Source organism: Monodelphis domestica, chromosome 3, assembly GCF_027887165.1.
Source record: "Monodelphis domestica isolate mMonDom1 chromosome 3, mMonDom1.pri, whole genome shotgun sequence".
NCBI classification, from domain to species: domain Eukaryota; kingdom Metazoa; phylum Chordata; class Mammalia; order Didelphimorphia; family Didelphidae; genus Monodelphis; species Monodelphis domestica.
In genome coordinates, this window is record NC_077229.1 from 216358211 (window position 1) to 216430299 (window position 72089).

The 72089-nt window shown below is 36.9% G+C and overlaps 1 pseudogene; it reads left to right on the forward strand.

Annotated features, from left to right (window-relative positions):
- Positions 1–48777: 48777 nt before the first annotated feature.
- LOC100024903 (S-formylglutathione hydrolase-like) lies at positions 48778–50231 on the forward strand (annotated as a pseudogene).
- The last annotated feature ends 21858 nt before the right edge of the window (positions 50232–72089 follow it).

The following is a 72089-nucleotide window of genomic DNA, read 5'->3' on the forward strand; positions in this document are numbered from 1 at the left end:
TGTCTGTTTTATTATGATGACTCCTTTATAAGTTTTCCTACTTCTAGTCTCTTCCCTCTTCAATCTGTCTTCCAAAGAGCTGCCAAAATAGTGTTCCTAATGTATAAGTCTGACAACACTACTCTGGCTAAGAATCTTTTGTGATTGCTAATCTTTAATATAAAATACAAGTTCCTCAGCTTGACATTCAAGTCCTTCACAATCTGGCTCCAGATTAATTTCAAATTCTCTCCAGGCACTCTACATTCTAGCCCAACTGGAATATTTTCTGTTGCCCAGTCATGGCACCATTCCATCTCCACTTCCATCACCATGCCTTTGCATAGAGTATCCTCCTTTCCTCAAATACATTCATTCTTCTCCTCTAAGTTTTGGAACCTTTAATTTCTCTCAAGACTGTAAACCTCAAATTTCCTTAGACTTATAATTGTTGAAAATTTCACCATTGGGATATTTCATACTTGGAAAATTTCTTACTGATAGTCTATTGGAATGGGAACTCCATTGGCATGGGAGGTTCCTTCTCTTCCCTTCTTAAGATTACTTTAGGACAGAAACCCTTTGCTGAACAATGGAAAGGACTTTGACCTATGCTTAAGCATAGAACAGGAATTTCTTTGAGTCTTGATTGATTTAGAATTGATACAATGGAGATACTTGGAATAAATCTCCACCCTATTCAGTCCTAATAGGATTGAGTAAGGGCTGCAGCCTAGATCAAAATTTAATTATTCCAATCTCTACCATACTCAAGTTATCAGGATTTAGAAAGGGCTGTAGCAAAGGAGTATAGATTTAATCATTTGAAAATATGACCTTCAACAGACATGTGCAAAAGCCAGAAACCTCTGGGCGGTCCTGGGTTAAGCGAGAGCCTCCATTGACAGGGAAATTGATGAAGAGTGATTGGTAGATGTGAGGACTGAGGGGAGGCAACTTGGATGGTGTCCTTAAAGATAGAAGGGTCTGGAGACTGAAGGAGGTGGTGTTTTTTTTGGGTCGGTGTTGTTCCTGGGCTCTGAGGAAGCTTGCTCTGAAGGAAGCTGAAGGTGGGGGCCTCTGAGACTGTTTCTCCATTTTGGACACGTGAGTAATAGGGACTGATCTCTTTTCTTTGCCCCAGCTATCTAAGGGCTTGGGCCTTTTGGCCCAGCCTAAACAGAAGGGGTATTTAAGCCCTATTCCCTTCTCTCCCCTTTTCTCTCTCTCTATATATATCTCTAATTCCTTTCTTGCTCCTATTGTAATTAAACTCCAAAAAGGGCTGACGGCTGACTTGAGTTTTTCATTTAGGAATTACATAGCTGATTCCTTGGCGACCTTAAATTAATATATATCAGTCTTTTAAAGTGATTCCCTTGTAACATTGTGGCTGACCACACGGGAGTCTAAAGAATCCTCTCAATAAAACTTTTTCCTTGCCTTTTTACTATACTGTTTCACCACTTAGTTCTTTTTTTTTAACAAAAAAACTTGGCTTAAAGACACAGCTGCTAGAACACGTGAGTATAAAAAACTTTTTCTCTTTTCTCCTTAAGTTAAATTGGAATCAGCAGTTTTTTCTTTTTCTTCCCTTTAATCTTAAGGGACAGCTGGGTAGCTCAGCGGATTGAGAGCCAGCCCTAGAGGCAGAAGGTCCTGGGTTCAAATCGGACCTCAGATACTTCCCAGCTCTGTGACTCTGATAGACAGAAAACAGCTGTTTTTAAATCTCAGCAACAGGACTCTAAAGTCCTGGCTGGAAGAACTGTTTCTAAATATCCTTTCCCTTAAGGAACAACTTCCTGGATTAGGAAAAAAAAAAAAACCCTGTGAAAAGTTTGTTGCTTTGCCCTGCTCCCCATGTGTTTTGTGAAATTACAAAATATACATATAAAAATGAGTACTACATTCTTTGACAATTATATGGCAGCTGAAGAAGTAGGGGCATTGAGGAATGAAGGATACCTCCAAATTTTTATATTAATAGGTACTGTCATTTTTGTACTCCTCAATACTATATTTAGAGATGAAAAAATAAAAAATATTGAGGATAAAATAAAACAAAATGAGGATAAAATAAAACAAAATGAGGATAAAATAAAACAAAATGAGGATAAAATAGAAAATATTGAGGATAAAATAGAAAATGTTGAGGATAAAATAGAAAAAAATGAGGATAAAATAGAAAATATTGAGGATAAAATAGAAAATATTGAGGATAAAATAGAAAAAATTGAGGATACAATAGAAAAAATTGAGGATACAATAGAAAAAATTGAGGATAAAATAGGAAATATTGAGAATAAAATAGAAAAACTTGAGGATAAAATAGGAAATATTGAGAATAAAATAGGAAATATTGAGGATAAAATGGGAGATATGGAAGATAAAATAGGAAAAATTGAGGAAAAAATGCAAGCCCAATTAGAAGATCTAAAATGTTTCTTACAGGATCAATGGGCAAACACCCACTCTACCAGAAACAGACCTGTTTCTGAACCTTTGAATGAGGAAATTTCCTTCCCTGAAATAGAGATGGAAAACACCTTCCCTATAGCCCAGTTAACAGACTGCTTCTCTCGTGCAGTGCAAATCTTGTCTGAATTTAATCCCCAAAACCCTTCCCCTGCAATCCCAGCTTCTCATGTTCCTTCTCCTACAGAAAACCAAATTCCAATGCAAGGGAGATCTTGTCCTCCTAGAGAAACCTGTCCTTGTCAAACTGACCCACAGGTGCAAAATTCAACTAGAGGCCTGTTTCCTCTAAGAGAAGTACCTGAAATAGGACGAAATGGGGATGTGGTGACTTTAAGACATAGGATACCATTTACTCCCCAAGAAATAAATGAATTTACACGAAATATCCCCACATATGAACAAGATCCTTTTCTAGTAACAAAAAAGATGGGAGACATATTTTTTCAATATAATCCGTCTTACAAGGACGTTGAGAGCTTACTACAGGCTTTTTTAAGTGAACGTGAAAAAAATAAAATAATTGCTCATGTCAACAAAACCCGGGGGCGTAATGCAGCACATTGGCCATCTCAGGATCCCGAATGGGACTATAATAATCCTGAGGACTATCTACAACTATACCGTTGTAGAGAGGCCATCCTCACGGCCATGAAGGAATGTGCGGACAGTACAGATAAGTGGATGGAACTGGAAAAAATTAAGCAAAAGGAAAACGAAACACCCTCCAGATTTATGGACAGAATTATCGAGTTTGGGGACAGATACTTAGATTGGGACTTAAATAAAGAGAATAGTTTAAGACAAGTTAGAAGAATCTTTGTAAATAATTCTTGCAAAGTAATTAAAAATTATTTTAAAACACAATGCCCAAGATGGTCAGATATGGACCTTGAAGAATTGCGAAAAACAGCTATATATGTTTTTAAGGGAAACGAAGAAAAGGAGAAAGAGAATAATGATGACATGGAGGAAATGAAGAAAAAAATGAGATGTGTAATAGATAGGATAACTAAATTAGAAAGTGGGCATGATAATGAACCAACGACAATTGCCCCTCTCCAGAAATCCAATTATCAATCCATTACTTGCCACTTCTGTGAGAAGAAGGGCCACAAAATGATGGAATGTAGAACCTTTCTTAAGATGTTTGGAAGGAATACACAGTTTAATAATGGTTTTAGAAATAATAACTATAGAAATTATGATAATGGTTATAGAAACCAGAATTCTAGAAATTATAATAATGACTATGGAAATAACTATCATGAATATAGAAATAAGAACTTTAGAAACCAGAATTATAGAAATAGGAATTGGGAAAATGACAATGCTCAAATTAAAGACAATTATAATGATAATGAACAACAACAATATATGAGAAATGGAGCTCGTCCAAAAAATACTCGAGGTGCTAATGATCCTCAGAGAGGTGCCCTTCAGGAGGGTGCCCAGGGAACTTCCCAGTATAATAAAGATGATTCTTCTTAGATTGTATTGATTTTGTTGATATTAATTAACCTTTTTCAGTTTTTTTTTTCTCTCCTCTCCAAATAGTAGGAAAGATGAATAAAGAACTTAAGACTATGATTGGCAAATTATGCACTGAGACCCATTTAAAATGGCCTGAAATTCTCCCTCTGGCCCTATTTTATCTTAGAAGCAGACCTAGAGGAGACTTATATATTTCACCATTTGAGATGCTTTTTGGACATCCGCCTATACAGGCTAAGCCTTTCTCCCCGGCTTATACATCGCTATTAGGGGGAGATATTACTATTGCTTCCTATATACAGGAGTTACAGCACAAACTACGTGAACTTCATGAATCCGGAGCTGCAGTACAAGCTGGACCATTAGACTTTTCTCTGCATGACCTGAACCCAGGAGATAAAGTTTATATCAAGAATTTCAAGCGAACTGGAGCAACTCAACCTTCATGGGAAGGACCATTCCAAATATTATTAACTACTCCAACATCTATAAAGATTGGAGAAAGAGACTCTTGGATTCACTGCTCACATGTGAAGAAAGCATCTTCTGCTGAGACTGATTGACTCTATCCTATCATATGAATTGTGACTCTATCTTATCATAAGAATTGGAGATAATAATCCATAGACAAATGGATGCTGGTTTTTTTTCTCTCAAGAATATATTGAATTACTGATTTTTTTTCTTATTTTTTCTTATTTCTTTTCTTTTATTTTTTATCAGAATATTTGATTTTTTTCTCATTTTTTGTACTGAAGGTACACATAATTAATATTAATATTATTTTTTTCCCTGCAGTAATACAAGTTAATATATATACTCTTGCTATAATATCAATATATGCCTAAAAGCTTTAAACTATGGGAACCTGCCATTTATTGATAAAATATTATAGGACTGTGATTAATGTTTGTGTCTGATTACAGGAAAAGGATAAAAACAAGGAGCACAGACTAAACCTGAATAGTGCCAATAGAGCACACAAGAAATATTAAAGTGAGACTCGAGGTTGCGACGCTTAACTTATGTTTAAGTCGTAGGACTTCCTTGTATCTACACTCTTTTCGAAATACTCAAACAAGTACAAAGCTTGACTATCATGCTGGCTCCCTATATCCCTGAGGAAAAAATCAGAGAAGGGAATGACAATTCCCCATCAAAATAGAATTCTAATTCTTTCCTTCTTATATTATGGCAACTTCCTGTAGTCTTGGCTACAAATGGCTAAGTGAAATATTACTGCATTCTGTCCTACATACTTGTGGGATAGAAATTACTTTAAATTGGACCTATACAAGGTCTATTTTGAATTTTTCTTATGTTTTTGATTATTTTTCTATTCTTTTGATAATTGACACATACACCCCCATAACTGAACATTGCATTCTGAGCTAAACTTGATATATTTTTTTTTAAATACTTACTTCAGGGGGGATTGTATTTTAATTTAAAATCTAAGAATTTTTGAATTTTTTTTTTGTTTCAGATTGCATTTTTATAAAAATCCAAGACTTTTGTTTAAGATTTTACTTTTATAAAAAATTCAAAGATTTTGATTTGTTCAAGAAAAGATCTTCAAGAAAGAAGCTTGAAACTTTTATATCCAGAGAATGAACTGTTGCAGAAAGATGCCAAAAACCTACACTTCATCAAGAAGATCAAGAATGAACTTTGGATGTGATTGATTGGACTGAACTTTTGATTGAACATTTATTGTAACATTTATGCCAAAAGGGACTGCCCCTAATTTGGCTTTCTGTCAATGCGCCTAGCAAACATTGGTTTTGCTTTCTTTTCTTTTCTATTTCCTCTCTCACTATTCTAATTTCTCTTAGAAAATTGAATATTGTGTATATCTTTAGTTAGAAGTGAATTTAGAACTACAAAATGATTATGTTAAATGATCAATGGGGAGACTAGTCTCCCAATGATCATCAGGGGGGATTGTAAACCTCAAATTTCCTTAGACTTATAATTGTTGAAAATTTCACCATTGGGATATTTCATACTTGGAAAATTTCTTACTGATAGTCTATTGGAATGGGAACTCCATTGGCATGGGAGGTTCCTTCTCTTCCCTTCTTAAGATTACTTTAGGACAGAAACCCTTTGCTGAACAATGGAAAGGACTTTGACCTATGCTTAAGCATAGAACAGGAATTTCTTTGAGTCTTGATTGATTTAGAATTGATACAATGGAGATACTTGGAATAAATCTCCACCCTATTCAGTCCTAATAGGATTGAGTAAGGGCTGCAGCCTAGATCAAAATTTAATTATTCCAATCTCTACCATACTCAAGTTATCAGGATTTAGAAAGGGCTGTAGCAAAGGAGTATAGATTTAATCATTTGAAAATATGACCTTCAACAGACATGTGCAAAAGCCAGAAACCTCTGGGCGGTCCTGGGTTAAGCGAGAGCCTCCATTGACAGGGAAATTGATGAAGAGTGATTGGTAGATGTGAGGACTGAGGGGAGGCAACTTGGATGGTGTCCTTAAAGATAGGAGGGTCTGGAGACTGAAGGAGGTGGTGTTTTTTTTGGGTCGGTGTTGTTCCTGGGCTCTGAGGAAGCTTGCTCTGAAGGAAGCTGAAGGTGGGGGCCTCTGAGACTGTTTCTCCATTTTGGACACGTGAGTAATAGGGACTGATCTCTTTTCTTTGCCCCAGCTATCTAAGGGCTTGGGCCTTTTGGCCCAGCCTAAACAGAAGGGGTATTTAAGCCCTATTCCCTTCTCTCCCCTTTTCTCTCTCTCTCTATATATCTCTAATTCCTTTCTTGCTCCTATTGTAATTAAACTCCAAAAAGGGCTGACGGCTGACTTGAGTTTTTCATTTAGGAATTACATAGCTGATTCCTTGGCGACCTTAAATTAATATATATCAGTCTTTTAAAGTGATTCCCTTGTAACAAGACTCAATGCAAGTACTACCTCCTATTGAATATCTTTTTTAGATACACCTAGTTATTTGTTCTTTTTCTTTCCTTAAGTTATATTGTATATATTAATTTCTGTACATGATAAATAAGCTTCTTATGACCTCTGTACATGATGAATAAGCAGGAACTGATTTCCATTTTATCTTTATATACCAAGAAATGACTACCACAAGTATGTGAAGACTTCTTCCAATAGAATGGGAAGATGAGAACAATTCATTCCAAATGGCCATGAAGGTGGTTGAAACCTGTGTAGTGCTTAGAGCCTGGTCATTTTTTGGAGACATCAAGCTCTTCCACTGCATCTCAGGTCTCTGGACTTGGATGACTCTGGAAGAAAGAGTGAAGCTGTTAACTTTATACAACTCCACCTCACTTAAATATAATTCATTCATAAGTCAAAATCAGCACCATGAGTTCATTAATTCTTTTTTTACAATGAAGGATAAACAGGAATATCTTCAGTACCTCATATAACCACATGTAATAAGTATGTGATAAATGTTTTTTAACTGAATTGAATCAGGAAATATGCATTCTCCAAACATTTGTTTGTTTTCCTGTGTAGGGTGGCATATCCATGGACTTCATTAAGGGATTTGTCTGTGTTCTGAGGCTTCATGTAGCCAAAACCAATATCATCCAAAAAAACAGGAACATCTGAGTAATCTCACTATCTATAAGGAATCCTTCTCTTACTTAGATTTTGTCCAGGATGTCTTCCTTGACAATGTTAAACCATGCCTTACCTACCTTGTTTCATACTTCACTCAATGTTAATACTCAAGGGATCATTGAACAAAGTCATCTCTTTAATTATGTCTATCAGGGAATCTTTTGTGATCTTCATTTGGGATCAGGGAAGACAGTCTTCAGGAAGAAAACTTTTATGGCTGTATTTTGCTCTACCATGGAAATGAATTGGGTATTTTATAAGGGATAAATAATAGACAGAGTGGGATCTTGTATTCTTTATACCTCTCAGTCCATTGTATGACTATAATTTGTCACAGTACATAATTTACAAAAAGTCACTTCTTCCTTTCTTATGATTTTTATCAAGGGCATATTTATGCATAGACAATCCAATAAACATTTGTAGAGATTAGCTAGTAGGAAAATGGAATAGTAACTGTTGATTTATCCTCAGTAACCTTCTTAGGGAAGAAAATGCTATCTGCCATATTTTCTGGAATCGCCTCATATTTTATAAATCTAGAAAATAGATCTTTGAGTGCTTGTCATATTATGTTGCCTTTAACCAAAGTTTTCTCTGTATGGATTGGGTAAGGCCTTAATCACTCTTCCTGATTTCATATCTTTAAGTAACATTTTTACTTCATCCCACAACATGGTAGGTAATAAGGTGATGAAACCCAAATCAGGATTCCAGTATCCTTAATGATCACTATAGACAATACATCACTAAAGAAACACTGATAAATCTGTTCTATTTCATGTCTATTTATTACATTCTTTGCATTTTAATTTACAAATATTCATGGAATAATCTGGCTTAGGAGATCTATGTCTCATGCTCTAAACTTACAATGTTTCTGCTATTGTGCAATACAATATTAAATTCAATAAACATTTATTAAATGCCTACTATATGCCAGATCATTACTGAGTTTCCTCATATTTAAAATGAACTAGAGAAGAAAGTGGTAAACCACCCTAGCATATTTGCTAAGAAAATGCCAAAAGGGGTCACAAAGCTAAATAACTAGATAACATAGTGGATAGAACACTACTTGGAATCAGGAAGACTCATCTTCATGAGTTTAAATCTGGCCTCATACCCTTACTAGCTATGTGACTGTGGGCAAATCATTTAACCTTGTTTGCCTCAGTTTGCTCATTTATAAATGAATTAGAGAAGGAAATGGCAAACTACTCCTGTATCTTTGCCAGGAAAGGCCCTAAAGGGGTCTAAATGAACAACAAATATTTCAGATACTATGCTAAGTGCTGGACATGCAAATAAGAAAAGAAGGACAGTCTGCCCTCAATAAGTTTACAATCTAATAAAAAAGACAACACACAAAATGAAGCTAGAGATCTGGGAGGCAGGACAAGGAATGAGACCAGAGGTTACCTGGTGGGAGTTGTGTATCTTGTGTCATGGAGTTGAAATCATGCAAAATTGCAGAGGGAAAGTGGAGTGAACTTAAAATCCAATTTCTGACCTCTTTAAACTAAAGCTTTGGGAGGAATTTAGTGCTCTCACATCTAGCCCATGCAATCAGAGGGAAAAGGAGTCTGAGGGAGGTGAAAAGGTATTGAATATTCAAAGCTTGAGTTAGAAGTATAGTGATAAGATTAGAGATGATTGATTTATCCTAGGTGTGGCATCCTCTTTCATGGAGTTGAAACCAAGAAACCAAGCAAAACTTGATCATTTCTTTCTATATTCTTCCCTATAACTATCAGAAGACAATTGTTAACTCATACAAACAAAGCTACAAGTATGTTTTGGGGTTGCAAATGAGAAAAAAAAGACAACTCTCAGGCAACTCTGCTTGATTTCAATTCCATGACCCAAGATGCTCACCATCCCCTCCCCTGAGTGGGAACCCTCTGATCTCATTCCTTGCCCCATGCCCCACTTCCAGCTTCCTTTTATATGGTCTTCCCTTATTAGATGGTAAGCTTCTTGAGAGCAGGGGCTGTCTTTTTCTTATTTATATCCCCAACACTTACATATTATTAATAATATGACTACACAGACTTAAGCAAATGACCTAGAATGCCTTCATTCACCTCAATAGTCTCAAAATTTAGAAGTTTAGTTGTCTGGGCTTCTATCCAGTCACTTCATATATTGCAAGGTACAAATCAATCTTTGAACTGGACTATATAGCCAGATGCCTAGGTAGGCCACACACTGGGGTCTGGTGAGGATCATGAAAGGTTGAGTTCATGGAAATAATTGAATTATCTACTCTTCAAGGAGTGCTAATACAGGGGATAAATAATGGCATCAAAGGAATTGTAAGTATTTTTGGAACTCATGAGTGAAGTACAAGAAACCAATATAAGGACACTATTGAATAAGTCAACTAATTATCAATAACCAGAAGTAGAATTTTGTCAGAATGAAATGGGATCCAAAGAAGGAACTCACAAGATCCAAGAGCACTGACAAGATACATAGCCCAGATTTCTTGCTATCAGAGTATGTGGCAGATTAGGAATTGAGATAGACAAGTGATGTGGTTTCATTTCCCTCTACTCAGTGGTTGGTTCCCTGAATATTTCTGAGTTTTAAGCATAACCATTGCTGGTTAGTCCCACTCATTGAACATTCTCCAAGCCCCACCTTTTAGAATACTCTCAAATAATCTGATTGCCAATTCAAATGTTTTTGTTGAGTTTTTTCCCAACCTTAATCCTTCTTGACCACTCTCCAGTATCTCACATTTTTGCTCACCTTCCCCTCCAAGACATTATTTCTTTTGTTAGGCTTTTGTAACCATTTTGTGTCTAGGCTCTGCTAACTGCTAATCTGAGTGTTTCTTCTCAATTTCCTCAGCTGAATCTTCACACTTATATGTTTATATCTTCACATATGGGGCAGCAAGATGGTGCAAATAGAGTGCCAGGCCTGAAGTCGGGAAGACCTGAGTTCAAAATGTCAGCCTCAGGCACATGGAAGCTATCTGGCCCTGGGCAAATCATTTAATCTTGTTTACTTTAATTCCCTTATCTGTAAAATGAGCTAGAAAAGGAAATGACAAACCATTTCAGTATCTGGGTAAACTCCAAATGGGGACATGAAAAATCCAGCACAACTGAACTTCAACAGGTATATACACATATAGGTAGGGAGATAAAATGAGATAGATAGAAAGGTATGTAGATAGAGAAAGGTGGATGAATAGCTATAAAGACAAAACAGACAGATAGATAGATAGATAGATAGATAGATAGATAGATAGATAGATAGATAGATAGACAGACAGATAATTTTCTTCTGTGCTCCAATCCCTCTTCATCAACCCTATCAATTGCTTTTTGGACATCCTGAAATTTGGTGTACTATAGGCAAACATCTCTAGTTCAATATATTCAAAAAATGATGTCATCTTTCCTCCCAAATCCTCTCTTCTTCAGAATTTCCCTATTATTGTCAAGGGCAGCACCAGTCACTAAAGGTCAATGTTATCCTTAATTCTTCAATATCACTCATTCTACATATCTATTCCATTTTTAAATATTGTCATTTCTGTCTTCATAATATCTTTTTTTTTTTAGAAATGCTTACCTTCCTTCTTAAAATTAATAATAATTATAGGTTCCAAGGCAGAAGAGCAGAAAGGGCCAGACAACTGGGGTTAAATGACTCATCCAGGATCACACAGCTAGGAAGTGTCTGAGTCAAAATTTGAATTCAAGACCTCAGGTCTCTATGTCTAGAACTCTATCCACTGAGCCACCTAGCTGTCCTCTTCCTAATATCTTATATGTATCTTCCATACTCTACTTACACCACCCTGTTCCAGGCCTTTATCATTTCTTGCCTGGTCTATTACAATAGACTTCTGGTTGTTTTTCCTACCTCAAACCTCTTGCCTATCCAATACATGCTCGACTCAGTTGACAAAGTGAATTTATTAATGTTCGAACCTGCCTATTCCAATGATTCTCTGTTATGTACGAGCAGACCAAAACTATGACACAAATTATGGATCCCTGACTTGATTTGAATTGGGATGGGAAATGATGTGGATTCAAGATTTCCTTGACAAATAGCATATCTAATTGAAAATGGCTCTTATTCTTATATACTATATCAATTATTAATTTATCTTGGATATGATATCTTTATCAGAAAAACTTTCAGTGAGGACTTTTCCCCAGTTGTTTCTCTCTAAATCTAATTTAATTTATTTTGCTTATGCAAGGGTGAGTACCTTGGCCCACACTACCTTAAGTTCAGATAATATGTTACATTTTAGCCCTCCCCAGGGTTCTCAAGTATCTGTAAGGGGAGTTGAAATTGTCTTGTTTCTCCGCCATTAACTCAAGCCCACATGAATAGTGTTCTCTCAATTTTAAGAATGTCTCTGCACTGTAGTTTCTTTTTTTAATAACCAGAGCAGTTTTTGTAAATATAAAAACCTTAACTTCAAAATTCTAGTAAGAACAAACATGCAAAGATCACCCCCCCCACACACACACCAATATCCAGGGAACATAGCCCATTTTATACCACCTCAATCTTTAGGGAAGGGAGGAGGATTTAGTTTATAGTTTAACTCAGTTCCTATATAGCATGGTCCCAAATTCAAGTTCCAAATTCAAAACTACCTTGAAATTTTCTCCCAGTACCCTAACTTCTTAGAGCTACTTTCCTGGGCTTGTAAAAATCCAACATAGAATACTGTTTCCAAAGTCATCGTTGCTGAAGCTCCGAGATCTGGGGACTCCCCTTCCTGTCCCCAGAACTGAAAAAGACAAACAAAGCTGAACAAAACCCAAATGTAATTCTAAGGACCACAGATCCAGAAAGGAATAGCGTGTACATAGCATTTTCTCTCACCTAGCTTAATTCATGGTGCTGTTGTGGGTGTACAGGATTTTCATTCCTGGATAATTCTAGAAAGAGAGAGAGACTATCCTCATCTTAGTGCTAATGATACAGCCTGTTTTGTCTACACAGCCAGTGGAAAGAGCCTACTTCCATTCATATAATAGGAGGAAAAAAAGATGTTTTCCCTCAGAAGCAGGTCTCTGCCACCTTCTGCATGAGTACCTCCATCTTTAATGTTTACTATGTGTGTCATCAAACTCTAGGCAGATGTAAAGTCCATTTCATCTTATGAAAAAATTTTTCAATTTTATATATTTGGAATTGTCTACTTTACCTTTATGACTGCCTTTATTCAGTGTTTTAGTAAGAATTCTCCCCTGAGTCATAGTTGTGAAAGATACTTCCTTTCCTTCTCTAATTTTTGTTTAGGTTGTATATCTTTTTTTTAGCTTATTATGGTATTAGTGTAAAATATTGGTCAAATCCTATTTGGTGTTTATCATACAGGCCTTTTTCTTTTTATAGTTTGAAATATTTATGTTTGTTGATAATTGCTAAGTTTACAATAAAAGTAAGATATTTTAAAAGAGAGAAGTAATGAAACTCCAGGTTCTTCAGGGAAATTGAATCAGGGGATGAAGTGAACCATTGTCATCATAAGAGTGTCCACCACTACAAATAAAGAATCATACCTAATTTTTAAAAGCATATGGTCAAAAGATGTGAAAAGACAATTTTAAGATGAAGAAATCAAAGCTATATATAACCACATTAAAATGCTCTAGATAATTATTAGAGAAATGTAAATCAAAACAACTTGAAGATGTCATCTCACACCCATCAGATTGACTGGAATGATAAAATGGTAAAATGGCAAATATAGGAAGGAGTGTGAAAAATGGGTTCACTAATGCACTGTTGGTTGAACTGTGAAATGTGAAATCATTTTGGAGAACAATCTGGAATTATATCCAAATAGTTACAAATTTGTGTATTCCTTTTGACCATGCAATACAACCATTGCTTTTGTTTTCTAACGTGATCAGGGAAAAAGAAAAAAGAACTTATATTTTCTAAAATATTTATAGCAGCTCTCTTTGTGGTGGCAAAGAACTAGAAACTGAATAGGTGGCCATCAAGTGGGGAATGGCTAAACAAGTTGTGGCATAAGATATTGATAGAATACTTCTGCAAGGTAAGAAATGGTAAGCAAATTAATATTGAAAAAACATAGCAAGACCTTTCTGAAATTATTAAAAGTAAAATAAGTAGGACCAAGAGAATATTATATACGGCAACAGAAATACTGTCTGAAGAATGATGTGTATATGTTCATCTCCAGAGAAAGAATTGAAAAATAGAAGTAAATATGTGCATATATATATATGTATATATATATATATATTTTCACATATATATGACAAATGATGTCTCCTCTAGTGGAAGGAATAGAAGATGAGAACATGTTGCCTGGCATTTTAATGTAACAAGCAAACAAATAAATTTGTTTTTAAAAAGTAGATGAATAATTTTTCTTTAAAAACACAATAATTATTCCCTCTAGAGTGTCACATAGTGCCTGCCCTTCACTGTTAGTATTCTCCATGCTCTCTATCCCTTTATTACATTACATCCCACTTCCCTCTTCCACTTTCAGAAGCTATAGGGGACTCAGAAATCTACCACTGAGTTAAGATGTATAAGGCAGAATATGCCCAGGCTACCCATGTTAACATGATACTCCAAAACTGTTATATAGCCCTCTGCTGATCATGGACACCAGAATCCTTATGTCAATCCTGGAATGGCCTAAAATAGTAAGTCTTTACAAATGTTCCTCTAAAATGAGCCTAGTACATTAGGAGAGCAGATGGACAATCTGCAAACATCAACACAACAGCTAAGTGAATCTCATGCCAAGCTTCACAAATATCTTCTAGCTGTTGAGAGGAATAGCAGGCAGAAAGGTCAAGGAGAATGATGGATTTAATGTCTTGTTTAATATAATGCATTGAGTTATTTCTGCCTCCATAATGCATATGTACTGTGAGAAGTTGATAGGATGTATCTCCTAGTCCAAGTTCTCTGAAACAATACCCCCCCCCAAAAAAGCAAAGAAAAAGCAATAAAGTACTATCCTCTAGCAAGAAACTTAAGGTCATCTGGGGCCAAAGTCTTGGTTCAAAGTATTTGGTTTTAGTAACATTCTATATAATTTTAAAGTTTGAGATAAAATGTTCCTATGATATGGAAGCAAAGTGGCAGCTAGGTGATGTGTTGGATAGACCAAGGGTCTGGAGTCCGGAAGACCTGAGTTCAAATGTGATCTGAGATACTTGCTAGTTGTGTGACCTTAGGCTAATCACTTGACCCTGTTTGCCTCAGTTTCTTTATTTGTAAAATGGGCTGGAGAAAGAAATGGAATATACTCCAGTATTTTTACCAAGAAAACCCCAGACAGAGTCACAAAGAGTTGGATATGACTGAACAACAAATGGAAGTGGGCAGCATTAGATAGTAAGTAAAGATCTAGATCTGGAGTCAGGACAATGCATCAGAAAATAATAGAAATGCAGAGCATATTTCTTTAGAGTGCACACACAAGGAAATTATTTTTAAGGGAAACATTTGTTGAATACTTCATAAAAATACCATTATTTTATTCATCAAGCAAACCAAAGAAATGAAAACTTTAAAAACCTAATTTTAAAAAGCTGATGACTAAATTTTTCTTTAAAAAAATATAAACTCCCAAAATGAGACAAAATTACAATGTGGTTCAGAGACATTAAGATGTGTTTGAGCATTCCTGGCCACAGGCATGCCTGTGTTTCAAATCTTGACTCTTGATACCTTCTAGCTCTATAAATATTGGACACAGTTTCCTCCTCCATAAAATGGGCATAAGAATTCTGGAAATCCTTATCTCATAGGGCTCATTTTACGTTACGTGGCTCAAAATTAGATAATATGTGCTGCCATTGAGTTGTTTCATTCACATCTGACTCTCTATGATCCCATTTCATGTTTTCTTGGCAAAGATACTAGGATGTTTGCCATTTCCTTCTCTAGCTCATTTTACAGATAAAGAAACTGAGGCAAAAGAGGGTTAAATGATTCGCCCAGAGTCATTTGCCCAAGCTAGTGTCTGGGGTCAGATTTGAACTCAGAAAGTTCCTGATTCCAGGTCTCGCATTCTATCCACTATGTCACCCAGTTGTCCATATAGCACTCAGCATTTTGCAAATACTAAATTAGAGATGTCAAACTGCCAGAAAAATCTAGCCCTGCCAGATTAAAATGGAATCAGAAAATATTTAACAAAATAAATAAAAATATAATACAACACAAATAATGTTAATTTGTGGTTTTCTAAGTCAACATGCTGCCTGAAGACATTTTTTTCTATTTGAATTTGACATCACTTCTCTTTAAAGCAATCCATCAATGCAAGTGACTAGATTTATGGCTTGATCTGGAAAAAAATGGCCTGTGGAGACTCATCCAAAGCTCAAGAACCTGTGGGAGAAATCAAGCATACTCTTTCTCTGTAGGTCTTCTGCTGCTTTACTGCATTCATGAAAGGTTTTCTTCCTGAGAGCCTTGTACTCAACACTTTCTTTCATCTGCTTTTTCTTTCTTCACGTCTCTAGGGACAGCTTAACAATATAATCATTTTGGTTAGGATTTGCTAGTCAGCAAAGAGTTCTCTTGTTCCAGCTGTTTTCATCTGAAGCTGAAAAAAAATCAGTTGAATTTATGGAGAGTTTTGTATTGTAAGAGCTCTTCACGGTTTTGTGCTCTCTTCTTATTTATTACAAATGTGGCTTTCTGTGGTAGAGTCAGCCCTGGGATTTCTTCAGTACAGGGATGTTCTGTTGAGAAAACTGGTGATTGGCACCTGCTCTGAAATTTATCCTGACTGGCCCAGGGTCCTATAGACAGTATGTGTTAGAGGAAGATCTAGAACCTAAGTCTTTATGACTCTAAGGTGTGTCCATCTGTTGAATACTTAATAAAAAGACCATTATTTTATTCATCAAACAAACTAAAGAAACCAAAACTTTAAACCTAATTTTAAAAAGTTGATAAGTAAATTTTTACACATATACATACATATAAATGCGTCTACGTATACAAATGTGTGTATTTGTTTATACACACATCATATTCTTAGCTTTAAAATTCTCTAGAGATTGTATATTAATTTATGATTATTTATTAGATAGTAAAAATGGGTTGGAAAGGAAAAAGGCACATAATTACATGACCAGTTGTCTAGCTAATCTGAGTTTGGTGCTCACCTTCTGTCTCCATTCCTTAGCAATGAGAGAACCAGGAAAGGCAAAAAGAGAGAGACCCATGCTGCTTCCACTATTCCTGACTTATAACACTGGTGTCATCACTTCTTCTGCGTCTCCCTAGTTGGCCGGACTTGACTTCAATACGAGTCTGAGTCCATTTTTACAGACACCAGGAATCATGTGGAACAAGAGGCAAGTGTCCTCCCAGTCACCAGGGAGCCAGAGGCTTTTCCTTTCTCAGATAAACCTTAGGCCTCAAGTTCCCAACCCAGTCAAAGAATGAGAGGGAAATGGATTATCAAAACTTTCCTTTTTGAAAGGAATGAGGGGTATAATTTATATTAAAATTTACATTATGTATATATCATATATATATTTATATACACATTCACATTCTGCTACAAAGTTTTTACAGCCTTATTATGATGCAGAAGTGAGCCTAGGTTGTTAAAAATTATTCTATCAGAACATAAACTCAGAAAGGTTACAACAACTTGGAAAAGCTCAACTGTGAACCTAATAAAACCTGTATCCCTATCATCTGAAAACAAGCCTAATTCATATAGGAGACATTTATCACTCAAAGGTCCATCACAAGGGGATTTTTTTTCAAAATTAAATCAAGAAGTCCTAGATGCAACGATGCCTTAATTGAGGGAGAATTCACCATGTCATATAAAAAAAAAACATATCCACAGAAAACATATGTGTATATTGTAAACCTTGAAATTTCTCAGACTTGTGAATGTTAAAAATTTCTCCAGTGGACTGGGAACATTCCCCATTTTGATGAGAAAACTCCTTGCTATGGGAGGACCTCTACTCCACCCGTACTTAAGACTGCTTTAGGGGAGAAAAATCCTTGCTAAACAATGAAAGTACTGGGACCCATGCTTATAATAAGGCAAGGAGTTCTTTGAGCCATGCCTGTTTTTTAGAATTGATACAATGAGATGCTAGGTACCTGAAAGAATTGGGCAAGTTTTCTCTTAATGAGATTAGTTGACTCAGCTGTGTTTTCACTGGTTCAGACTTACTGAGGAGATTAGTCGACACAGCAGCATTTTTTCTGGTTCAGACTTACTGAGGAGATTGGTCGACTTAGCGGGAATTCAGATGGGCAGTCCTTTGGAAAGCGTATACAGTGATTGGTAGATGTAAGGACTTAGGGGAGGTGACATAGGAGAAAAACCCCTATATAAGAAAAAGCAGAATATCTTGAGAAAGAATCCTTTTGGAGGATCTCTGATGAGGATCTCTTGGGAAGAATCTCTTGAGAGAGGCTCTGGAGAAGGGAAGCTCTTGGAGAACAATCTCTAAGGAGATCTAGCTGAAGCTCCTCTGAGGGTACTCTGTCCCTCTGGAGGCTCTGGAGAGAGGCCCTTTGGAACAGTCTCTGGCTGGAAGGCTCTTTAAGGAGGATTCTGGCTGGAACTCTCTCTGGTGAAGTCAGCTGAGATGGAGCTGGCCTGGTGTCACTAGAATCCTTGCTTAGACAGACCTTGTGGTGAGTGTTAAAACACTGACTGACTGATCTCTCTCTCTTAAGACTCAGGTCTAGGCCATGTTGGCTTAAGGCCCTTCATACTTATTTCCTTTTTCTCTCTTTCTCTCTTTTCTTTAATTCTACATTTGTATTAGTTAAAATCTCTATAAACCCAGTTGACTTGGGTATTTGAATAATTAGGAATATTTCCCTGTCGACCACCTTATATTTGATTTAAAAATCAAGACACTGTACTGAAACATATTTTCTGCGGTCAAATTTACTCACCCTCTCTTATATCTATCACAATTTATATCTTCCACCATTTTAACTCACTACAGTTTACAACATCACTCTTTTAACTGTTACAGTTTAAGGCCTTCAACCATTTTAAATCTAACAATATATACATATATATAATCTCTATCTATCTATCCATTCATTTCTCTCTATATACATGCACTTGTATAAATATAAAGTAGATGAGTATATATATATATATATACATATATATATATATATGCACATTGAATACACACATGAATGGGTTATGACTTTCATCATTGTAGGGAGCTTCCAAATCAATAAGATCAAAGATCCACTTAAAAAATGAAAACCTTCAAATCAGTGGCAGTTTTGGTATTGTGTAGACATAGTTCCAGCCAAAAATATGTGATTTCTGATATATAAACAAAATTTCCTTATAAACCACCATGGTACGATTCATTCAAGATAAGACAAAACATGATTCATCCCATTCAAAGATTATGTATTATAACCAAACTGGATTTTGACTAGGATTATAGAAGCTAGTTCAATATTAGGAAAACTATAAACATATTAAGGACAAAAAACAACAAAATTAGAAAAGTGTTTTACAAGACATACCACTCATTCACATAAAAAAAACCCCACTAAAGATCATGTGAATAAATGGAGCTTTCCTTAATAGGGCAAATATTTACTTAAAACTCAGAGTCAACATTATCTATAGTGAGGACAGTTAGATGTCTTTCCACTTAGGATAGAATTAAAGCTAAAATATCTATATATCTATTATTATAATTTCTATTTAGTATAATACTACAAATGTTAGCTACAGTAATATGACAAGAAAAAGAAAATGAGACAATAAGCACAGACAAAATGGAAACAAATTATTACTTGGCAAGCTAAGTAAACTTGATAGTTTACTTAGGAAATCCTAGAGAATAAGTGAAAAAACTAACTGAAACAATTAACAATTTCAACAAAGTTGTAGGATATGAAATTAACTCACAAGTGATCAGCATTTTTGTATGTTACCAATAAAATCCAGCAGCCAAAGAAGAAATTCAATTGAAAATAACCACATATAAAATATTATGCTTAGCATAGTAACTGCCAAGACACACATAGAAACTATGTGAACACAATTACAAAACACACTTTAAACAAATAGACACAGATCTAAATTTGAGAAATATTCATTGCTTGTGGGTAGGCTAAGTCAATATAATAAAAAGGATAATGGTATATAAATGAACTTGCTTATTTAGTGTCATAAAAATCACAACACCAAAATAGCACTTTAAAGACCTAGAAAAAATAATAACAATATTCATCTGGAGGAGGAAAAAGGTTAAGAATATTAAGGAAATTAATTTAGAAATGAGGAAGAAAAGGAGATCTCAAAATATAATACAATGATCTTTTTTTAAATTGGCATTGGTTAAAAAATAGACAGTAGAAGAGGATATGATACACAGAAACAAATAAGAAGCCTCATGTTGGATAAATTTAAAGATCCCAATTATTGGGTCAAGAACTCATAGTTTGATAAAAACTGTCTCAAGAAGAACTTAAAAACATAAATTACATATGGACCAAAACCTCAAACTCTACCATGACAAGCTCCAGATGGACATATAATTTAGACTTAAAGGATGATATCATAAACAAACTAAAGGAACACAGAAGAAAATATCTCTTAGATTTATGGATGAGGAAGGCTTTATGATAAAACAAGAGAAAAAGAAGTTTGGAGGAGTTAAAATAGTTGATTTTGATTACATAAAATTTAAAGTTCTTGTATAGGTTAAACCAACTAAAGTTAAAAGAAATGCAGAAATTAGGGAGAAAATCTTTGCAGCAAGTTTCTCTGATAAAGGTCTCATTTCTAAAATATCTAGGAAACTGATTGAAGTTGTAAGAACAAGAACCATTCTCCAATGGTCAAAGTATATGAATAGGTAGTTTTCAGAAGAAGAAATCCAAATTAACAGTAGGCATATCAAAATGCTTCAGACCACAAATAATTGCAGAAATGCATGTTAAAATGATTCTGAAGTCCCATATTGTACCCTTCAGATTGGCAAATGACAAAAATGGGAAATGACAAATGCCAGAAGGTCTGTGGGAAAGCAGATACATTAATGCACTTAGAGTAGAATTGCACACTGGTTGAGCCATTTGGAACTATGCCCTAAAAGTAATGAAATTGTGCACAGATTTGGACCCAGTGATATTGCTAATGGGCCTATACCACAAAGTGATCAAAGAAAGAGGAAAATTACCCATGTATATGAAAGTATTTATAGCAACTCTTTTGTGGTAGTAAAGAATTAGAACCTAAATTGGGTGATTTCATCAATGTGAATAATCAGTCCTGAAGGTCAAATTGCAATCCAGCCATGCCTTGTCATCAGAGGCAAAGAGAAGGACAGAGAAGCAAGCAGGGAGGGATAGAGATAGAGAAATTGAGAGAGAGTGAATGATCTGTCAACTAGCTCTTTTATAGACCATAGAGAGGGAGAACAACTTCTTTAAACACAATCCATTCCCCTGATCCTCAATCAGTCAGTCATCTTTCAACAAAGTCCTGGTTTATATATCTTTAATATATAAGAAAGTGTCTTTCATATGCCTCCAAAGATCCATACCCTATGGTCTCATTAGGAAGCACTGGGAAGTCACTGAATTGATCAAGGAGGCTCCTCTGATTCATTCCTCTTAAACTTCTGTGGGAAATAGTGATAACCTGTGTTGATATTTTTTTTCCTTTTTTCCTTTCTTAGTTTTCAGTATCATTAGCTAGGTCAGATTGGAACTGATGTAATTTCATGTGGTCTCTTCAAGTCAATTGTCTAATTGTGAATAGGTGATTCAGAAATGTTCAAATTGGGTATAACAAATGACTAATATATTAGTTCTAATTTGTTTCCCATCCATTAGGAAGTAGTCAATTGCATTTTTTGATAGTAGTATTTAGTAACTGCTATCTGATTAAAGAAAATAAGAGATAGATAGATAGATAGATAGATAGATAGATAGATAGATAGATAGATAGATAGATAGATGGAATAAGCACCTGCTATACACCAGGCATCATATTAAGGGCTTTACACCTATTATATCTTTTGATCCTTACAACCTTGTGGGATAGGTGCTACTATTATTCCCATTTTATAGTTGAGGAAACTGAGAAAATTAAAGGTTTAAGTGACTTTCCCAGGTTACCCACCTAGTATATATAGCTACCTGTTTGAGGCCAGATTGCAACTCAGATCTTCCTGACTCCAGGACCACCTATCTATTGTGCTACCTAAGTAGCTTCAGGTCCTCATTTATAAAAAGGGGACAGACTGGAGAAGGAAATGGCAAACCATTCTAGAGTCTTTCCCAAGAAAATAATTTTTAATGTTGACCTATTTTTCCTATCCTCTTTTTCATCACCTTCCCTATTAAAACCTTTACCGCGAAGCAATTGAATTATCTCAGTTAGCCAACACACATTTATTATATGCCAAGCCATATACTAGTGATGGCAAACCTTTTAGAGACCAAGTGCTCAAACTGCTATTGGGCAGAAGAGCAGGTGATATAAGAAATGTCCTCAGGTTGTGTGGAGAGGAGGGAAACAGTCCCCTGCAGCATATGTGCCATAGGTTTGCCAACATGGTCCTATATTAAACACTGGGCAATCAAAGGAAGACAAAAAAGCTCCCTATCTTCAAAGAGCCCATATTCTAATAGGAAAAATAACATGCAAATAGTTATGTATGTATGTATGTAGTTATACAATGCAAAAAGAAGGAAATATCATAGAGAAAGAAATATTAGGGCTAAGGAGAGAGTGGGAAAGGCCTTTTGTAGAATATAGATTTTTGAATTGAATCTCAACTGAGGCAAGGGAATTAAGGAGACAGAGATGAGGAGGAAGAACATCCCAGGCAAGGGAGACAGCCTATACCAAAACACTGAGTCAGAAGATAGAATACTGTCTTCAAAGATTAACAACAAATCATTCAAAGTATCTAGATTGCAAAATATAAGAGGACTTTAAATGTGGGGAGATTGTGAAATACTTTCATTACCAAGTAAAGTATTTTATATTTGATCCTTGGGCAATAGTGACCTACTAAAGTTTCTTGAGAGAATAGTCGTACCTTCGTTTTATAAAATTCTTTTTGACAGCTGGATAGAAGATGGATTAGATTAAGGAGAAACAGGTAGGAAAACCAATGAGAAAGTTATTGTAAAAATCCAGGCATCTGTTAACATAGGTTGGCTTTGTTTAATAGACTTCATTAAGGTTTTCATAGATTTCTTTAACCTCTTCATTATCTCAAACAGAACTGACATCAATGCATAAGTTCTAGCTTTATTCACATGAATAATTTTGCTTTGCTCATCAACAAGGTGAGATTACTCAGAGTTATGAAAATAATACTTCTTATTACTTTAGAGTATTTAAAGAAACCAATTCTTTTATTTGTCCTTCCAAAGAGAAAAAAGGAACCATATTTCCATTTGGCTACGACTTCCTTACATCTTCTGGCTTCATTTATAGCAAGAATGTCCATATTAATATGGTTCATAGAATCCCTCAGTCATGGAACAAAAGCCCCATATGTTGAGTATTAAATGTTAAATATTTACAGAAGACCTAAATTTTATGCTACTTCATACCATCTTCTCATGTACTCTATTATTGTTTCATAGGTGGAAGGGGACCTTTCAAAATTAAGAGGTACTTTGTATCTTTCTTTGGCTCATGAGTTGAAACATTCCATAACACATGAATTTATGATCAGCGTGTTGATGACCAACCTCTTTGTACTTAGATGTAGCTGACCTTATTTATCAGACTTTGCTTGTCCTTGAGATTTTTTTTTTCAGCTGAGTAGTACTTGCCTAAGAGCAGGTAGGTGATACAATGGATAGAACATTGGGCTTGAAATCAGAAAGACTTGAGTTCAGTTTCGGATTCAGAAGTTTAGTAGTTGTTTGACTCTGGGCAAGTCACTTAACTCTTATTTGCCTCAGTTCTTCATATATACAATTGGAACAGGCTGAAGAAGGTGGCAAATCCCTTCAGCATCTCTGCCAAGAAAACCCCATGGACAAAGCCACATAGAGTCAGACAGGACTCAATGACTGAACAACAACAACAACAACAACAACAACAACAGGATTTGCCAAAGACTATATTCTTCTGGCATTGTATTTGAGAACCTTTGAGAATCCAGACTCCCCTACACGCCTTGATGAGGCATCAGCAGAAGTCTGTCAGTATGGGCTTTGCTCTTTATGAAGCTTTAAATAGACATTTCTGAATGATGCATGTAAAACACATTTTAACAGAATGAAGACACAGGCACAGATTTTGCAAGTATTTAAGCTATTATACAGATCTCGGTGGGTCTGGGGGACTTGAAAAAGCCTGCAAAGGATTGAGTGTCTTCTGAGGTGAAACTATCAACATTCAAGTTAGTTTAACATATTCAACACACATTTATTAAATGCCTGTTGTATGTAAGGTGCTATGCTAAACCATGGAGGTCTGAAGATGAAAAATGACCCAGTTCCTGCCCTTAAGGAATTTATAATCTTATGGGGAGAAAATAAAAAAGAAATAATGTATACAAGATACAAATCTCCCTGGGGAAACTCGAAAAGGAGAATTTTATGGTAGATTGCTCTTTTATATCCACTTAACTAGTTGATGAATTAGGTTAATCTTTACTATAAAGCTGTGATTTGTTAGGCTTTATCTAAAGGTAGCATATGTTTCATAAAATGGGCTATGTCTTCCCTTGGGTGGGGAAAAATCACGGATTGTTTCAGTGTCGGACTTGTCAGATATTGGTATCATCAGTTTATGAAGATCAGTGTGTTTATTCACATTGTGTATTGTCCATAAATATTAGGCATCATTCCTTGACACTCAGCTGTGTTGAGTTTCTGTTGCAACGAGTGAGGCTATGACCATGTGGGGCAGATTACTGACAGCTTTTGATTGTCTGTGCCAATGATCATTAGTGTGAATAATTGAGAATAGACTATATTTCTTTTGCCAGGCTAACCCGCATTTCTTTTTTTTTTTTCACACTGTTACTAGAATAATAGTTCAAAGGATTTGTCATGGATATCATAGAGACAAGTATTTAAAGAAGAAATCCTTGTAGGAAAGATGGAAAGAGACGTTACCTATGTGATCATACAGTTAAGTAGATTCCAAAGTAACTGGATCACTAGTCTCAAAAGTTAGGGCACTAATGTCCTCCACCTAGCTCTCTTGAACATTTTATAATTTACATAGATATAGACATAAATATGATCTAGCTGTCAGTGATTCTGGGGCTATAACTTTTGCTGCCTTCATTAACCATAGCTACAGAAGGTCCAGAAAAAAAAAACTCTTACCACCAAAGTCCTTGGCATTATTCAGTGGTCCAGCAACAGAATCAGAAATGGTTTTATTGGTGGAAAAGACCCAATAAAGAAGAAATGTTACAATGAGCTCTGCAGCTCATGGAGGAATAGAAGGGCCTTTCCAGATGACATAGTTGTAAACTCCTATATATGTATCTCCTCTAATTAGAATGTGAGCTCTGTGAGAGTAAGGATTATGTTGCATTTCTATTAGTATCCCTGCGTATCTATTTTAGATTTCTATTTGTATCTATTTATTAAGGCACAGTGTTTTGGACACCATGTTTAAATAAATAAGTTCTTTATCATTCATATTTATTCATGACAAAAAGCAAGAGTGACCTAATATAATACAATAGACAATATATGGATATAATAAACAAATAAATATAATGTATATGTAATATAATTAGATAATACATGTATGATATAGAAAATGGATAAAATATAATGGATATATAAATAAGTAGAATGTAATGGATAAAAGAACTGGAATAGATGTAAAAACACCTCAACAGGCAGGAATGGTGGGCTGAAGGTGAGAAGATAATATTTAATAGTGATATCCTAGACAGATGCAGCAAATCAATGACCCAAGTACAGGATACTGATAAGAAAGTTCATATAAAAAAAGCCCTACAGGATTTTAGTAGACTACAAGTGTATTAGTTAGCAATCTGTCAAGGCAGTCTAAAAAGCTAATTCAACCTTGGACCAAATCAGTAGAAGTAATTTAAAGTTACAAATAAGATAAGTGAGTAAGTCCCATTGCAGCTAGCCCTGGCTGGACTTCATCCAGAATATCATGCTTAGTTCTGAGGGTCTTCTTTACAAATGAACAAGGGGAAAATAGAATATATTGGGGGAGGGAGGGGTGGCAGTACTATCCAAGATGGTAAAGGAACTAGAAGTTATGTTTGTAGAAGGTCAAGTTGAAGAAACTAAGCATATTAATCCTAGAAAAGAGAATCCCTATAGTGACAGGCAATTGTCAAATATTTGAAGGGTTGTTAAATGGAAGAAGAATTAAATTTGTTTTATTTATCCCTAGAAAGGAGTACTAGAGCCTTTAGGTAAAAGGTAACTGGTATAGCAAAACTAGCTTCAGAGTCAGAGGATGCATTTCTGCTACTAACACCTATATTCCTTGAGCATGTTATTCACGGGATCACTGTTTCTTGATCTGTAAGGTTGGAAAATGCAATCTTTAAGTTTCTTTCTAGTTCTAAATCCATTGAAAAAACACCAAATTTCAGGGAGGTAGATTTCAGTTCACTTTAAGGAAAAAACAACAATAACAAAAATTTCTTACAAAATTGTCCAAAAATTGATTAAGACTTAATCACTCAAATGTTCAAGGAGACATTTGATGATCACTTGTTGGGATATTCTAGTTGTGATTAAGAATTTGAATAAAGATTGGACTATATGATCTTTGAGGTTTGAATGGGGACATATTCATAATGAACTAATATTATAACTGATTGAGTTAATATAGACACTTCCACTAATTACTATTGCTAAAGAATGGGAAAAAAATGATGTCTATTTGTTACTTAAAATAGGATTCTATTTATGGGTAATAATTATGGCACATAGAATGCTCTTGTGGCATAAAAAATTATAAATAATTCAGAAAGTATTATAAGACATGTATGAACTGATATAGATTGAAAGCAAAATCTTGAAAATCATATACATGTGTAAATATATGTACATTATGCACTCATGAAAACATGTATATAAACATTGTGCACATATTAGTATATGTGCATTTATGTGTATACATACACACATATAACACTTTGCAAACCTTGAAACACTATATGAATTATTATTAGAGGCAACCAGATGTCATAGTAGAAAGACCTGAGTTCAAATACAGTCTCAGCTACTATCTGTTGACCCTAAACAATTCACTCTACTGCTATCTACCTTAGTTTCCTTAGCGATAAAATGAGTATGATTATAGCATCTATCTCACAAGACTGTTGTGAGGAATAAATTAGGTGACATTTGTAAAATGCTTTAGTATAGTGCCTGGCACATAGTAGGTACTTAATCAGTTCTTTTTCCTATCCCTCCCATATATCCTCCTCCCATATGGATTGTAGCCACTCTCATATTTATTAGACAAATACTGAGAATTACTATAACTGAAAACTAAACACGCTATAGACAATTGGTGATGAACCTTTCTAAATATGGTGAGGCTGATCCTCACAGATCACTAACATTCCTTTAGTCATTCTGCCCATTCTTGAAGTAAGTCTTCCTTGAGAACTCAGAGTTTACACACACTAGTTAAGAACAATTAGATGTATTGGAAAATTTAATGATACCTGGGGAATGATTTGGTTGATATAATGGCTAGGCAGTTAAAAAGGCAATGGTCAGTGGACTCCCCACTCCTCCCTAAATACAGAGTAAAGCAAATTATTATAGCCCCAAACCAATTAATCAAACATGTCCCAAAGATAATTAATTGTGGCAAAAATAATTAACCAAGATACAATTGAGGATACAAAATTGGGTAATCTGATTTCTAACTGGAGGAAAATTTAAGGGATTTCCAAGTTAGAAGGAGGAAGGAGTAGGTTTCAGCCCTGTTGGGAGGGGGATGAGTAAGTTTTGGGGTTTTCTCTTCTTACAGTGAAAAATATACTAATTAATTATAACTACCTGTACACATGGAACAACAGATGATTTATATAATATAGTTTCCCATGGATGAATAACAGGAAAACTACAAAATGGGGAGATTACATGTGGAATCTATGCTCTCAAGTTAAAATCTGATTGATTCTATTGTTCACTAAACAAACTGCATTTTATATATTATCTTTATTTTTTCTAAACAGATAAATAACCATATTTCTTAGACAAGGTTCTAAATTTGGTCAAAGTGATAAACCATCATTTGGGTCTTCCACTATCTGTGAAATATCTCCAGCAATTCAGTAGTGATTCTGATCATAGATACAGCACATATTATAGTATAAATCATAGATCATAGCAACTTGAAGGCTGAACATTCTCTATCATTAGGCTCCAAGCTGATCTTAGGAGTAGGAGTTAACTTCTGTCCCCTCTCAGGCATATAGATCTACTCTCCTTCGCATCATAGATTTATATCTGGAAGAGACCTAAGAGATCAGCCTATCCAGTCATACAGGTGTGAGATCAATGAGAAAACTGAAATTTAGAGAGATGAAATAACTTTTTTGTTCCAAGTCACTTGAGGCATAGTTAGAGCAGAGCTGGAATTTGAACTTTGTCCTTGGACTCTAAGAAAAAGGCAGTGGAGGAGTGGGGTGGGTGACTTTTTCTATGATAAAAATCCAATATTTTTTCTAGGTTGACTCAAAGAAAAGAACCAATAATAAAGATCTTCTCAGTTGATAAATCTTCCAAATAATAATTATAGTTGGAATTTATATAGAGCTTTAGGGTTTACATAGAACTTTACATATAATAATTTCTTGTTTGATCCTCTTATGAACTGTTACCCATAACTTCCCAGTGCTCCTGGCAAGTATCTACAACTACCATGTAAGTTATAGAGATGGTGCTGATCTGTAAAATTATAGGACATTTTTTCACAGGGAGTTTCTATACTAATGAAATTTTAAGTGCCATCCGAAAGAAAGAAGCAATTCAGATCTAGACAGTACCTATTAGAGGGGATGTTATCTTTATTTTTAAAGATGCAGAAAATGAGGCAGAGAGATATTAAGTGACTTACTCAGGGTCACATACCTAATAGATGACTGAAATAGAATTCAAACCCACAACTTCCTGAGCCATAATCTGGCACTCTGCTCACTTGTTCCATTAATTCACCTAACCCACACTTAAGGACAAACCAACCAATAAAATAAAAGGGGGATGTTAGATCATTTGTATTTTAGGAGAAAGCAAAGATTAAAATTGAAGAATGACTCATTGATGGTAGTACTTTAGTTGTTAAGAGGGAAGCCTTCCTGGCATTGCTTAATTCATAATATCTCAATTCATGCCTTCATAATAACAAAGTGTTACTACATCCTGTGTAATATGCTAGATTTACTTTTTTCCCATCTTCTTTTAATGCTACTGGCAAATCTGTTAAGAAAATGAGTTCAGAAAGTGCATTTGTCCACCACACTTAAAAAGAATGACCTACCATGGGAAATGGAAAGAAAAATGTGTCTGTCAATGAAGACTTTTTATAGACTCTTCATTTAGCAGATCAGAGAAGAATGCTGGAAATGGGCAGGGCAAAGATGCAGAGCAGATGGGAATGCCTAGTGGGTCCTCCATCTCACCAAAAGGAACAGAGTTGCTGAATGTCATTTCTCCAAGCCATGTGACTCAATGAATAGCCTAGCTGTATCCAACGTATACTGCTTGCCCAACAGGGAAAGAGAGAAGGGAGTATGCAAGGAGGAAGGGTGCACCCCCACCCTACCCCATGGTGGTCTTTTTGTTGTCCAGCAGTAGGAGATGGGGCTTGAAATAAGAGGTGGTCAGGGAACTACAGAAAAGGGGCAGCATTCAAGAGATGAGATGCAGATAGAGCAGACTGGTGAGAGCAACCGATTGGCTATGGGAGATGGGGAGGGAGAATGAAGAGCAGAGGGATCACTCTGAGGATGACCCTGAACTGCAATCACAAGGAGCAATACTGTAATGCTATTAACCTGATTCATCTCACTCTGCAAGAGGTCACTTTATCCATGACCCATGCTCTATGGTGCTGGCGAGGGAACACACACACACACACACACACACACAGTACACATCTAGAATACAGATAAGAGACCTTTAACAAAACACTAGTGTTGGCGGCCCCAGCAAAAAAAACTCTATCTCACCCACTAAGCACATTTTCTAGCTTTCAGTCAAGAAGTCATTGGCAGTGTCACTGTTTGAAAACTGCATGGCTCAGATGTTTCTAAACCCTTTTAATCCATTACAAAGGCCTCCCTTTATTGTTGTTTTGTTTTCGTTTGCTGCCCTACAGTATGGCAGCCAGTGCTCACTCCTGATAAGCAGTGAGCCATGCAGATGCTGTTTGGTTCCCTTGTGTGCCGGGCCATGCCCAAAACCTGCCAAGGCCCAAATGTGGGCTGAAATACGTCCCCAGGAGCCAAGGCAGATGATGACACCCTGAACAATGGTTAGCAGGCTGGGAATCTTCAAAATAATGCTGAATTAATTTCCGTGGTACAAATGACATTTGCTCCCCGCCTTGTATTGCGCCTGCAAGACTGCTAATGTAAATAATTTCTTTCTAATCAAAGTGAGATAGCACCGGGCTTCTAAACCAGAAAGAAAAAGGAAAGAGACTGCTTTCATGATAAGGGGTTTTTGAGAGGTGTCCATTCTCCCCTGCCCAGCTTTATATGACAGGAATGTAAGGAACACGGAGCCATTTTGAGATAAAATGCAGAGATTTGCAGTTGTTGAAGGAAGAGGTGACAGGAAACCCTTGGGAATATAGGAGAACAAACAAGAACTGACTAGGAGTGAACAGTGGTAGTCTAAATAAATTCATTTTATTTTGTCAAAAGAAACAGTCAGATTCATTAACCACACACATACATACACACTACTGTATAAGTACACACACACACACACACACTTTGGATCAAACCTTTTTGGGCTGCCATTCCCATTTCTCAAGGCCTCTCCTACTTTCAAGTCAATAAAGGATGTCATCCTGCTTCTGGGAATAAATAGGATATACTGAAGTATAGAAACAGTATTTCTACATACAGTGAAATGACTCCCTCTTAGAAGTGTCTCTCACTTGACACAATCTAGTCCCAATTTCCATCTTCAGGTTTTTGATCATAGGAGCTCACATCAACATATATTATAATATAATGTTTGGTGATATACAGAGTATTTTCGTCACAACAGCTCTGAGAGGTAGTTAGGCCAAGTATCATTATCTCCATTTTATATAGTCAAAAACCAGAGCTCCGAGGTAAAATGATTTGCCCAGAGCAACATAGTTAATACAAAAACAGGATTTAAACTTTTCTCTTCTGTTCTTCTCTCTTTTAGCAGTATCACCCTATTCTCTTTCTAGGACGTGCCCTTTCTCCTCATCCCTATCCCCAGGAAAATACACTTACACCAATATAATTGTTCAATAATTCTAGTCACAATAAAGTTTCACTCTTTTTTCTCCTTCTGTGATAATGTTCTACCTAATTTCTGGAAAACATCTCAAGCATCACTGGTGGGGAAAGGTGGTGGGACCTGTAGTGGGGAATGAGAAATTTAAAGAAGGCAAGAGGAAAACTAGTTGGAATTTATCAGAAGATAGTAGCCCAGGCTTTCCTACTGCTTCAAGGTCAATGATGCACAATTAAGAAAGTAAGATTCTAGTTTTAATATATTTTTCATATATCTCTGCCTGTCTCTTTATGTCTCGTGCTCATATTAGATGTGGATAACTTAAACTAAATGTTATCTCTAATAACCTGGATCTGAATTATAGAATCATAAAACTTTAAAGCTGGGAGAGGTCTAAATGATTTTCTAGTATACCTCACAAAATAAATCATCCCTGGTGGTCAGTGTGGTGGTGATTCGAACTTCCTTCTGCCTCCTGTCTCTCCCTCGGGGTTCTTTGTTGCTGGCCCATTAGCCAAAGGGAATTATCTCTCAGAACAATGACTATAAAGCCTATAATGATTATCTTATGGTACACACCAATTACATATTTGTGTGTTCTGTCCTATCCATTAGGATTCCTTCAGTGCCTCTAATAAAATATTATCTACCCTATCTGTTAAGGATTCATAAATCCTTGATGATTATGATGATGTTTGTGACTGAGACCTAAGCTTCTTATATCAAGGAAAAGAAGAATGGCAAATTTGCTTAAAGTGATCAATATGTAATACTATCTTTGTGAATTAAAGGATTTTTCAAGTCTTCAAATGTACAAAAGATTTTCATACTGAATGAAGCTTAAACCTAATAAAGAAATTAATGTAGAGTCCATCAAGGCTGAGGAGTACATATACGCCTATCTCTTACCTTTTCCTCATTAAATTTTATGATGCAAACAAAGTTCTTTTTGCTGCCCTCTTTCACTGAATGACCCTTAGTTCTACACCAGCCATTAATCAGCTCTCTCTGGCCCAACTAGATGGAACTACATCATAAAATTATTTCCATTATGAGTAGTAAGCCACCTTTACTTTTTATGACTTGCATAATAAAAATAAGAAAAATATGCAATTTATAAAAAGATAATATGCAATAATATGGAGCTTTTAAGTTAATGGGACATATAGGGATTGGTGCTATTAGCAAAAAGTAATAATATAGTATCATGTCCTCTATACAATGCTTCAGTGGTAAAAGTGTAGGATTCATTTGGGTTCACGTGGCAAGAATGGAGTAAAACCTCATAAAACAGCCATAGCACATATAATATCAATTTGCTCAATGTCAGTGTATGCTGACCTTCTAGTACAAACACTGGCAGATGGCCATTGGTCATGTACCCTGGAGCTTTCTAAATTGAAAATCAAGTAGCAGCTTAGCTTATATTTTCTGCACCAGTGACCATCATGGTGCTCATTGGTAGCTGTATGAAACCATAGCTCCTGTCCTTCTGTGCTCTCCAATAGTTCTATGCAAGTGGAACACGTGGATGGCAACAAGGCAGATCCCTCAACAGCTGCCACCTTTTCGATGAATCCGGGGGCCCAAGTAAAATCTGTCCCTCCACAATAACTGGTGTTCATGCTGAAGGTGACTGACATGCACAAGGCTGTTGTGCCACAGTCTGGTACCAGGTTCACAAGGAGAGAAAAGTGTCAACAAATTTGAGAGGCACAGGCACAAACAGTCCCTCTTCCAGAAGACTTGTCTTTCCTAACTTTTCACAGAGTCTGAGACAAACTTGGTTGCTCAAGATTTTGTTTCTTTTTAGCAAGAAAGATGGGAAACAACATAGATGCCTGAAAAGATGACAAACTGCAGTTAGGGGGGAGAGAAGGAGGAAGGAGTTCACTGACTGAACTCTCACTGAGCATTATCAAACCCTGGGGGAAATTCTGTAGCTTCTACCTGTCCCAAGGGATAGAAAAGGCTGACTGTTAGAGAGAGTCCAGCTCCTTGGTTTGGGTCTGTCCAAAGAACAGAAAACCATAAGAATTTATAACTAGCCCAATGGTGATGTTAGCACTGTATTTGAAGTCCAGGCTACCCAAAGCCAGAAAAGAATTGAGTAGCTAAGAGAAAATGATCCAAAAATTGTTTTCTGTGAAAACTACCTCTGAAAGCATTGCTATGTTCAGAAAGCCTCAACAGTATGACAGAGAGGCAGAAAAAGTACTTTTCATAACCTTGTTTCTCTTCCCCTCACAGAGAAAAGCCACAAGGAATGACTCCCACAAGCCTTTATTAAATACTTTCTCTGAGCAAAACACTCAAATAGACACTGAGAGCACAAGGCTAAAAGGGAAACAACCTTTGTCTTTAAGGAACTTCCATTCTATCAGAGGAGAGGAGAAGGGATACAACTTGTAAAAAGCTAAGTGAACACAAAGGGGGTAAATCATTAATATTGATTTCTTGAAAGGCAAGAAGAGCTGCTCATTTTATTTCACAAAGCTCCTAGCATGGTGTCACAAATCGAAAGACGTTTAAGTAAATGTTTTTGATAATAAGCAATGTCACCAAAATCTGTCATTTTTGCTCAAGCCTTCCCTTATGCCTAGAATGCACTCCCTTTCCATCTTGGCCACTCTTAACTACTTTCAAAGTTCTACTGATTTCACATATCCTAGAACATCTTCCCTGAAATTCCTGGTTACTGGCAATTTCATCCTCCTCCATTAACCTTATCTATGTACATGTCATATTGCTTTCCCCTACCCCAGTCACCTCAGAGCAGGAGATTTTTACCTTTTTGCACATGTGAACTGTTTCATTTTGGTCTTTGCATATCAAGCACAAGGTAGGTGTTTAATGTCAATTTGTTTCTTTGACCTGAAAATGTTAGATATATGTCCCTTCAGTTTTTATGTTCTATATCTCAAATAATAATTTGCAGTGGCCTACTGCTAAGAAATGAAAACTCTATTCAAAGAATAAAATGTTAGAGGTAGGAGAAATTAAAAAATGGCACAGTGGAGAGTACTGGCTTCAGAGTCAGAGCATATCTTAGCTTTGCCCCTCACTACGCTTCTGATCTTAGGCATTTTAATCAACAGCAAGCAATTATTAAGTACATCCTATGTACTCAGGCACTGTGCTAGGTGCTGGGAATACAAAGACAAAAATGCAATCTTCTGTCTTCAAGGAGATTACATTCTAGAAAAGGAGGCAATATGTATAAGTCTAAGCACATGCAAAATTAAGTTGCTTAACTTAACATAGGTCTTAGTTTCTGAATCTATAAAATGAGAAGGTTTCCAACTCTAAATCTATTATCTAATCTGATTCTTCATCTCACTGTTGAGGTACAGTAGGGTAAAGACTCAATAACAACATGTTCCCTAACTAGTTATTGGCAGCACCAGAACCAGAACCAGAACCCAGAACTTCTGACCATGTAGCATCTATCACTAGGATGTTCTATTATGTTCAACTGTTATGGGGTCTGGAGAGGAACGAGGTTTGGTCACAGCCCTTGCTTTCTACCAATGAGTTTCCAGTTCCATGCTCCCAAACTAAGTGCTCACCACTCATTTATTGAAGTAGAAAACCTTGATGAAGAGTTGCTTGGTTAAAATGGGTATAGAGAGAAGGAGAAACCAAGACACAGGCACAGAGATAAGATGGCGAAGAGATAGAGATTTCCAGAATAAGTTGAGCTAAGAGTGAAATGTATTCTGGGGTCCTCTCAAGAAATAGCAGTCCCAGTCAAGGAACTCACCAATCAGGAGAGAGGACCCTAGCAGTGGGCTATCCCAAGTTGGGCAAGACAGCTAGTAGAAAGATGAGATGTCTGAGAGTGAGTTGAGCTGGAAGTGCAGAATAGAGTGTAGCCTGGTTGATTTTGTGTCACCCCCTTCTGAAAGATTCAATGGGTTGTTGGGAGTTTCCTGTGATATGTTCTACCAAGCCCTGTTTTATTAACAAAGCCTGCAGGACCTAACTTTTGCCCTGGAAGAAACCAGCTCCTTGAGAGACATGGATGCCCATTGGTTCCTCCGGACAGCAGCCTTGTGGTATAAGTGTGCTGCCATTTAAAATGTCAAACCTTTGCTGAAAGCCTTCCTTTGTCCGAAGCTCAATTTAGTCATTGGCTTCCCAAAAGATTCCACAGAGTTGATGTTTCCGTTCTTTTAATTCACTGGTTGTGATGACAAACCCACAGCCCAGCTGTCTCACTAGCAAGAGCAGTGAGTGTAAATGTTGCCCAGTGTTCTTCCATCTCTGTTCATTCTTCGAGTCGGAAGCAGGACTGTCATGCTATATGTCGCCATTCACGGGACACAGTGAGATTTTCCCTTCCGCGGTGGAAAAGATCCTTTAAAAGGAAGCCTCTTTATTCCTCTGACATTTCCACTATGAAAAGCTGACCTAGTTCCCTCAGAATAACAAAAGCAGCATACAGGGGGAAACAGATCTCAATGGAGAGTTAGTTGATAAACCCAGGTGAACTCTGGGCCAGTTGAGTTTTCCCTTTCTCCATGGATAGAAAAATTACTTATGGGCTGAGGAAAATAACCTGAGCTTCAAAAATTATGAGTATTGTGCCATGTGGGGCCAGATGTATCATCTCAACATGTGGAAGCCTTTCTGAAATCTACATTTGACATTTTCTTGGGTGCTGATGTGTCCTTGTCCATCAGAAACTCACTAAAACACATCAGAACCTCACAACCTGTGGTTAAACAACTGTATAGCTTTTGATTACAGGGAACTAACTGTACCTTCAAAAGTCTGAAGCTGTGTGGCATGTGATCTGTGGTACTGAACTCAGGGCAGCTTAGGGGACCACTGGACTGGAGTCCAGGTCTTCCTCCCTGGCATCCCCAATAGGCTGCCATGAAATTTAAGAGAAGGGTGGGATGATTACCTCAGGTCTTGAAATGCACAAATGTTTGTATGTATATATCCAGATGTGTGTATATGTATATATGTTTATATATACATCTACCTCCATATGGATGTGTACACACAAATATAGGTGTATTTATGTGTGTATATTTATTCACACACACATCTATATACATATCTACTTCATAGGTGAAGACAATTTCATAATTAGCAGCAATTGCTCTGAAATATCTGGGAGACAATTTCTTTTCTTAAGAAATCAATTTGTCACTTAGGTACTTTCCCATGTCAACCCATAATTCCTCCTTTTTTTTTTCCTTCTGATAATAGAATCAGGAAGGCTGATACCTAAATGACCTTTTCTCCCCTCTATTCTTTCCAGGCGTGGTCCACATTATGAAGTCATAACTCCTTTTGTGACAATGAGGCTTTATAGCTATAAATGCTGCTCATCTTAGATGAGGGATTCACTAAGCCAATAATTTGCTTCTAAGGCCTGCAAGTTGTCTGGCTCTGTCCTCTACAGAACCAAAAGGAGCTCTTTGTTAGCTTTTGTGTTCTGTTCATTAGCTTCCTCTGGGAATGCCCAAATAATAACAACAAAGGGAGCCAAACTAACTCCAGCTGGTGGGAGGGTTTTAATTCAGCTTAATGCCAGTTTGCTCTCTATCTTCTAGGATGCATTCATTCCTCAGCCTGCAAACTTTCAGTCCGACATGCTCTTTTTTTATTTCTATTCCAGTATGCAATTTTCCAATTCAATTCAACAAATGTTTATTAAGGGGCTTATTGTATAAAAGACACAGGTTGACTCAGTTTCTCTTTCAGAGTGACCATCTTATTCCATTAATCATCAAACCCTGGGTGGGCACTTGCTTTGTTCCAGATATGGCCCTAGGCCTTATGATAGAGATGATCCTCACCCTCAAGGCATTTAGATTCCACTAGAGACTATAGCACATTTATAGACACTGCCTTCCGGAAACTTACCTTCTGCTAGGAGGTTATAGCATGTTTACAAATGTGTGAATGCAGACAATATCTATCCTTCTCTCTATCTCTGTATCTATACCTGTACCACATCAGTATCAATATCATGATTGATTCTGAGAGTAGCTATATTTATATCTATATAGACATACACAGACATTTATAAGATAAACATTAATTTTTCACAAAAGGGAACAAAGAGCAGAATTTTAGTAGCTTGCATCGAGAATATATATTTATGATTTATTAATTCCTCCTTCCAACAATCCCAATTGTCATTGTCCCTATTTTAGGTAAGGAAAATGAGACTGAGAGAGATAAGGGGACATTCCCAAGATCACACAACTAAGAAATGTTGGGATCTTGATTCAAGTCTGGATCAGGAATTGTCTGACTCCAAATATAACGCACTCTTCCCCAAAGACCAGGCTGCTTTTTTGAGACAAGAGATGATGGGTCAAAAATAGAGGCTAGTGACTTGTTTGGCTAGAATGGGAGAAGGCAGAGGGGAGGCTAGAAAGGTCAATTGGAACCAGATTGTGGAGAACTTGAAATGCCAGAATGAAGACGTGATTTGGCAGGCATTTGGGAATGGGAAGAGGCAGGGTGAATACCGAGCAGAAGAGTGGCATGGTTGGAGTAGCTCCATAAGAAGATTATTCAGGCAATGATATTAAGATTGAAAAAGGGAGTGAATGGGAATAGGGAGATCCATTTGTTTGCTTTTATAATTATATTAGACAAGAAAGGATGAAGGCTTGACTGAGGATGGTTGAAGTAGAAGTAGAAAGGTGACTGTTACTAGTAGCAATGCAACAAGCCAGGACACGTCTGAAGGACTTATGAGAAAGAATGCTATCTACATTGAGAGAAAGAACTTTTGGTGTAGTTCTACATTTGAACAACCCAGTGGAATTGCTTGTTGGCTCTGGGAGGCAGGAGGGAAGAGAGGAAGGAAAGAAAATGAATCATGGAAACATGGGAAAATATTTTAAAATTAAAATTAAAGAAAAAAAGGTGAGAAACATGCAAGATCAATTGCAAAGGGAGGAACGAGAGGATTTAGTAATGGAATAAATGAAGAAGAGTCAAGATCATGTCTCAGTTTTGCTCAGGTCTTCTTATACTAAGGAAATGCTTAAGGATTTCCCTTAAGACATCTTCCTTTCTCCCTGACATCCCCTTATGATGTTATTCTTTCTTTGTACTTTTTCCCTTCACTGTCAAATTTCTAGTAAGAAGGGTTAACTCATTTTCTCTTCTCCCATTCACTCCTCAAACTCTTCATACTTTATCTTCCATTTCCAAAGATACTAATGACTCCCATAGAGGCAAATCTAATACATTTCTTCACTTCTCATTTTCCTTGATCTTTCAAGAATCACTACTATTGACTAAGGATAATAACTGGAATTTATATAACTTCCATAAAGTTAGCAAAGCACTTCATGTGTACTATGTAAATCTTGTAACAGTCCAGTGAATAGGTAATGCAGGAATTATTATCCTCATTTTATAGATAAAGAAACTGAGGATTGAAAAGGTTACATGATTTGCCCATGGTCACCCAGTTAGAAATCAAGAATATTCATCTTATCTTACATTATTCCCCTTCTCTAACACATTTGAGTTGAAGTAAACTGTTCATCTTCCCCTGTTCATGTTTTGCCCTCTTCTGCCTTCAAACTTTGCTCACTTTATGCCTAGAATCTACTTGCTTCTCAGCTCTGCCTTATGAAATCTTTTGCTTTCTTTTGAAGTCTCTCTTCTATAAAGCCTTCTGCCAGCAGAAAGTCCTCTCTTCTTCAAAATTTTGAGTACTTTGTTTTGATGCCTTCTTTGTACTTGTAGCCAGTCAGTCAATCAACAAACATACACTGTATGCCAGGCACTGTGTTAAAAGCTGGGAATACAAACACAGGTGGAAAAATCTCTTTCCTCAAGGACCTTACTTCATAATGGGGAGGAAGTAGCCATTAAAGGAAGTCAAAAAAGGTGGGAGGAGGGGGTATGGCAGAGGAAGTCCAGAGTGTAGCCTGGAGGGGAATGAGGCATCATGACTGACTTAAATGAATTAAATGAAGGTTCTGAGAGATGCATCTGATCAGAGTCATCAGAGTAAAGAATATTTCCAGGGTTTGAACTCTAGGACAGGACTGAGGCTTCAAGAAGAAGTGGGGTGCGGCAGAGAAGGTCCAAGTTGCAGCCAGGAAAAGAGTGAGAGAGAGAGAGAGAGAGGGCATGGTAGAATGGAGAGAGAACAGGATTTAAGAGTCAGGAAGACATGATAAATATTGCCAAGAGGCAAGATTGAATGCAAAGCATTCGTTCTTCCCAATAATCACAATGGCTCCTTCTCCCACAGAATTAGCCCATATCTCCCCCTAACTTTTGCTTAATATTTGAGTGTCTTGGCACACACTGATGGCATAAGACTAAAGAGAACTTTGTTCTGGAACGTTTTGAGTGTGGCTTCTTTTTATCTCTAACAGACAAGAAATCAAGGCCAAATAAAGGTTCAGCTAGCTGGGCTAAGGTGCTTTAAGTCTCAGGGAGATGACATTGAATCTGCAGGCTCTGTCCTTAAGAATCAGAAAAAAAAAAGTGATTTTATTTCTCCATATAGTTATGTCCTTCCTTTGTCCTCCCACTCCTTTCACCAAAAGAATGAAGCCCAGGACAGTGAGATCATGCAATGCATAGAGCTCTAGGTCCAGGGTCAGGAAAATATGAGTTCAAATCCAGCCTTAGACACTTACTATGTGACCCTGGGCAACTCATTTAATTCCGTTTGCCTCTGTTTCCTCATCAGTTAAAAGAGTTGGAAAAGGAAATGGTAACTTTGCCAATATTTTTCCCCAAGAAAACCCCAAATGGGATCATGAAAAGTCAGACATGACTGAAAAATGACTAAACAACAACAATCCCCAGTTCTTAATACATTATGCTGGAACATAGTCAACATTTAATAAACCTTTGTTAATCAATTGATTGCTTGCTTGCTTGCTTTAAAAGGATGGGGACAATCAGACCTTTATATTTACAAACCTCAAGGACCTTACTTTGCAAGGATCCATTAACATTACAGAATGAAATCCTTTCCCTAGTAATATTCCATAAGTTGAAGAAAAGACATAGATATAGTTTTACTTCATATATCTACATATATCTGTGCTATATAGTTTTATTCCAATAAAGTGCTTGGACCAAGCTTAAATGTAAAATAAAACCATTTATTTATTTTTCAGTCATTCTGAAAATATGATCATTGGCAAGAAGACACCAAGATAAAATAATTCTTTTTGCTGAGGGGAGGCAGTGTCTATAAGGATAGAAAGGAATATAGCAGAATGCAGTCCCAGAGCTTTCCAACTCAGTATTGACAGGAAGGCAATGTTCCCCTGGAGATCCTTTCGGTCCTAACTTCAACTACTAGGGTAGGCAGGGGTGTGTGACCAACTGAAGCAATGATATTTGTGCTCAAAGGGTGTGGAGAAATTGTCTAAAGTCATATCACCCTGCTTGCTTATAGTCAATCTCATGTGACTTTGGGAATCCGGGCTTGGATGGACACCTCCTGGAAATGTCACACCATAAGTCTTTTGCTTTGAGAGGAAATGTGGACATCAGAATAGGCATTATACTAAGAGTCAGAAAGACCAAGGTTCAAATTCCACTTCAGATACTCTGAATAAGTCTTTTTAACCTTTCAATAACCTCATCTTCCTAAACTGTAAAATGAAAAATTTGGACTTGAGGACTGGAAAGTCTCTTGCATCTCTAAATATGTAATTCTATGAGCCATTTAAACTTGAAATGCATTCTTGGATGATTTCATTGCTACACATGAAAGGAGTTTGGGGTTCATGTTCCATGAAGCAGTAAGATTCTTGAAAATACAGAAAACCTGATCATCAAATCATAACTGAGTCTCCCTCTCACCCCAGTACACACACTCACCAATTTTATTTTCCTTAACAAATGCACTGACTAGGCCAAGAGATTTTTATCAAACACTTAAACCCATGACTGACACTGTGCTAGGCACTATATGGATATGAAAAAATAGTTGTAAAATCTGTCTTTGGACTTCTGGGTAAAGCCAGAGATGTGGATAGATATGAAGAACACACCTAAAATAAAAGAAATGCTGAGAAAAGGGGAGAAAAAAATAACCTTCTGAACAAGCAAGGAAGAAATATGTAGGATAAGGTTTTGTTTGCTTTAGTATCTGTCAATGCAGACCTCAGAGGTAACTAGAGTATCCTCAGGTGCACTGGATCCATTCCAAAATGTATGTTTTAGTTAAATGCTCCTTCTTGCATATTCAAATAAATTTGAGAGCCTTTCTTGTAATTGAGAGGGTTGTTAAATACAGGAATAGGTGACCAAAAACAAGTGGAGAATGTTTGGACAGCTTTGAAAATGGGATTGCCTCATTATCATGGGAGGTGCTGAGGAAAGGGTACTGGATCTGGAGTCAAAGAATTTGAGTTTGAATCTCAGTTCTCTGATCTACAACCTCTGTGACATGGAGGAAGTCAATTAACTTCTCTAGGTTTTGGTTTCCTCCTTCGTAAAAGATGAAGATGTTGATTTGGATGTTCTTGGAAACTCTTCCTGATCTACCTTTGATGGGTTCTGAGCTAAGAACAGAGACATGGACAGTTGAAGAACATACAATTCACATATATCATCACTATCTGACTTCTATGATTTCTTCCATCTCTAAATCTATAATTCTGGCAACATTCGTTTGTGATGGTTTACTTGGACTATATAAAACCTGGGGGTTTAAAACTTATAAACTAAGCGACTTATCAAGGTTTGATCCAGTCCTAAGCTTCAGTGATTTGGTGATAAAATATCATCACATTGTAGGCTATGCTTCAGTCTTGCAGCCTTCTACTACACTTGACAAAGAACAGTTATCATGCAAAGCTACCCACTTTCAGCGCCAATGTTTAATTTGATTCTTGATTCAATGCAGTTTCCTTTTCTCTATAAAAACAATAAATCATGTAGAATCATCCCTTCCTGGCCAGCTAGTGTAGAGGACTCTTGGGTGCTATAATGGCAAATGAAATCATTTCTCAACAAAAGAAAACATCTGATAAACTAGGGCATATTTCTCACTTGTTCAGGAGCACAAGGCCATGGAGATGGGACTGGATTTATCCATATTATTAGTAAATAATAGATATAAAAATAACACATCCTGCAATTTCAGAAGCTTCCCATCGATGGGGACCCACTGCAGATGGGGAAGCTACAGTCAGTAGGCATTTCACAAAGGGAATTTTGAATGCTGGGATATCTGGTTTGCTGCCATGACCCTAATTTGACAGAATGCATAGAATGATTATTTGGGAAGCAGAAAACAATGGGTGAGAGTATTAGGACTTTTTCTACCTGGAGTGAAAAGGAAGAAAATTTTACACATAGAAAATCAATCATTCAGAACATAGGGTTATATTCAGTCATCTTTAATACTTCACTGACTTCTGGATGCCATAAATTCTCACTGATTATGGACTCTCTTAGCAATATAATTTGGAGACCAGAGTTATCTTGGAGATCCTGAGATCTTCTCTTTCAGGTAGGGCACTTGCCAATCATGTTGTACATTCAGGGGCAGTTGATCCCTCTCCAGAAATGCACTTTCTCTTCAACTCTGACATTCAGAATCCTTGCCTTCCTTTAAGCCTCAGTAAAGATGCTTACTTTCTTTTGTGGTCTTCTCTGATAATCACCTAAGTGGAAAAAATTTCCCCTCATCCTCATGTTTTCATAGGCAGGGCATCATATTGACTTAGAAAACCTCAAGTGAACTTTTCTAGCATATATGTGTGTGTGTGTATGCATATATATATATATATATATATATATATCTTAAACATTTACCAATTACATCTTAGTCTAGTTGTGCACCCCACTTCATAGTTTTGTGGATCTCTTTTGGCCCAATGGTCAAATTTGAAAACTTGCATCTAGAGTATTTTATCTTCCTTTACTATCATTTTTTCTTTTGTATTAAATATACTTGTACACCTGCTGTATCTTTACTTTAAGTATGCAAGCTTGTTGAAGTTTGGAACTGTTTTGTTATTCTACCTTCTCATCCATGTCTGGTATACCATCCTACTATATACACGTGCATGTGCACACATAAGCATGTACATATGTGTATATATACTCAAATATTCAAATTTATTTTTTATCTCAGTGATATAGACATTCACTGCAATGATGATGATAACAACCCCATCTATGCATTCCACATCCACCTCTAAGTTCCTCACATTTGACCCATTGGATGTGCTGGGATATTCTTCAATTTCTCTTGACATCATGAGGATACCAATGAAGGAAAGGAACAATCTATCACTTTAAACTGTTAAGTGTTAGCAACACTGAGTGACCAGTCAATCTATTTTTGTTCTTGATGATATCTTATGCTCTAGAGCCCTTTCTGATTTCTTGTTTGTAATATGTTGTAGCAGCCTATTCATACCCAACATATGCGTCTCTATTGAATTCTGGATAGTACTTATTTTTGCTCCTAAAAAGAGAATGGGATTGCTTAACTTAGCCATACAAGCACTAGCAGACTATTAGCATTTCAACATGAGCCAAAGGGTTTGGCTTTACACATAGTAGGCATTTAATAAATGCTTAATGAATGAGCCACCTCATTTAAAACCTAAATGATTTGCTCGAGGTTATTTAATAATCTATTGGCAGAGTAGAAACTAAAAGCCAGGGCTATTGATTTCCATTTGAAACCCTTTCCCCTGCTCTGAAAATGATAGAAGAGTAAAGTTGAAAGGGGAGTGGTTTTATAAAAAAAACCTAGAGCACAGCACACCTGTATTGTTGTTATTTTTTAGTCATCCCATCTTGTCCAATTCTTTATGACTCCATTGGGGGTTTTCTTGGCAAAGATATTTCCATTTGCCATTTCTTTGCCCGATGGATTAAGGCAAATAGAAAGTGACTTGCTCAAGGTCACACAGTTAGTAGATTTATCTGATTCTGGATTTGAACTCAGGTCTTCTGATTCCAAGCCCAACACTCTACCCCCTGAGTTACCCAGATACCTCACAATATTCATAGTCAATCATGTTTTTTTCTCCCTTAGGCTGATAGAGGTTGTTTTGCTCTTTTCCTATGGGAGTGTGCCCATTCTTAAATATCCTCAAGAAAACCTATACCAGGGGATACTGACAGTTAATTCTATGGATTGTCACATTTTTATATAGTCAAAGAGTAACTTCAGACACTTCAGCCACAATGCTAAATCTGAGATAAAGCAGACCTTCTTCAGGATCAGATGATCATCTTTTGGATATTTCTAAAATGGTTTGGGGGATAAATATTTATTCTGGACATAATCAAGACACAGATTTCACAAGCTAAAATTTCACAACTACTTTAGCACTGTAGCCCCATAATACAAGTGGCACTTAATCCTGAAGTGCAACAAAAACTCAGTTTTTCCTTTGGTTAGCTAGTGACGGATGCCATGTTGAATAATATAGGTCAAAGGGCAAGCAGGCAAAGATATATGAGTTAAGTAGACATATACATTTTTTAAGTCCACCCTGACCAATTGATCAATTAGATCCTCTTTTGATTGGCTTTGATGGAGAATAGGCATTTGGGTTAATCAAAAAAGTACTTGTATGTATAGCAGGAGAAGTTAAATTGTGCTAGGAAAATAAATCTCAGTGGGATAAAATGCTGTAGAGAAAAGAAAGATGAGGATTGAAAAAAGACAATGGGATTCAGTAATTAGTTGGTCATTTATGAGATCTCAGAGAACAGTTTCATGGAATAATTGGATCAAAATTCACAATCTGAGTAACATGATCTGAAATGATGATGATGAGTTTATTATTGGCAAGATAGTAAAACTTCCAGGGTACTTTTTCAAGAAGTTTAACAATGAAAGGGAGATGTTTGATTTAAAAAAAAAATCATAGTATTTTGGGGGCCAAAATATATTTTTGGACAGATTAGAAAGAGCCACTGGCAAGAGAGAGGTTGAAGATTCAGAGTGGGATGAGGATGACTGTGGGAGTAAAGCTGTGAAGAGTTGTCAAGGAATATTAAGGATATTGTAGACCATATTCCTGTCCAGGTATGGGCTGGACTAGAGGATCGCTATATTTCCTTCCAACTTTCAGTTTCTATGATTCCATGAAAAGGGTAATTAGCAATTCTCAAAAGCAGTGTTGAGCAAAAGAAACAACCTCTCTCATCCTCCCCCACCCAACCCAACAGAACATATATTAAAAGTCAAGTAGATGGTTTGGAAAATACAGCTGTAGAATAACACAGATTTTGACCATCTAAACCAAATTCAATTATCATGTCTATGCCGCTTTTCTATTTCTGTAGCTGAAAGGCTATTATTAGGCATTCTCTTTTTTACGTCTCCAAGTATTGCCTCTGTAAAACATTCCAGAAAGTAAACATTAGCTTTAGGCCATTTGATTACTGGTTTCCCAGAACACTGTGTTCTGTCCTGCTTCACTCAGTATTCCTTTTAATATTAAAAATAGGAGATGACTGAGCAGGGTTGAATGGATCTGCCTTGGAGGTTGCTCCCCCTGCCCAAATCCCAGCCAGCCTCCCAAGCATTTGCTAAGTCCCTTTCCCTCTAAAGTCAAACTTCATACTTAAATATACAGTCTAACTGATGCCAAGGAAACAAGAAAAAAGTCTCCTTATATATAAAAGGTAAAAGACTAAGGTTTTGGAAACACACACATTTCTTCCCTATGAATTGTGTTAGGAGTTGTGTGTTTTAAGTATTTGGGATGATGGTGGTTGTGCTGTTTTTATTTAATGACTTTCCTTTTCAAATAAGTCTCCCCAGCTGCATAGAAAGTGATGCCCATTTTATTTTCCGTGCTAGATTAGCATCTTAAATGGGAGGAACACTGGCGAAGAAAGTGTCTTTGAACAGGTGAGGTAAACAGAACTGGGGAAGGGGGTGGAGGCGGTAGATAAGAAGAAAGTTCCCATGTCAGGCAGGGCAATGGCAGCACCCAGGAAGTGCCCCTGTGCTTGATAGAGGTATGGTTCCTGTTTACCTCCCAGCTTCCTTCCATTCACATGCAATTACCTTGAAGTTTAGAGGTGAATAGGGTGAAGGTATGTGGGACTTGTCTTATTGGGGTAAGGACTGTTCCTGGGCCACTCAGCAGGCTGCCACCCACCTGGGTAAGGCTTGTGAATTCCTGGGGGATGGTTCTCCTGGGGAAGGGGTGGAAGAGACCTTGCACTAAGCAAATATAAAAAATCTTTGGCACAGGTGTTTTCTTTATACTGTTCAGAGAAGTCATGGAGCTAAGGTCGTCCACCTTCATTTCTTTCCCTGAAAAAAAAAAAAAAATATATATATATATATATATATATATATATATATCTGTAGCTGAATGGACAAGGACAAAAGTGAATGGAAGAGACAATAATTAAATGAAATTTAAAGAATAATTTTTCTTCCAATTATCAAAAAAAAACCTTTCCTTTTCTTGGTTTTTTAAATATACAAACTTCCAACTTAAAAGCTATATACTGATATAAAAAGAAATTCAAAGTAGGCTGGGCTTGGGGAATTCAAACTTTTGATCCATTAGATTCATTGGAATTGGCTTAGTTGAGTGTGAGGGTTCTTACTGCATTCAAGGTATAATAACTCTTTTTGGATTTTACTTCATTTCTTCAGTGTTGTTACCAATGAGAAATGAAGATAGAACTATCTAGGGTACAGGTGGAATCTTAGATCTGGTCTAAGAAACTGAGACCAGGGAAACAGAGAGGTATACATTTAGAGTTTGGAAAATAACACAGAATTATAGAATTTTTCCTTCCTTCTATCCATCCATCCTTCCTTCCTTCTTTCCCTTTGCACTTTTGCCCCCATGAGAAGATATCATAGAGAAGGGTTAAAGAGCTTGCCTTAAAGTAAAAAAGACATTAAAAGACATTAATTAAGTCCTACCTCTGCCATACTGTCTATATCACCCTGGGTAAGTCAGTTAACCTATCAGTGCCCCAGCAAATTTCTAAGATTATAAAGTGCAGAGAAAATGCCAATATGTTTAGAAGAGGAGGTTCCTCATAATAGGCTACCTACACTGATGCAATTACAGGTCTGGTAAGATAAACAGAAGAGAGAGAGAGAGAGAGAGAGAGAGAGAGAGAGAGAGAGAGAGAGAGAGAGAGAGAGAGAGAGAGAGAGAGAGAGAGAGAGAGAGAGAGAGAGAGAAACTTCAGGTCAATAGTCTTGTGTTTTTGCGCATTGTCATTTTCAACCGTACTGATAATAAAATTCTCTTTCAAATAGTAGAAAGATAGATAATATAGATGAATGAATAAATGAATGCATAAATAAGCAAATAAATAAATAGATAAATGCCTCTGCAATGCCTAATACAATATCTTTCTCTTTTAAAATATTTGTTGATTCATTGATTATTGTAGGACAATGATAAGAAGCAGTAACCTCCCAAAGGATTCAGAAAGGGTAGTAAAATAGACTTCCTTAGGAAAGATGGCATTGTTATAGAGAGGATCATAGGCCACCTAATAATTCTAAAGAGTAAAAATGACCTCAGTTCTGGTGTTTTACTGTTTGGTCTTTGGTTGTTCTAGTTCCCTGATGAGAACCACAAGTGTTTGAGAGATTAATATTTCTTCCTGATAGTTTTCTTTTTCTCCAAAAGATTATTTTTTCCTATAGAATATAAAATGCTCTTTTCTTGAAGACAGATGGACAGAGCCTACAGGACACTACTTACTGGAGAGAAACCAGCTTTGAAAACTTTTGATAACCAGCATGGTAACCAGTCTGTTTCTATTGAAATGAGCTCATTATAATTTCTTCTTCCCTGACTTCCAATCAATTCTTCAATCATTTCTCAAGCATGTGTTATATTTTAATAAAATCATAAACTTTCCATGGCACATACAGTGAGAAAACACATTTTTAGCAATGTTCCTTCTAGACTACAAGCTATCTGGAGCAAATCATAGAAAATTGATGCTTTTGTTTCTATTAGGGCATGTGAAAATGGTCCACCAGGCATCAAGGTAGTTTAATGGCAAACATTTCCTGAGTCCAATTTGCTCTTTTGTAGACCTCTTTTTTGGTTTTTTATTATTATTCCCCCTTCTGATCTAGTAGCAGGTGTTCTTAACCTGTGATCACAAACTTGCTTTGTGTGTGTGTGTATGTGTCTATGTATACTAAAGTCCATGCATACATATATATAAAGCTGTATTTCAATCTAATTCATTTCCTTTATAATCCTATACATTTATTTTATGCATTTTAAATAATATCTGAAAGGGGGTGCTTGGGCTTTTTCAGGAAGCCATAAGGGGCCAAGACACAAAAAGGGTTAAGAACCCCTGGCTGAAAGGAAACATGGTTATTATATTGACTAATTTAGTTTTATGGCAGAAACAGAACTAAAGAACCCTAGATGTTAGAAGGAATCTTACAAATCCTGTAAGAAGAATGATGACCATGATGATGATGGTTCATATTGATGTACTACGTTAAGGTTTTAAGGCACCTGAAATACATTTTCTTTGAAATTGTGAGGCAGGTGCTATTACTACCTTCATTTTGCTGAATATTCATCAATAAACAGGCTCAGAGGGAAGCCGTGATCTGCCCAGGATCACACAGCTAATAAATGTTTGGGGTGGGATTTAAACCCAGACATTTCTGATACACAGTATTACATAATTGAGTAAATTGAAGCCTGGGGAGGAGTAGCTGGCTCAACAGAGCAAGAGATGGGTTTATGTAGTATTTTATAAATTAACCAGATGTCTATTACAGCTATCAACTATTTTGATATCACCAGAACACTTGATGTCCCCAAGGATTCAGTCAGTCTGTCTGTAGGTGAGTCAGGAAGGACTTATGAAGCACTTACTATGGGCCAGGTACTATGGTAAATGTTGGGAATAAAAAGAAAGGCAAAAATGCTATCCTTGCTCCAAAAAAAAAAGGTGCCATTTAAAGAAGACAACAAGCTACAGAACAAGATTTTTACAAAATAGATTGAAAGTAATCTCAGAAGAAAGATACTAGTGGTGAGGAAGAGAGGGAGGGAAGCCAGAAAAGCCTCTTGTTATCTTCACTTACTTCATTTTATCTTCATTTTTCTGATGGATAAACAGGCTTAGAAGGGACAAGTAATTTGTAAGATTTGGGTTAGTACCAGCCAAAGTAAGCCCATGAAGCCCTTCCACAAGACCTGCTCAGGCCAGGCCAGGGACTTCCAAGCCCAGCATGTGGGTCAGATCTTTCCTAGAGGCACCAGAAATCTATTCCTATGAATAGAGGCCCCGAGGCCAAGGATCACACGCCTTCTGATGGTCACCTTGTGGAAGTGAATGGAAAAACAGGAGTAACTGAATAGAAAAGAAACTGGCCTTGAAACAGATCTCCAGCTGCAAGTGCTTAGAGAGGTTTCAGAAAGTATATGAGCATGAAAATATGGAACCAAAATGCAAAATGATATTTGGAATCTATTTACTACCCAAGCAGAAACTGGGAAATGTCTTCAACTTTACTGGCTGACTGGTTTATCTTGCACAGAACAACATTTTATCACCAAAGCTGGTTATCACTGAGCTGCAGCAGAGCGTGGTCTCTTTGTCATTTGTACGGGACACCAGTCCACGTGGCAGCAACATTAAAGGAGAAGATGACAGCTGAGACTTTGGTACTAGTGCCGGTTTTCATGTGAATGTCACCGAAGAACCTTGGAAAACCAACTATAGGATGTACTTTTATGTGATAGATGAGCCGCCCAAGCTGATGAATGCCAATTTTCCAGATGACCCAGAGAAGATGGCTATTCTTGGCCATTCTATGGGAAACCATGAAGGTCTGATTTGCGCTTTGAAGAATTCTGGAAAATACAAATCTGTGTCAGCATTCTCTCCAATCTGCAATCCAGTTGCCTGTCCTTGATAGGGATAAGGCCTTCATTGAATATTTAGGACCAGATCAAAGTAAGAGAGAGGCATATGATATTGCTCATCTTTTGAAATCTTATCTACGTTCTCAGTTGGACATAACCTGTTCCTTAAAAATGGGCAATTACTTCCTGACGACTTTATAGATATTTGTGTCAAACAGAAAAATTCCAGTTGTTTTTAGATTGCAAGAAGGACATGATCAAAACTATTATTTCATTGCATTTTTGTTAAGGATCAACATCAGACATCATGCAAAAAACTTGAACATATTAAGCTTCATATGTGAATAATCTCACAATTATAATAACTTTTGAAAAGATAGGATTATATATTAAAATTTATATCCTGTAAACATTCATTTCTAATTTTTATCAAATGCTGACCACCCTTTGAGTGGCAGCTAGGTGTTGCAGCAAATAAGGTAATGGAATAATGAATGAATTACGAAGACTCATCTTCTGGAGTTCAATTCTGGCCTCAGACATTTATTAGCTGGGTGACCCTAGGAAAGTCACTTAATCCTGTTTGCTTCAATTTGACCTCATCTTTAAAAGCACCTGAAGAAGGAAATAGCAAACAATTGCAGGATCTTTGCCAAGAAAATCACACATGAGGTCTTGAAGAATTGGACGTGACCGAGACAAAGGAACAACAAGATCACCTTTTAAATAAATATATAAAGTCAAACTATCCAATTCCTTTTCTTCTCCACATAAAGATAGATAGAAGACATGTCATAACTTGGAGCAGTTTGAAATCCTTGTTAAATAAAGTTTAAAGGATCCTGAAATATGTAAATGATCACAGTTGACTATAAAGAATACAGTGATTCAAATGTACTTGGAGACAAAGAATTAGTTATTGATCATTAAATATATCAGTTCTTAGAGTACTAAATGATGAAATTGTATTGGTTACTGAAGAAGGAGACTTAAAGCATTGGGGTAAAAAAAAATTTGGATTAAGTCTTGAAGGAAACCAAGGAATGGGGTTGGTATAGTTGAAGCTAAGTAAGCCTTCTATTCCTAGGGAACAGTCACTGAAAAGAAGCAGCATTGCAAGATGGAATGTTGAATACAAGGAACAGCAAGAAGCTGCTGTCAGTAAATCACAGAAGACCTACAGGGAGGGTAAAATATAAGAAGATTAGAAAGATACGATTTGTCCAGTTTTTAAAAGTCCTTAAATTCTGGAGGAGATCTGTGATATATTCAATGTGGATACTCCTAACACAGTAGTCATACCTGTCCAATGGATGTGACTTATCTGTTTCCTTTCATAAATTCTCCACAGGTCTGGAGGCCATCCTCATTTTGCCCTGACATCTTGAGGATGCCAATGAACATCTACTGCCCACTTGTCATCTCCTGCCCTATTCACATAACTAGCCTATTTCCTCATTATTATGGCTTTTCCTAATGATAACTATGATTCCTGTTCTTCAGATTTCCTTACTTTTCATCTTCTAGCACCCACCATGTACCTCTCCATGATCACTAAACATGGAATTGTATCACATATCCTAAAAGTTCTCTATGTTGAAATGATGAAGGGCAATGTTAATGATAATAAACTAAATTAGAAGGTGTGGGTCAGTGTAGCCTAAAACAAAGGGGAATTAGGGAATATGAATCTGTTAGTGTTTATCCAGCACTGCCCAAGGGAGAGGGTGTTTTTAATGAACTCATACACTCTTCTTGGCAGATTCATTCCTATGACGAAAAAGGATAAAATAGTATCTGACATTTATATAGCACTTTAAAGTTTGCAATGGGTTCTCCAAACATTATTTCATTTGAGCCTCCCAACATTCCCATTAGGTAGGTACAGCAGGCATCATTTTTCCTATTAAACAAATAAAGAACCTGGAATGCAAAGTCTCATTCATGGTCACACGGCTAGTAAACATTGGAGGCAAGACATGAAGCCTGGTCTTCTGAATTCTAGTCTAGCAATCTAGCCACAATGCATTTCTTCCTCTCTCTGCTTCACCAGGATATTACAACATGATGAAAAAGTCAGATGCCATGGGGTCCTTCCCTTGGTCCTCATAAAGTATAGGTCAATGTATAGTCTAAAGCAAAAGCAAATTAGAGGATAAGGTTTTCTATATTAAAGAAATAACCATTTGGTTTCCAAAGTAACTTTCCTCCTGAGAAGAGAAAGAGCTGATGGGCCAACAAGATCGTTCCAGCTGGCTTAGCAGTCATATTTCTCCCTCTACATTAATAAATTGGCTTTTTGGTACAAATTAGCCTCATGTGAGTTTGGAGATTGTGAGCCAGCTTTCTGATCACCCCCACATGAGTTAACCATCAAGGTTCCAAAAGAAGAAAGCTGAAAGACCAGGCTCTAGATACAATCAAGCCATGATACCCAGTCCACCCATCTATTGTCCCTCCAACTGATATTATTCCAATGATGATACTGGGTTCAACAAATCCTGAAGAGCTTTTTGAGTCATTCCAGAAAGATTGAGTTCTGGTAAGTAGAGCTTTTGTGTTAAGTGCATTTTTGTTACATTCCAGTTCTTTGAAAATCGGTGACCCCTGTATGGTATATACTCTCAATTAGCCAAACATGTCATTTAGCAGAACACCCCATTCCTCCAACAATAACAGAGGGTTTATTGTATCATCTGCACATTTCATTAAAATATCGCCCAAATGTTCTTTTTCCATTTTTGTTTTAGTGTTCATGGATAAACCTCCTTCCAGGACTCCCATGAGCTTATAATTAAGAGAGTGAGATCAGGATTTTCACACTTTCTGAAAACATTCTCACAGATTAACTCCTTGACTTCAAGCCTTAAGTTGGCTTTCATAGTGAAAGGAGCTGCTCTGCCAGGGTCAAGTCTGATCCAAAGGGGAGAGGGGAAAGGAAGGAATCAGTCTGCAGGGCTGGAGTGTTTTTTAGTGTGAGATACCAAGACCACAAGGCAGCCTGTACTTTCACCCCTTATATCATTCCTGCCCCTTTGCTGATTGCTGACCCCAGGAGGGTTTTTTATTTTTTGTAGCTCCTGCAGCAAACATAAAATTAAAACACAGGTGTGTTTGTTTCACTGTAGTTCTTTCCATGGAAAGAATCATGGTGTGACCCATGCACAATAACAGAACCTCACTGTGTCATTGGGAAAGAAGACAGAAGGAACTGTGAAGTGAAACATAGAACACAAAGTATGCTGGAAAGCATTTCAAGAGCTAAAGGGGCACTTGGGCAAGTCCAGCAAAGTGTGCCTGGGGAGACAGCCATGTAAAACAGATGAGCTAACTAAGCAGCAACTAACAATATAATCATGTTTCATTATCATCTACACTAGAGGAAGGAAAGTGAAGACATGGTTAGTGAATTAGTGAATCAGTCCAGAAGCATATAGTAAGTTCCTAGTAGGTGCCAGGTATGGGCACTGGATTCTAAGCACTGAAGATACAAAGAAAGGTCAAAGGCAATCTCTACTCTTAAGAAGCTCTAAGTTTCACAGGAAAATAGCATGTAAACAACTGTGGAAAATGCCTCTTTTTGTATCTGCTGCACTTTGCACAGTGCCTGGCAAAGAATAGGGGCTTAATAAATATTCAGTGAATGAATGAAACAAGATCTATATGAGCTCAATTGAAGATAGCCTTAGAGATAAGACTATTAATATTAAGGGGGATTGGGAACATCTTACACAAGCTGAGATTTTAGCTAGTACTTGAAGAAAGCTAGGAAAGTTGGGAGATAGAGATAAGGAGAGAGGGAAGGAGAATCTCAGATATAAGAATAAGCCAAAACTATAAATCTCTTTAATCATTTTTATTTTATGTCACATAGGAGCTGGGCTAACATCAGGGAAAGTTTGTTTGGGGTTAGAGAAGAAGAGACAATACCAAAAAACAAACAAACAAACAAACAAACAAAAAACCAGGTTGAATAGACCAAGGGTTGAGACATGGGGAGAGGGAGGGGGAATCAATACAGACTCACAGGAAATAGATCTTGAGGAGATCTTGGAAAATATTAATCAACCTACCAAAAAGCACATACTGGGAAGCAAGGTGGGCCAGTGGATAGAGTGCTGGATCTGGATCCAGTAAGACTCATCTTTCCGAGTTCAAATCTGGCCTCAGACACTGACTAGGTATGTGACCCTGGACAGCTCACTTAACCTTGTTTGCCTCAGTTTCCTCATCTACTAAAATGAGCCAAAGAAAGAAATGGCAAATATTACAATATCATTGCAAGGAAAACCCTAAATGGGGCCATAAAGATTTGTATATAACTGAACAATTACTCGTTATAAAATGAGAAAAGAGAGTCTTAAAGAGATGAAGTCATTTACCCAAAGTTAATATATATTTGAGATATGTATTAGTAATAGTGTGTGTTTTAAAAATGTGTACCCTGGGAACTTCATTTCCCAGGATTCTTTACTCTTTCTGGGGTTCCCTTGTCTTGCATCCCTGTGTTGTGCCCTGGCATGGGTTTGTTTATAAATTTGTTGAAACCCATACTGAGGGGCTTTTTTTTTTTTTTAATTTGGCTCAAGAGTGTAGCAGGCTTCCGGGTCTCTGGCTCTTTGCTCTGCTCACTCAACTGAAGGAACCCCTCTTTCTCTCTCACTTTGTTGTTATTAGATCCTATAAATTTTAATACTTGGAGTGTTCATTTTTAGTCTTATACTAGCTAAAGAGCAAAGTTAAGATTCAAAATTAGATGGGTCTTCTGTCTCTGAATCTAGTGTCCTTTCCACTGTAACAGATACAGCTGTAGTAATACCACTTCTGTATCCCAAAGAGATCAAAGATAGAGGGAAAAGACCTATTTGCACAAAAATATTTATAGCTGCTCTTTTTTTAAAAAAAACCCTTACTTTCCATCTTAGAATTAATACTGCATATTGGTTCTAAGGCAGAACAGTGGTAAGAAGTAGTCAGTGGGGGTTAAGTGACTTGCCCAGGGTCACACAACTAGGACATATCTGAGGCCAGGCTTGAACCTAGGACCTCCCATCTCTTGCTTATCTCTCAATCCACTGATCCACCTACCTAACCTCAGCAGCTCTTTTTGTGGTGCCAGAGAACTGGAAATTGAAAGGATGTTCATCAATTGGGGAATAGTTGTACAAGTTGTGGTATGTGATTGTAATGGAGCACTATTGTGCCATAAGAAATGACTTACAGGAATATCACCAAAAATCAAGTTGGATACTCTTCCATCAAGTTATGTATAATGAAGTGAACAGAACCAGGAGAAATTGTACATAGTAACAGCAATAATGTACAATGATCAACTGGGAATGAAATAATGATTATCAGCAAAGCAAGGATCCAGGACAACTCCAAGGGACTCATGACAAAAAAAAGATTATCCACTGCCATAGAGGGAAATTAACAGAATATGAATTCCTCCATGAATTTTTCTTGTGTAAGCAATGTATGTGTCTTCTTTCACAACATGACAAACATGGAAATATGTATTATCTGATAACACATGTACAACCTATGTCATATTTTTTAAACCCTTACCTTCCATCTTGGAATCAATACAGTGTATTGGCTCCAAGGCAGAAGAGTGGTAAGGGCTAAGCAATGGGGGTCAAGTGACTTGCCCAGGGTCATACAGCTGGGAAGTGTCTGAGGCCAGATTTGAACCTAGGACCTCCCGTCTCTAAGCCTGGTCCTCAATTCACTGAGCTACCTAGCTGCCCCCTGCCTTTGTCATATTACCTACCATCTTAGGGAGGGGGAAAAAAGAACAGGGATCACAAAATGTCAGAAAACAATTATTAAAAGTGTAATCCAGAAAAAACCTAAAGAGTTGGCAGAATCAAGCAACTACTTGGTATATATAAGAGGTCAAGTCCCGGAGAAGTAAAAAAAAAAAAACAAAACAGGAAGGGGACAGCATTTGCTATGTGTTATATCTACTAGGCAAGGTCTAGAATCTTGGGAGGGGAGAGTCAAATCCAATCCACAAACATTTTATTAGATACTTACAACTGCTAGGCATTGTTTCAAAAGGAGCAGTTTTAATGAGAAGGCAATGCTGGAGGTGAGCTATCATCCTAAAAGACAGAGATGATATATTTCTCACATGTTTCATTCCTCTGAAGATTATGGGCAGCTCTTGACCCACTGATTTTATCACCATTAGAAGGAGGACTGCAAATGAATCCTCCTTCCCCCAGTGGATGCGTGTGTAGAGGTGTTCAGAAGATCCATGCTAATGGCTTTGGAGTATATAACATGTTTCTCTTGATATCGTGTTCTTCGTTATATTTGTTCTTAAGCTAACATTAGAGTTAGTTTGTATGTCCTCTGTATAGACTAACTTGTGGTAGAGAAAGGCCAATCAGACAAATAGTTGGGACAGAGGTCTGGAATTTAAAGTCTTCTGCCAGTACTCTATCAGATAATTGACTTATGGATAATTGAGTCTACTTTCATAAATACTCACCTGGAATCATGAAATCATAGCTAGTTGAGCTGGGAGAGAACTCAATTTTTAATATCCCATCACTTGGACAAAGGCCAATCAATATACAACCTTGGCTTTTGAATGAAGCGGGAGCTCCGGGCTCAGAAAGAAGGTGACCATCAAGAGAATCAAGACCACTCCAGTCTCCCACCTCCAGGAAAAGATAACTTGGCTAAGTAGCCGGTGGAATTTCTTCAGTAGTGAACGGTTCTGTTTGTTTGGGTGGATCTCTAGAGTAGGGGCTAAATTCCAGCCTTGCCCGTGAGGAGATGAAAGACAAATTTGATCACTCTGGAAATCTAGATACTGTGAGCTTCTCTAGCCAACAAAGCACACATATTGTCTAAGTGCATCTATCCCTACTGGCAGCTAGAGAAGAATGGCAAACTCTGGCAAAGAGGCTCATGATTTATAAGTATTCTGTAGTATGACTGGAATGATTGTCACATTGAAAATACTTTTAAGAAACATTAATTAAAGCAAAAACTATCCTATTGCCCTATGGCTTCTTTGCTTTGCCTTACTTTAACAGGGTACAAAAGAATATAGAGATGAAGAGCTAGAAGTTCAGAGAGTTTAAATGAATGGCTCATAGTCATATCTCTGGTAAATAATAAAATCAAGGGAGGAATTCAGGAACTGGGATACCTCTTCTGAGGTGACAGAATCACCAGGAGAAAAATCCAAAAACCTTAGAAACTGTCTAGTTCTACCTATACATTTTACAGAGAAGTAAACTGAGGCCTGGAGAGTTAAGTAACTGAACCAAGGTCACATAGGCAATGAGTGTTGTGGAAGGACCACTGTACTTGAATTTTGGATTTCTGTCCCAGTTCCACTGTATGACCATGGGCAAGTTACTTTATATCTCTGAGACTCAGTCTCCTCATCTATAAAATGGAATTATGGTTCTTGTGTGATCGCCTTAACAGAGTTGGGCTAGGGTTTTGCCAGCCTTAAAGCACTACGGAAATGTGAGTTGTTCTTTTTGAGTATAAGACTTGGGATTCAAACCCAAGTCCTCTCTCTCCAAATCTTATGCCATTTCTGCCACAAAACTGACTAGCTTCAGAGATGTATTTCTCACACAAGTAAATACACATGACTGTAAGCAAATATGTCATTGTTGTAACTGATTAGAAGGAAAAACAGTGAACGTGTATATAAGGACACCACTTGGTTATTTGCTTTCCAAAGGGGTTGCTTTTTCCAGTTTGAGGCAGCCAACCTCTGTTGCCTTCATGCCTCCATGCAGCAATGTAAAACTGTCTCCCTCACATTTGTTTGATAGGCTGCATAGCAATCCCTTCAGGCTTTTAGGGTTTTGTTCCTTGTTCTTCCCTTGTAAAGCATAACCCTGGCGTCCTGAATGGCATTCTCTTACCTTCTGCAATTGTGCTAATAAGAGACACTTAGACACTGTTCCTTCTCAGATACGGAATTAATGAAGCACAAATGCCTGTTATCTAAGATTGGGTGGTTTTGACAAGTGATGTAGTTGATCACAAATGCAAGGTTGTGTTGGAGGGACCCTCTGCTTTGGGGATGTGGGAGGTGAATCAGCCCTTCATTTGAAAAATAAACAGACAAGTTTGATGAGCTCAAATTCATGGCAGAGCTTCTTAATATTTCCCGAGGTCCTAATCAAAGAAGCATCTTAACTGGTCCCAGAGGGAACTAGAGGATGAAAGGAGCTGATGTTGATGCCCACTCTACCTTGCTTTCTTGCAACTTTTTTTCCTCCCTCTTTCCTTTTGCCTGTTACTAAAAATATCTTGGCAGGTAAGAATTAACGTCAGAGTGTTCTTTAGTCATAAACAAAAACCCACCGCAAAATATACAAGTCCCTTTAAAAATTTTAACATCTATTAAATTAAAATCAAGGAAATTGACATCGATGGGATGAAAGAAGATACAGCACCTCTAGCTCATGCCAACTAAAAATAAGAATTATTAATGAAGCTCAGCTTTCTTCTGCTGTGCACATTAATTATTTATGATAATAATACTCCACACTGCCATATTAAAGAATTTTCTTCACCCAGCTTCCCAGAAAACTCACATCTTCTAAAAAAACCTCAACATGTTAAGCCTACAAAAGAATGCATTCCTCTTGGTGTATTTATTATACTGGAAGATGAATATAGTCTTGGGTTATTAAACTGGAATGAAAAACACATCTTATTAGAACTTACATGGTGATTTTTATTCTCACTAGTTTCATATAAACTTAATGATGCAGACTGCATTTTTATGCTCATCTATTTTAAAATGGTGCCTGGAGCAAAAAAAAAAAAAGCTTCCATTAATGCCAGTTTGGTGTTTCAAATACAATTTGATGTAATTTACTTCAAATCTATGTGAACGGAGAAAGAGAGTGCTGAGTGCATTTTCAAGCTTCAGATGTGGGTTAGCTCATGGCAGTAATTTGTTAAAACACAAGTTTTCTGCAAAAAGTCTAAATTGCTTTTGGTTGTGCGAGGAAAAATGGAGACTGCCTGTCTCTTCACCAAGTTGGTGTTCAGGGGGGCAGGGAGCATTAATGATAAAATATCAATTTCAGGTCTAATTCTATTTTTAATATTTATAAACTGTCTATGGATCATGACTAATTTCACATAGTTTCCATTTGTGATTAAGTATACAAAAATATGTTCATACACCCAGAGTTGATTTACTAATAATATACACACAAAAATATGCAGATGTTGTGAGACTGAGCCATTGTGTGTTTTAGGCTTGGGGAGAGAGTTTTCTTATGGAAAACAAATTTTAAAATGTAATCTCAGAGATTTCTTAGGAAAATACTATATTTTCTTACTCTATCTTTGTGAATCCTGACTGTGCAAACTGGAAGCACCTTCATGCAATAACCGTTTCCAGACGTGAACCTAGCCTTAACATGGGAGGCTCAGAAAGGAAAGGTGCTCACTCTTGACAAGATCCATTTTTGCCTGCTGCTAGATTTGTTTATCCTGTTCTTTGTGGATCCCACATGTTAGGGACAAGCCTTTATATGATGGAAATGTTCACAAAGGCACCTTGAAGCATCTACAACATTCCAGAATTACTCTAATAGGATTACGAGGCTACTAATTTAAAGGATCTAATCTCTGTTGAGTATTCCAAAAACAAAGAGCTAAACTGGTTGCTGGAATCCACATGGTCTCCAGTTGGAAATCAATAAAACAAAAGCCAGTCATTTTCTTTGGCCCATCAGATGCTCCTTCTACCACAAGGAAAGGTGTGGTGGATGATTTAAAGGTTTAGATTCTGTTTTCTTGATGGATTTGTACCATAGGAGTGAGATTCTTCCCTAGCTAAACTCTGGAAATTTGAGTAGTCTATATCTGCTCAAAATGTTCTCAGTGCAGAGAGGAAGTGACATCAGTTATCTCTTGAATTCTTTACAGCCCTCTAGCAGCTGAAGGAATGTGAGAACAAGGGACAGAAGGCAAGGTAAGGAGAGCCTGGAACTGATGGGGTACGGGATAGGGACACTTGGTGGCAGGCAGATTGCAAAGCTAGATCCACTGCTTTGTCTGAGCTATAAGAAGATGAAAGGGGTAGGGAGCAGACGCTAGAAAAGTGATGCCAGCATCCTATTGGGTGTTCTTACACAAGGCAGTGCCAGTGAAAACTAGGACTGTGCAGAGTGTATAGCAAGGGTGAAGTCTTACAAATTGAGCTGGAGAATCTACCTTTAAATAGTGAGTAGGGCTTAGAAGGAGGCTAAAGGAGCACCACTTCCTAGGTATGTAGGTAGCACAATGGTTAGAGAGCTGGCCTTGGAGTCAGGAAGACCTAAGTTAATTAGCCTCAGATTTTACTAGGTGTTTGTGTTTGAGCAAGTTACTTAAAAATTCTGTTTCCCTCAATTTCCTCACATGTAAAATAGATAACAGCATCTAACTCTTCAGGGTCGTTGTGATGATATTTATAAAGTGCCTAACATATAGTAGGCATCATATAAGTGTTTACTCTCTTCTCAGCTCTCATAGGGAGGAAACAGAGGTATATGATGGAGTGAGGAGAATTGGGCTTCATTCATAGGGATATTAGCAACCAATATGTTAATTTTGTTACTGATACCAAAGTCCGCACGCTATTAACTCAAGGTAGGCAAAGCAGAACTAGTATTCTATTTTCAAATACAAAAAAGTAGGAATCATGCCAAAAGCCAGAGAAAATTAAAGGTCTCATGAAAAAAAATTCTTGATCATTTTTTTAAGTTTCTCTGATGAAATTATCCTTTTTTAAACACACACACACATACAGTACACACACACCAGTATAGAGATATCAATATAAAGGGAAGTATGGAAAAGTGAACAGAAATTTGGGTTTAAATATCACCTCTGCCATTTACTGACCCTGGACAAGTCACTTAAACTCTTAATAGTCTAGGAACTCTGATTATAAACGACAGAGAAAGGGTTGACCTGCATTGATAAAGGAAGTTTCTTCATCTAGAATAATAAAATCATAAGTCTACTCCCTACTGCATGTCTATGTGTATCTCTGATATCACAAAGATAGGAACAAAAAATTAATCATAGCAATGTCCATCTTTTTTTCATAAAGTAATATTAATGCAAGATAATTTTTTCAAGATTTTTTTAGAAAACCAGGTCACATATAAAAATGCATAAAAAAAGGACTATAAAACAAAATTTGGCCATAGGACCTTGTTATTGTTGTTCAATCATGTCCCATTTTCTGGGACACCATTCATGGTTTTCTTGGCAAATGTAATAGAGTGGTTTTGCCATTTCCTTCTTTGGCCAGTTTTATAAATGAGGAAACAGAGGCCAATAGGATGAAGTGACTTACCTAGGGTCACACAGCTAGTAAGTGTCTGAGACCAGATTTGAACTCAGGAAGATGATTGTTTCTGACTCAAGGCCCTGCACTCTATCCATCATAGCACCTAGCTACCCTTGGGTCTTAGGATCTAAAAGAGCCTTCTTCATCAATCTCTGTAAAAGCACAGGACTTTGGATCAAATGCAAAATCTCCTCTGTACTATGAGGCACCTAGACTGCAGTAGATAAAGCACCAGAACTGGAGTCAAGTTTAAATATGAGCACAAACATTTATTGGCTGTGTGACCTTAGGCAAATCATTTATCCTCGGTTTACCTTAGTTTCCTCAGACATAAAATTGGGGTAATAATAGCACTTCCCAAGGGTTGTTGTAAGGCTCAAATGAGATAATAATTGTAAAGCATCTGTTTATAAATGTTAGCTCTCTTACCTGTGCACTTTCGGAGAAGCCATTTCATTTTTTGGTGCTTGAAATATTAGAAACACAGAGTTTCAGAATTGGAAGGGATCTAAGAAGCCATTTAGTCTGACTCTTACTTGAAAAAGAAATTTCTCTACCACATAACCCAGATTTTTCTTAAAGATTTCAAGGGAGAGTGACCCTAATTGTTGGAGAGATTTCTTTACATCAAGCTCAACTTTCTCTGCAACTTTTGCCCAACTCTTCTTACAGAACAAATTTAATCCTTCTTCAAGACAATGACTCTTTAAATTGTAATTTCCTCATTTGTAAAATGAGAAGTATGTAATAGCTTATCTTTTCAACTTTATCGCCTAACTTCCTATGCCTTTTTTATTATTGTTGTTATTGAGTCATTTCAGTTGTGTCCAACTCTCTTGGCAAATATATTAGTGGTTTGCCATTTTCTTCTCTAGCTCATTTTCTAGACAGGGACACTGAAACCAACAGGGTTAAGTGACTTGCCCAGGGTCACACAGCAAGTATCTGAGGCCAGATTTGAACTCAGGAAGATGAATCTTCCTGATTCCAGGACTCACACTCTATCAAGTATGTGACTTAGCTTCTCTCTCTTTTGTTTGTTTTGTTTTTGTTTTTGTTTTGTTATTGACTACCATTGGTGGCCCTGAGAGGAAATATGATGTAGTAAAGAAAGAACCACTTGGGAGTTGGGAAGATCTAGGTTTAAGTCCTTTCTCTGGTACATATCAGCTGTGTGACTCCAGGCAGTTCACTTGACCATCTTTATGCTCCAAGTATTCCTTAGCTATGTAACTGAGGGCAAGTCACTTAACATGTATTTGCTTTTTCCCAAATATAAAACTATATAGTTTCAGAGCCATAAAGGGAATTTCTTCTCTGAGATTTCCATATACTAATGAGGGCTGGTGCCCAAAAGGAAGGGAACAGCTCATAAAATTCTGTTTTCTTTTTTGTTTAAATTATTTAAATTAATTAATTTAGAATATTTTCCCATGGTTACAAGATTCATGTTTTTTCCCTTTCACTGCACCCTCATAGCCTATAGCCCCATGTGTAGCCAATGCACAATTCCACTGGGTTTTACGTGTGTCATTGATCAAGACCTATTTCCATATTACTAATATTTGCACTAGGGTGATCTTTTAGAGTCTACTTTCCCAGTCATGTCCCCAGTGAACCATGTGATCAAGGAAGTGTTTTTCTTCTATGTTTCTACTCCCACAGTTCTTTCTCTGGATGTGGATAGCATTCTTCCTCATAAGTCCCTCTGAATTGTTCTGGATCATTGCTCATAAAGAAGTCCCTTACATTCAATTGTACCACAGTGTATCAGTCTCTGTGTACAATATTCTCCTGGTTCTGCCCCTTTCACTCTGCATCAATTCCTGGAGGTTGTTTCAGTTCACATGGAATTCTTCCAGTTCATTATTCCATTAAGCACAATAGTAAAATTCGGTTTTCTTGAATGAGTATGTATTTATATAATAACTTTAGAAAAATCCCAACCTTTTCCTTGAATTGAGAATTTGAATGTCTGTGCTTTTACCAAACATTTACTGTTCATCCGTCCTTCTTCTATAATGTTTTCCTTTTCTTTTTTTTGTAATTTTTTCCTCCACAAAAGTCTAGGTATAAAGGAGTTTCCTCACTGGGAATTCCCTAAAAGTAATGAAATCATCAGTTTGGTCCCAAACAAAAAATATACAAACATACAAACAACACGCAAAACAATTTCAATAGTAGTTCCAAATTCCTTCACACATTGGATCACATAATTTGAGGTAGAATTATACTACAAAATGAGGTCTTGACTTGGCCTTTTCTTGGTGCACCTTGCATTGTAAACACACAATGAAGGCTTCTGAAGTAGACATTCACAATATATGTTCCTTTGATGCAACCCAATGCCTATATTTCTTTCATATTTCCTTGTTAATTTACTTCATGCTATGCTACAGACAATTCCTGTCTTTGAGACTGTTATACAGGTCAGAATTATTTGCAATTTACCTTCCATATAACGGCAAGAGAATGTGAAAAAGTAAGAACTGAGAAGCATTCCTGAGACAAGAAAAATCCATTTAGATTCATCAAAACATTTATTATAAAAATGAAAAGGAAAGAAAGTTTGATGAAAGCCATTCCTATAATTTTCTGAATTTATACATTTCTGAATTTGAGGAGCTTATTTTCTACAGCTAGAGAGAGACAACCAGCCATTTCTATCCTTTCTCCACAATTTAGTGATAAATGCTTTATAAGATGATTAAGTCTTAAGACCACAGTAGTTAAGAATCACAGAATCTGAGAGTTGGAAGGGACTTCAGCAGCCATCCCATCCAATGTTTATGCAAAAGAAAACCATCACTAAAAAAAAGGAAGAAGATAAACTTCATTCAATACTAGATATTCTCAGATATTAAAATTATCCACGATCTCATCAGTTCCAGAGTTTCTTCTAACAATACACATCATGGCCCATGCATGCACACCTGCCTATCCTGTGTGATTCTCATCCTAAATGTTGACCATGGGAGTCCACTCAATATACTGGTAGCTTTCTCCTGACATTGAAAGGATACTAGTAGATTCCTTTGTCATCCTTCAATCTCACCACATCGAGCAGTTCAATTCTAGGCAGGTAAATAACACAGTGGCTAAATTGCTAGACTCAGATTGCTAGATGCAACTTTCAAATTCTACCTCAGATGCTTACTAGCTCTCTGATTCTGGAAAAGTCATTTAACCTCTATTAATCTTCATTTCCCCACCTGTAACATGAGGATAATAAAACCTACTCAACAGGGTTGTTTTGATTGTCAACTAAGATAAAAATATGCAAAAAAGCTCTTTAAAAACTTTAAAACTCTAAATAGATGTTAGCTATTATTATCTTCTCTTCCTTGATGACATCCTTTCCTTTTGTTCTTCTTTGGAGTTCAGTAGAGATATCCTAAGCATAATCTAAATTATGTATTAGATGAAAGCAATGACTATTGAAGAATTATCCATACCCTGTGCTGGTACTGACAAATAGTACTTGTGTGACCTGAGATGAGCCACATTTATTGAGTTGACATATTTGGCAATGACTAAACACAATTCCAGATGACCCTTAAGGAAACATACTCACTACCGCCATTTCTTACAGAGAGACTATGGACTCTGATTAAAACATTTTGGGGGGACATAGTCAATGTAGGAATGAATCTTACTTGACTATGAATACTTCTTCTTTTTTTTTTTTTTAATTTAAAACCCTTACCTTCGGTCTTGGAATCAATACGGTGTATTGGCTCCAAGGCAGAAGAGCGCTAAGGGCTAGGCAATGGGGGTCAAGTGACTTGCTCAGGGTCACACAGCTGGGAAGTGTCTGAGGCCAGATTTGAACCTAGGACCTCCCATCTCTAGGCCTGGCTCTCAATCCACTGAGCTACCCAGCTGCCCCCTACTATGAATACTTCTTAATATGAGTTTGTTTTTCTTTTCTATTTCTTCATGGCAGGAAGTAAGGGCAGGTAGGATGACGAGAAAATAGATTTTTATTAATTAAAAATATTAAATTGAAAATCAAATGAGCAAAACATTCCAAAGAGAAATGAAATAATTGCTGAGCCTTTTTTGAGGCTCTCTATTTCCTGTTCTCTAAAATAAGGAGTATTTGTACTTAAATCACAGGGGCTGTTTGGAGGGAAGTGTTGTAAAAATCTTAAGGCTCTTCTATATGTGCAAATGAATCAACTGGCAAATTCTTGGGGTTTTTTTGTTGTTATTGCAGTATCTTTGTCATAGGAACCCTGCCAAATTGAATTGTACCCAGCTAATGTCCCAAGCCTGCATGTGACCAGGCCTGCATGATGTCTCCCTCTCTTAGAGAATGAGGTTGGGGAGTAAGAAATTTCATTCGCCAGTGCTGAACATCAGCATTTACAGTGGGGAAAATAAGGCTGAAAATAATAAAGGGAAAATTTCTAATCATGAAGTCTATTATGCTCCAGATATGAATCCTCAAGAGAGAAGTGGGAAGACTCTCTCTGGAGACTTAGAAACCTATCTTTTCCACCCCTGATTTCTGTGACTAAGTTAACAGCCAGTCTGGGGAAGGGAAGCACTCTGTAAATGCAGGTGTAAATTAAACAGGGAGATGTTTGGGATGTGTTGGTGGAGAGTTAGGTTTGAGAAGAAAGGCCTGTGAAACAGATAATTATGACGTTGCTCAGAAATGAAGCAATCTCTGACCATTATTTTAAAACCCTTGAAGAGGCATGGCCTTATTTAGTAGGCTTGAGACTCTGCTTACTGTCTTTCAGGCTGTGAAAGAGAGTGATGGAAGATGAAGGGACAAGGCTAACGTTTGTGGAGTTTGCAAAACTTCTAAGGTTGACATATATTTGATCACCTCTTACAATAAATGACCCTGTGAGGTGCTGTTCATCTTTCCTTTTCAGTGACATCACAGCCTCACTCTCTCTTCCAGAGTCAACAAAATCCAGTGGCAAGACAAAAATCAGGACTAATGGTGTTGATGCGGATGATCTTGCATCTTTGATATATGGGCATCCTCTAAGTGTTCCATAGTGCCTGCTTTAGTCTCTTCATGGCCATTGGAACAAATTGTTCTTATCTACCCATTCGGCTAGAGGAAGTCTTTGCATCCTTGGTGTAGACACTCCTCTAATTCATAAAACAGCTTTGAAACCTGTCTGTTATCTCCTACCTTAACCCAGCTACCCAGATGGTTTTACTAAGGTGTGTCCACTACTCATTCCCTAGCTTCTTGGAGCCACAAGTAAGATTTGGATGACAGGGAGATACAAAAAGTAAATGAATAGCCCTGAAGAAGACTCAGCAAACCTTTATACAAGAGATGCTTGACCTCTCTATACATCCTGCATACCCTGATCCTATAAGGTAGGTTAGCCTTAGTATCTCCATTTTACAGATGAGGAAAAGGGGGCTAAAAGATTTTAAATGACTTGCTCAAGGTCATGCAAACAAACATTTGATCTACAGATTAAAATGTACTTGAGCAATATTGAACAAAATAAAGATACAACAAATGTAGATAATGTTAAAATGTGTTTTTTAAGTCAATATGTGGCCTCTAAGGAACTTTATGTATTTGTTTAGTGGTCTCCATTTCTATTTGAGTTTGACGCCACTATCTTATGTCACACTGTTCCAAACATACCTTCTTTTCTAGGCTCCATTTGTGAGGTGGCAGTATGATGATACACTGCAATCCAGAGTCATAGGAGATAAATTTTCTGTTTGTGAAGTTAATTAATCTGCCCAGGGATAAACCTAGGATCTTGTTGTCTCCAGTACTAGTCTTGACCATAGGATAGGCATGTGAACAAAATATATATGTCAGCAGGTTGTCTCACCCATTAGATTGTAAATTCCTTGAGGGCAGGGACTGTCTTTTCCCTCTTTTTGTGTTCTTAGCAATTAACTAGCCCAGTTCCTGGCACATAGTAAGCCCTTAATAAATGTTTATTGATTGATTATTGAATGGTCAAACATATGAGTTCTCTGTATTTTGTGTGTGCCAATATTCCTAAATATTATTATCTATATTTTTCTCCAATCAAATCACTGAAAAGATACTAAGCAAGTTATTCAGTCTTGTTTGATGTAACTCCCTCACCACTGTGCACATAAATAAATCACTAACCTTTCCTAGTGATTATTGGTAAGAATTTTCAAAATACCTATGTACAACATTTGCAAAGAATTTCATCAGTTTCCATTATTTATCCATTACAACACATCACCCTTATTAGAAAAAGAATAGATTCAGAGATTCAAATTGATCAAGCACTAAATGCATCACTGTATAACCCCATGGGAAGAGAGGGGATCCTTGTTTTGTATTGGGAATTAAAAACAGATGTAAGAAATTTCAACTGGGTGTCAGACAGGGAAGAGAGAGGAAAGTGGAAAGATTTTTGGAGAATTTCAAAGAGAGTCATTGGGAGAAGGCTACTAAAATAATCTGGATCAATCATGAAATCAAGAAGTTCATTGTCAGCTGCCATGTTGTTCTCACATATGATGCTTTGTGTGATTTCCTAAAGGGGTGCTTCTAAATGACTTTTCAGAATGTATGAACTGCTTCTGTTTATAATAGGGGTTCTTGACCCTTTTTTGATTGTTTATCATCATAGGTCCCTTTTTGCAAATCTAGAAGGGCCAGTGGACCCCTTCCCAAGATCATGTTTTTACATAATTGAAAGAAATGCTAAATTTCAGTAAGAGCTTAGTACAAATAAAAAAGTAATGTTTTTCTTTATCCAAATTAATGGAACTACTAAATTCTTAGAACTTCTAGTCTAAAATTATGATCATAGATATTAGAACTATAAGATACCTCTAGAAATCATTTAATCCATCCTCCTGTCTTTAGTCAAGTAGGTCTCATATTTACTATTTTATAGAATTGCAATACATTCCTTAAGTAGCCAAAAAACCAATGTGATCTTGGGCTGCATTAAGAGAGACAAAGTGCTTAGAATATAAGAAGTGAAAGTACTTCATACTCTATCCTGGTCAGGGCACATCTGGGACACTGCACCCAGTTCCTCATCCTTAGGAAAGGACATTGTCAAAATAGAAAGTATCTGGAAAAGAGTAATCAGGAGAGAGAAAGGACTGGCAATAATACCACCATTCACTGTCAGAACTAGAGGACAGAAGACTTAGGAGAGACATGATAGGTGTCTTCAAATATTTGAGGGTCTTCCAGGTAGAAAAGGGATTAGCCTTATTCTCTTTAGGCCCACAGGGAAATGGGTGGAAAACCCACATTTGGACTTGGTGTCAGGAAAAAAATCCCTAACAAGCAGAGCTTCAAAAAATCAAATGGAATACCTTAGAAGGGATGTGTGGAGGGTGGGGTAGGGGTACCCTTACTGGAAGTCTCAAAGCAAAATCTTTTAAGTTAAAATATCTTGCTATCATTTGTTATCATCATCAATAACACCACTATCATAATAATAAAAATGGAAACTAATAATTACATAGTTTTCTAGTTTACAAAAGATTAGATATATACATATGTATATATACATATGTGTGTATATATGTGTATATATATATATATATATATATATAATCTAATTTAATTTTCCCAGTAACCCTGATGATATACAAAGTACTGGTATTGTTATCCTCATTTTGCACTGGGGAAATTGAGGCTCAGAGAGATCTGGTGACTCACCCAATGATCTAACTGGTAGAGATGGGATATGATTTCCCTTCCAACTCTGAATCACATTCTGTGATTCTGCAATTTGCCCACAATCATATAGTGCTATCTTGGTAGAGTGGGGGATTGCCAAACACTAAATCTTGAGGCTATTATTAAGTCCACTGAAGCCTACTCATTATTACTGAAAAGTAAAGCAAATTTTAAACTCCTTTTTCCCCTTCCCATGGCTACTGAACAAGGTGTTAAAAGCATCCCAATATGTCTAACACTTCTTTAGAAGGAAAAAGCAGAGATACATATAGTTGGTGGCCTCGCAATCCCAAAGGTGTTTTGTTTTTTTTTTAATGGCCTGATGACTAGTCCTCCTTAGAGGATCTTGTGGCATGAACTAATCATTTCAACAAAGTTAAACAGGGCTCAGTGTTGCAGGAAAAAAATGTAACCGAAGAGATCTCACCACCAAAAAATCCCGTGTTTTCCCCTGTATGACTTTTTAACTCTGAGAAAAGATACCACATGAGCCTTAGGCTTTAATGAGGTAAATAGAAATAGATTAGATAGATAGATAGATAGATAGATAGATAGATAGATAGATAGATAGATAGATAGATAGATAGATAGATAGACAGACAGATATGGTAATGTATCTCTACCTATTTAGCTTTAATAAATTACACATATAATATACATCCGTTTGTTTATATATACAGATGTACACATTTGTGCATAAATGTATGTCTTCACTTCTATCTTCTAACCATCTTTCCTCAGTACTCCCTATCCTTATACTCCATTCTTTGCTGATACCTCACATCCATGTTTCTTTTTTTAGATCTCTGGTTCCCTGGCTTGTTCTTGTTTTTTTCCATGTTTTGATAACAAATTTGATATCTCAATAGTTATATATGTATATGTGTATATACAGATACATAAATATATGTATGTATATATGTACATACATATAACTTCAGTGTATGGAACACAAAAGAAATGACTGGAAGACATCTACCCTCTTTGTATATGTTGGGAAATAAGGACAATTACCCAGTTGGGAATAAAGATTTGTGTAGGTTCTTGAAGAAATTGATGCCCAGTGTAAACCTTAAAATTTCTTAGACTTATGAATGTTGGAAATTTCCCCATTTCCAACATTAGGTAGGGAAGGTCCTTCTCCTCCCTACCTAAGACTACTTTAGGACAGAAACCTTTTACTAAACAATGGAAAGGGCTTTGACCTATGCTTAAGCATAGAACAGGAAGTTCTTTGAGTCATGATTGATTTTAGAATTGATACAATAGAGATACTTGGAATGACAGAACCAGGTCTTGGAACTTCCAATCTCCACCCTACTCAGGGTAACAGGATTTAGGAAGGGCTGCAGCAAAGGATCAAGATTTAATTATTTGAGAATATGACCTTCAACAGACATGTTCAAAGCCACAGACCTCTGGGCAGTCCTGGGTTAAGCTAGAGCCACCATTGGCACAGGGAAGACATGGACAGTGATTGGTAGATGTGAGAACTGAGTGGAGGAAACTTGGATGGTTTCCTTAAAGATAGCGGGGTCTGAGGACTGAGGTGGTTGGAGAGGTTTTGCTCTGAGAGGTTGTGCTCTGAGAAGCTTGCTCTGAAGGAAGCTGGAGGTGGAGGCCCCTGAGACTGTTTCTCCATTTTGGTCACGTGAGTGATAGGGACTGATCTCTTTTCTTTGCCTCAGCTATCTAAGGGCTTGGGCCTTTTGGCCCAGCCTAAACAGAGGGGGTATTTAAGCCCTATTCCCTTTTCTCTCTCTCTCTCTCTCTCTCTCTCTCTCTCTCTCTCTCTCTCTCTCTCTCTCTCTAATACCTTTCTTCCTCCTATTTGTAATTAAACTCCATAAAAGGTTGACTGCTGACTTGAGTTTTCATTAAGGAATTACATAGCTGAATTCCTTGGCGACCTTAAATTAATATATATCAGTCTTTTAAAGTGATTTCCTTGTCACACCAGCTAGGACATTTTGCATTTTATATCTATACATGCACTCCCCCCATCCCCATGATAAATCAAAGTGACTTTTTCTCAATTAAGTAGCCTCCAAAATGAGAAAAAAGATATACCAGTTGAATCAAAGTTAAAAGATCTGAGATTTTTCTAAATAAGTTAAAATCAGAAAACTTATCATTGGTCAAGCTACAATATAAATGCATCTAGAGCAGGGAAGGGGTTCTTTGTATCTTTGTGATTCCTTGCACATAGTAGGAGTTTAGTAAATGCATGATGATTGATTGGCTCATAAGTCCCTAATTCCCTACCTTCTGTATTTCCAGCTAACAGTGAATAGAGGGATAAGCCACTCAGGTGAGGGTGTGGCCATACCAGTTCAGAACATGGATGCTGCTGCTTCACCCCGCTCAGCTGTTGCTGTGAGTTGGTAAAAGACTAGTTGCTGTCAAATTCTCTAATTTGAGACTCATCTTACAATGAAGTATATATGCTGATGAAAAGCTGCTTTTGTAGCAGAGAGACTGCTAATTGTTTGATTATACAGGTCTTCACATTAATGAAGCACTATTCCATGGATTTGGAGCATGGCGTGCAACCAAATTACCACCCCAGCACTCAAGCTGTGAAATCTGATTATTCATTAGCCAGTCAGTGAGTGGTACAAACATCTTTTCTTTTTTCAAACCATCACATGAGAATGACTGCTGGGTTTTTTTATTCCTTTAAGAATATGAGTTTGGATTTGTTTTGTGTAGGGGGATGGGAAGCAATAGGGTTACAACAAGAATTGTCTACACAACACTTGGATAATGAATACTGATGAGTATGTTCTGAGAAATAGTGTATTGTATGAGTGGACATTTCTTGTGGAACTGGGCCCTGGGCATCTCATTCAGCTTCCAATTTAGCTCTAGCTTGGGCCTCCCTTGAGTATCACACCAATGGGCAAATGTGGCTCCCTGAATGTACTGGGATTCAACTGGTTTCGGTCTAATTGATGAGAGTTAGTACAAGGCAAGTGATAGCAATGAAAGTAGTTCTCAGAACTACATCTGTTTCTGTGAGGAAAACTTGGGCCATTACTACAGAGTATAATCACTGGGTTAAGAATGCCAAGTCATCTCAGTGTGTTTTTTTTTGTTTGTTTGTTTGTTTTTAAGGGGAAAAATAGTCTTGTTATTTAAACTTTATAAAAATCACATGTGCCCTCTGCATGTA